Genomic DNA, 72,089 nt, shown 5'->3' with positions numbered 1-72,089 from the left:
TATGGCTGAGTAAAATAAAATACAATAAACACAATTTGCCTGAAAATAGATTACCCAGCTATGACCTTTTTCATGAAAAAAAATGAGTAGTGATATGGCTGACTGAGTAAAATAAAACAATCTACCTGAAAATAGATAGCTATAAGTGAAGAGCAATTTCCGCAATTACCATTTCCGCAAATTCCGCAATTTCCATTTCCTCAATTTCCATTTCCGCAATTTCCATTTCCACCACTTCCGCAATTTCCGCAATTTCCGCAATTTCCATTTCCACCATTTCCGCAATTTCCGCAATTACAATTTCCGCAATTTCCATTTCCGCAATTTCCGCAATTTCCATTTCCATTTCCAACTATTAATGGCAGCTGGGTTTCATCATTCAAATAAAATAGAATTCTGTCCGTTTAGCTATACAATTATGTCAGGGAATAGGGATACACAGTATTATTATTTTCGTTCGAGTAATAGTACAACTCTAATAGTATTACTTATAATAATGTAATTAAAGATAACTTCATTCAGATTTATTTATTTTTATTTCATTTTCCAGATTTTTTTTCTTCTTTTTTTTTTAGATTTTCATTGGTGGGCCAGTCATAATGGTCCCGCGGGCCTGATGTGGCCCGCGGGCCTGAGGTTGAGTATCACTGGTCTATGGTATAGGCTCGTCTGCCCCCCAGTGTTTTCGGAAAGGAAATATAAAACCATAGCGGTTTTTATCATATTAGCATTTTGAATAGATTAAGAACATGGATGTATCTGATTAGTTAAATTTGTTATTTTTATACACCTCTATGAACTGTTTACACACCATATAATATAATATTAATGCAATAAACTAAAGTTCATTCCAACTTGTGTTATTGTGTGGTGCAGTGCTGCTGTTGAATATTTGCTTTTAAAGGGACTAATTCACATTTAGAAGAAAGTGAAAATATAGGCTACATACATTTTACAAATACACTTTACCAATGACAATGTAGAACAATTTTAGCTCTGAAGAACACTTTAAGCCTGCATGGCAAATGCAAGGTCACAGCACCACTCTAAACTATTATTAAATAATAATGCTACAGATCTCTAATAAAATGCCAAAATACAATACATGATGGGTTCTTTTTCATAGCACTTGTAGCACTATGAATGCAAATATAATAAATATTGAATATGTATCAGACAACCAACAAATGTATTACAAACTATATATTTATATAACAAAATAATATTTAAAGTGTGAAACAAACAAATGAGAAACAAGAACTTTTCTTATTCCCCCCCGGAAACAAATATTATAGGTTAATTATATAACCTATTAACATGTTCTATAGCTAGAACATATTAAGTACTTCTCAGTACTTCATAGGGGCACACTAGTCCATTAGGTCAAATTATGTCTAAAAAGTTACAGCCAATACGGCTGTAATACTACAGCCAGGTACAGTGATTTTCCTCAAGTGTGACCTAATACATTCTTCCTTCGGTAGGAGAAACAACACTTTGCAAAAAAATACCATCAGTGCATTGTAAAATACTATTTGGTATTGCATACATTTGACCAAGTAGAGACAGAGATAGAGATATACTTTATTAGTCTTATTATTGTGGTTATCTTAGCACTTCATCATGGATTCCTTGGGTGAAATTCCCAGTTTTACACTTCACATGTGACATAGAGAAATTCTTCATTGATCGCCACCTTTTCTTAACTGCACTTTGTCCAAACAGAATAAATGTAATTTACACACTTAACCATAATTCGATTTTAAATGGAAAATTGATCATTTTCAGTGTGATGGAATAATTTAACCATTGATTTTAAACTGTAAAGATACGGCACTGCACAGAGCTCCACGACCACCAGTCAATCAATCAACCTCTGCCCAGGGATGGAGGCTTGAAGACGGGGTAGATGGAGAGACATAAGCCTAGCAGACAATGAATTTTGCCTACTTGTAGGTTATCAAACCATGTATTTATATCGGTAAATAATCATGTTGATGCTAAATCAACATTAACATTTCATGTAGCCTACAGCTGCTATTTAAAAAAAAGTTTTTTTAATTCGGACTCGGGAGTTCTACAGAAGCCTATGGTAAGTGAATGGGAAGTCCCTGGCAGTCAAAATGACACAAGCGATCTTTATAATCTTAATACTTGGTCACAAACCAACTATTTTACAAGAACAATATTGATGTAACTAGAGATTAGACAAATTATCTATATTTTATATACACAGAATAATAAGTAATGAGCAAAAATTTTGATGCGACATTTCCTGGTTTTAATGCGGTCGGTCCCTCAGCGCTCCGCTCTGGAGCACAGCTCAGAGAGCTGCCTGAAACTTGCTGGAGTGGGCGGAGCCTAGTGCGCGTTCATGTGTTTGAGGACCAGACCTTACCAAACTGCAATACCTTCTTCGGCCACTATGTCCATTGCGCCTCAGGATTTCCTCTGGGTGTCTTCTCTATTCTATATATACACTCTAAGCTTGCAATGCAAACTATAGGAAGCCACTGGGTTGCGAAATATGTGCAATCCATCATCCATGACATGTTATTCACACTACTAACCACTTGGCGGCAGCATACACGTTACAGCACAGTTTGACATAGGGTTTAACACACAGCCACAACAACATAGCTAGAAAAACGAGGGATGACACATGAATGGACTGGAGCCAGGTAAAGATAATAAATAATAGTTTAACTTTAATTCACTTGCATAATGGAGTAACAAGAAGAGGAAAAAGAGAACTCTGTGAAATCACTGCAGAAAACACCTTTTGAGAGAAGGACACTGCAAGAAAAATTAAGAATTAAAGAGCTGGGTCCAGACAAACCTGATGTAATCATCACACAGCAGACCAAGGACAGAGGAAGAGAGTACCCCAGGACGTTTTCTAAAAGCTGGTATGACAAGAAGGAATGGTTGACCGCATGCAGTCACTCCAAAGCATTATTTTGCTTTCCCTGTCTACTGTTTCAGACAGCAGGATCAGATCCAGCATGGATCAAGAATGGAGTGAATGACTTAAGGCACTTCCCAAATAAAGCTGAAAAACATGAGCAAACCTCAATGCACATGGAAAATTCTGTCAAATTAGCCATGTTTGGAAAAGTTAATATAGCTGCTCAGCTTAATGAAGGCTACAGGCTAGGGATCCATCAACACAATGAGGAGGTTGACAAAAACAGGCACATCTTATCTAAAATAATAGATTGTATCAAGTTCTGTGGTGCTTTTGAGTTAGCCCTACGTGGGCATGATGAAAGTGCAGACTCAGTAAAGCCTGGTGTTTTTAGAGGCTTGGTGAATTTTGTAGCATCACTAGATGCAGTTGTACATGAGCACCTGCAGTCTGCTACTGTGTTTAAGGGAACATCTAAGACAGTACAGAATGAACTCCTTGACTGTATGCTCCAAGTTTTGAGAGAAAGCCTCATAGAAGAAATCAAGATTGCAGACTTTGTCTCCATACAGGCTGATGAAACAACTGATGTTTCCACTCAAAATCAACTGGTGATTGTCTTCCGCTACATTGGGCAGCTGATTCAGGAGGTCATTAGTAGGTTATATCCTGTACAACGAGAGAAACAAGACGGCAGGAATCAATTTTACAATATGAGTATGACATATGCACCAGGGATTATGTGAACCTAAAGCCAGTGATATTTTCAAAAAAGAGTCATCATCATTATTATGTAACATTGTAAAAGCTTTACCTCAATGGGAAAGGAGCAGTTGTCCATGAAAAAAGGTTGCAAAGGCTTCACCACCATTTGGGCAGCTGATTCAGGAGGTCATTAGTAGGGTTGACCCTGCACAACGAGAGAAACAAGAAGGTATTTCTATAAATTGTTAAAGATTATCATTTGTTTTTCAATGGGGAAAGAGCATTTGGGCAGGTGATTCAGATGTTTATACTAGGGCACGTCTTGCACAGTGAGATTAACAAGAACGCAGGAATCAATCACACAATATGAGATTTGCGGCAAGGATTATGTGAAACTAAGTGTTAATTATCATTATCACAAGTTTTATAGATTATTGAGAAATGACATATGTAACTGCTTTACCTCAATGGGGAAGGTGCAGTTGTCCATGAAATAAGGTTGCAACGGCTTCAGGTATGCAGGAAACAGCAGTGGTGTTTATCCAAGGGAGAAGTGAAGGCGGAAGAGTACGCCTATGAACTGTTGAAGATTATCGTGTCCTGTGACACGTTTGTGTGATGAATGAATCCTGGATTTTGGTCTGTGGTGGACTTGTGTTTGGAGATGAGCATTTCATCCTGTGATATGATTGGAGGACAATACACAATATACAGGCTCATGATAGCTGTAGTAAGTACGTAGTACTCCAGACTGTAGACATTGCTGTGGCCTTGAGATGTATATGTGATCCAAAAGCGTGCCCTTGTCAGTGGTGGCCTCGTTGATCAGTTGAATGTATCCTTTTGACTCCAGGAGTGTCGCTATGGGCCCATCTGCACTAGTCAGTAGGTTTTCGTTGAAGTCTCCACAGACTATGATGGGATGGTGGTCCATCATTTCTAAGGAGTCCAGAAGTGCTTTCAGGTTGTCCAAGAAAGGGTGATTGTAACATGGTGGTCTGTATACAGCAGCGATCAGAAGCTTGACGGGGGATTCTATTTTGACAACTACAAACTCCAGGTTTGTCACATTGTGTAGGTGACGCTCTTCAGCAGCGTGGAAATGGTTCTTCACATACACTGCAACGCCACCACCATTTTGTTCTGCACGTTTGGGGATGCTTGTGTACGAGTCGCGTCTGTTGCGACTGAACATTGTGTAGCCATCTAATTGGAGGCTGTCAGCAACAAAGGAGCCGGTGAGATGAGTTTCTGTCAAGCACAGCACATCTGCAAGTGTAAGTTCGTGATGACGTTTGATGTCCTGAATGTGAGCTGGTAGATTTTGCGTGTTGTGATGGACAATGCTGACAGTTTGCGCTTGGCCTGTTGTTGTTTGATACTTCAACAGTGGCATTACATTTTCCAGTGAGATGGTCTTCATGGATTTCAGTGCAAGTGTGATATCTGGATCAGCATAGATTATCTTTTCATCAAAGTCAATGATGTGCAATCCTTGCAATGAAGTTGTCCTACTGAGGGCAACATAGGCCATGCCTGGTTGGAAAATACGTTTCAAGGAAACCACTGCAAATGCTGTAGTCATGCCTTGGACTTTGTGCACAGTGCAAGCATATGCCAACTTGATAGGAAATTGCTTGCGAACCACATTTTCGCCAGTCAGGGATTCCTTCATTTTCTCAATGTACACTTGTGTGGCACCAGGTGTTTTTCGGTATTTCTGTCCTGCTTCCGGCCTGTCTAATGTCAGCCAAAGCTTGGTTACTGTAGTTCCGTGCATTTCTACAGTATCGATCTTGCCAAATGTGCCGTTTACAAGACCATCCTCCACGTCTATGTTCCTGATGATCATCACAGGTGCACCTTCTGCAACTTTCAAGTTGTCAAGGAGATCCTTCTGCTGTCCTGTACAGGGTCTGGCAAGTGGGGTCATCTGGTGATTCCCTTTACCTGTCCTGAAGTCGTTTGCGGGTATGTCCACAATGTCAGAGTGGAGGTTATACAATGATTTTGTGTTATGTTCAGCCACCTCTTTGTTGGTTGCGAAAATGTGGACAATGTCCTTAGGACACCGATCACGCTCGGTCACTCTCTGAGTAAGGAGATCTTTGTCTGGGTCATTTAACGGATCGTTCTTTGCTTTGACCCTCAACCTATTCAGAAGTTGTGCGTAGGGCACATCATTCTGTCGCATGATGTCCGTCAACGTGATCATGTGAAAGTTTTAATTGAAAAGTTTTGGAGCGCCTTCCTCGTACACGCAGAGTGATTTCCCTTTTCCCACTGGAGGGATTTGTTCTGTATCTTTTCTGGCTTTTTCTGTTTTTCTTTTTCTGTTTTTCTGTTTTCTGTCTTTTTCTGATGCAATAGATTTCATCTTTGCTTCTTCAGAGCGCACTCTGAGGTGGACTTGACATAACTCATTGTACTTTCTTCTGATTTTGAATGCAGAACGGATGTCACGACGCATCTTGAATAATGGGTCCGTTTTGGATTTATAGGCCATGTACAGCTTCATGTGTTTCCTGACCTTTTTCCTGAACTGTACATTTTCCTTGAATCTCCTGTGTCCATGAGCCTTGGTATAAGCCTTTTTCTTCTTTCTGAAGTCCTCATCTTCATGGTACCTCCGACGTTGATAAGCCTTCCGTTTCTTTTTGAACTTGTCATCTTCATGGTACCTCCCACGTTCATAAGCCTTCTGCTTCTTTTTGAACTCGTCATCTTCATGGTACCTCCGATAATCATAAGCGTTCTGCTTCTTTTTGAACGCCTCATCTTCATGGTACCTCCCATGGATATATGTCTTCTGCTTCTTTTTGAAGACCACGTTTCTGCTGTATTTTGCTTTAACGTATGCACTCTTGTATTTCTTTTGCTGTAGGTTGAAATTTTCATTGGTTCTGCATCGCATGGCAATGTATTTCTGCATGTATTCCTGCCTCTTTGTCTTAGGTTTTTCCTTGGTTTCAGAATGTAGTTGATTTTGTATTTTTCTCATCATTTTGTGTTGTCGGTGTTTATTATATTTTTTTATAGTGTCTGACATCAATTGTGGTTTATGCACTTGTATGCTTGGCAGTTGTGGTGGGTGGGCATTTGTTTGTACAAATGTCACTGGCATGAAGTCAAACACTAATTTGTCAATCTTGTCTGGGGTATGCAAGAAGTCAATTAACTGGTCAATCTTAGCAAACATGTCATCCAACTGACTGAAAATCATCATTACAGCTTTTCCTCCATTACAATCAGACAGAGGTAGGCCATCAGCACTTCTGTTGTGGGAGTCAAAAAGTCCATATCTTCCAGACCCGTCTCTAAAAACAGCAATGGTGTGTGGTGATACTGTTAAGAGTGCATAATGAACATCTGTAGACAGACACTTGAGTCTTTCTTGAAGTTTCAGGAAACAAGTCTTTTGGCGATGCTGTCCCTCAACTCGCATATAGCCCATCTGCACTTTAGATTTGGTCACCGAGTACTTATTGTGTTCTGTTTCTACATTGAGAGGTGTTTCCTCCATTGTCAGGAAGTGGTTGTTAAATAGTTTCTTTCTTTTGAGTTGTGTTATTGTTGTTGTATACAGACTGTCTCCCTTGTCTAGTATCTTGTCCAGATGTTCCGTCTTCAAGTCAAGACCTTCATTTTGGTATGCCAGAAATGTCAGAGCCATGCAGGTACACTGCCGATCCCTTCACATGTTAGAAAATGAAGGATGACTCTGGCTTTTGGATGCCTGCACAAATGTAACAGAGGGTGGCACAATGCATGCTTGTTGTACAGGGTCATTTTTGGAAATGTCCATGGCCTCAATAATGTTGTGTTGTTCTTCAACATCAGATTGTGCATGTTGCTCAGCAGTTTGTACCAAAGGCTCCATGGTTGGAGTAATTGTCTCTTGTGTGCCTTTATTGTTGTCACGGTGTGTCAGGTGAGGACCCAGAAGCAGAACCAAGCAGGCAAACTGATGCAGTCCAATATATTTATTAACATAAACTCACAGTAAAGTGTAGCAGGACAAACACAGTAACAATGAATTATAATCTGACAAGGGAACACTGAACACAGGGAGGTTTATAAGGACTAGACACAGGTGCAACAGAACAACAATCAACACTGGGATTGGCTGGGAGACTAACAGGACACAGGTGGAGAAAACTAGTAATCACAGGGAGGTGAGACAAGACAGGCAGAACAGTAACTAGGGAAAACAGGAAACACTAGGACAAGACTACATAATAAAAGTATACAACAGACTGATAACGTGACAGTACCTCCCCCCAAGGAATGGATCCCAGACATTCCAAAAAATAAATCCCAGAATACTGAGTAGGGTGGGTGGAGGGGAGTCGGACGGAGGGAAACAGGGGCACAAAACTAACAAAAGACTGGCAGGACTGAAACATCACAAAAGACCAGATCTACAAGTTTTACAAAACACTGTAGCCTACGGCTAAGGGCAGGGTAGAACAAAAGTTACACAGAAAGGCAGGTGGGGAGACACGCAGACAAGCACACAGACAAACAGACAGGCACAAACTGAGACAAACCAAGAGACAAGCAAATAAACTGACAAACGGACAGACAGGCAGACAAACATGCAGTCAGACACAACAGGTGGGTAAACAGATTAGGGGGACTAAAACACTGGGGAGCAGACAAACGCACAAGCATACTGGCAGACAGACACGCAGACATACAAACCGGGACACAGGTAGACAGAACGACAGGTAGAGTGGCCAAAGGACTATCCGGCGGACCAAAAGAACCACTCACAGGATTACATTGTTCAGAGCGGGGTCGAGGGGGCTGGGGACCCAAAGTTGCTGAAGCCCCTGGCAGAAAGTTAACGGGGGGCAGCGGCAGAGCCTCAGTGGAGGCGGGCTGCAGCGGCGGAGCCTCAGTGGAGGCGGGCTGCAGCGGCGGAGCCTCAGTGGAGGCGGGCTGCAGCGGCGGAGCCTCAGTGGAGGCGGGCTGCAGCGGCGGAGCCTCAGTGGAGGCGGGCTGCAGCGGCGGGACGTCAGACGAGGCGAGCTGCAGCGGCGGGACCTCAGTGGAGGCGATCTGCAGCGGTGGAACCTCAGACGAGGCGAGCTGCAGCGGCGGGGCCTCAGACGAGGCGAGCTGCAGCAGCGGGGTCTCAGTGGCGCTGAGCTCTGGCAGTGTGTCGCTGTGTGCCAGCGATGGCCTCTGGGACGGCGGTGGCCACGACTCGGCGTCGCTGGGCGGCGGTGGCCGCGTCTCGGCGTCGCAGGGCGGCAGTGGCCGCGACTGGGCGTCGCTGGGCGGCGGTGGCCGCGTCTCGGCGTCGCTGGGCGGCGGTGGCCGCGTCTCGGCGTCGCTGGGCGGCGGTAGCCGCGTCTCGGCGACACTGGGCGGCGGTGGCCGCGTCTCGGCGACACTGGGCGGCGGTGGCCGCGTCTCTGCGTCGCTGGGCGGCGGTGGCCGCGTCTCGGCGACACTGGGCGGCGGTGGCCGCGTCTCGGCGACACTGGGCAGTGAGGAGTGTTGACGTCGTCGAGAGCCATGGCGACCACGCCCCCTCCCCCGGTTCCCCCTGAAGATGGCCAAGCGAGTCCCAATGAAAGGATCCAAAGCTGAAGCCGTCTCAGCATCGGCTGGCTCAGGGAACACAGAGTCAACAGGGGCAGGTTCAGGACAGACGGGCTGGAGGCCTACAGACCCCAGCCTGATTGACTGGATTGCAGGCTGGTGAGCAGGTAGGGAAGCAGACTGAGGAGCAGGTTGGGAAGCAGGTTGGTGAGCAGGTCTGGATGCAGGGCAAGCTGGAGTGACAGGCTTGTTGGATAGCAAAGATGCCAATAAAGTTCTTAATTGCCTGGCTGTTCCATCCACCAGATGAGCCAATTGTGGAAACCTTTTCATAAAACAAAAAGTCTCTTTCAAGGCCAACCTGAGAGCCATCCTTTGCTGCTGAACACAAGTCGTCTCTTTAACCGCATTGACATAGCTGTCGATAACTTGCAAGTCCTCATCGATCTGCTGAAGTTCTGCTGGGTCCATGTTGGTCAGATTATACTTTCACGGTGTGTCAGGTGAGGACCCAGAAGCAGAACCAAGCAGGCAAACTGATGCAGTCCAATATATTTATTAACATAAACTCACAGTAAAGTGTAGCAGGACAAACACAGTAACAATGAATTATAATCTGACAAGGGAACACTGAACACAGGGAGGTTTATAAGGACTAGACACAGGTGCAACAGAACAACAATCAACACTGGGATTGGCTGGGAGACTAACAGGACACAGGTGGAGAAAACTAGTAATCACAGGGAGGTGAGACAAGACAGGCAGAACAGTAACTAGGGAAAACAGGAAACACTAGGACAAGACTGAAGAATAAAAGTATACAACAGACTGATAACGTGACAATTGTCATCTATGCAACTTTTTTGGGATGAATGCCTTTTTTAGCAGCCACTGATTTCCTCCCAGGACGAGGCATGATGCCACAAAGTTGTAGATTCTGAAATGTAATAAAAATTACAGTCTTTACCAATGGGTTGTTGGCAAAATAGTAGGCATGTAACGATACACTCAACTCACAATATGTTAGAGGGTTTTTTTTAATAAATATGGGTATAATATTGATATATTGATATACGATGTATATCATTACATGCCTACAAAATAGTGTTCAAAATCATATGCTAACATTAGATAGTTATATCCATAACATGCATTGTGTTGTGCACATATCAAAACAAGTCACTGAAATATAATTGACCAATGCAGCAAAATATTGTATTTTAGGCAAAAATGTATTAGTTTAAATGTATTTTCCCTTTGAGGTCATAGTTGTAGCTCATCTACAAGCTTACAATGTGTAGTTTCATGAGTTATGGCATTGTAGATGAATTGTTTAGCAGTAAATGGTTAATTTGCATGACTGAATAACTTCTCCAACACACATACCTGTTATGGTCAATTCAGTTATTCTGTCTGTCAACAGCTGTGTCCACCAATGGAATCTCCAGCTGAAAATAATGTAGGAAATATAGTAAATATATTTGAGTCCTGGTGAAAGGTTTCTCAGTCACATTTTGACAATTACAATGTGTGACCAGATTTGACTGAGAACGTGCAATTGTGCAAATTCCAGCTTTTCACCAGAGGAGAAAAACAATGAGTTTGAACTTTGAACATTACAAACAAACTTTGCAAATAACGTGTCGGGGTCCAAGCAATTCCTTCTGAATCTGTGCTATCATGCGTTGCTCTGTCTTTTTTTCTGTCTGCCGCTGCTGACAGCAAGCAGTGACAGGGGAAAGGGCAGCGAGCCAGCGACACAGGGAGGGGCGGAGCGGTTGGAGCAAAGGGGACAGATCTTCAAATGAACGTCGCATTGAGCCTCCACATGTTGTTAGCTTGAAGATCTGCTCTTTTTTGCGATGGACACCGCCGTACTACAGAATATAAATGTAGGTATAGAACTGCGAACTATAGAACTATAGAATGTGCATTTGTTGTATCAGAGGCTTGTCTTGATCACGATTGAACTTGTCAAATTCTGTAGTCGCAGTGGTGCATCAAATTGAAATTTACAACTCGCACGGTGCATGCGAATACCTAGTTACACTGTCGAGCTCTAGTCTAAAAAATACAGTAATTGCAACCCCCCCCCCCCCACACACACACACACACACACACACACTAAGGGATTAAATTACAAAAAGTGAAAATAGTAGAACTACAAGCTCACTTTTTTTCTGTAGTGTGGCATTGGTCCAACCTCCCGTTAGTCCGACCATTACCAACACCATCCCAAACTCTATAACTAAGCCTAACCTCACAGGAATCCACAGGTTATTTACCTGCAGCACAGGTGAATTCTAACCTGCAACACACAGTCAGACTAATGGGAGGTCTGACATAAGGGCAGTTCCCAATTTTCTTAATGGATAAGTAGATTACAAGTAGACTATTTGAAAATAATCAAAGTGAACAAGTTGGTTCATTGCATCTCTTTCTGTCACTTAATTTCGTGGGGTCTATGCCAAACATTCTCCTCCTCAAGTCTCGTTCTGTGTTTCACTCTCTCCATCTCAACCCCTCCCCTCTTCACCTCTCACTCTCTCGATCTCAACCCTCTCCCCTCCTCAACTCTTTCTCTCTCTCTCTAAAAAGATGTTGTCAAAATATATAATATTGTCATAATATATGTATAATATATATATATATATATATATATATATATAGAGCCTAATCACAGACTGCTGGACATTCACTGGAGAGCACTCCAGGCATAAGGTTGAGCAACCCTTTTTTGGTCCCACCTGGTTTCTTAGGAGGCACTATCAATAAAGTCTCTTCAATAGTTTGTTCCACAGTAATTCAACAATCTGGATGGATAATAAATAGGTTGTTTGGTCATAGTAGTAACTTAGTAAGGACTAAGGAGTAGTAACATAGCCTACACTTGCTGCAGTAGGTGTAAAAGATATGCAGTCACCTTCACTCTGCGCTCCAGCAATATCACTACCATGTGAGGTATGACAGCAGTTGAGCCAAATAAGTCCATACTAATTATCCATAATGTATAAGAGTTCAGGACAGACAGGCCTTTTCGGGGAGGTTAGATGGTTAACTTAGATGTTTAACTGCTCTTCTGGGGTCATGTCAAAATTGGTTTCTACGTCCTCCTAAACTCAGTAGGCCTATGGGGACCAGGACAATTCCGGCTGTCTGTTGGTGTATTATGTTGGTCATGTCCATCTATGGTACATGGTGGTACAGTATATTATAAAAAAAAATCTTTTCAATAATTGTTACCTAAAACCCGGCTATAACCCACTAACCCTACGACACTGTGGTATTGTGGTTTTGCATATTCAGACTATTACCCCAAAACAGTATGTATACTCACTCTGCTTCTCTTCTGAAACTGGCAACTGCTATCACATTTGATCACTCCTGGATGTCAGACTATAACACTTGTATAAACCAATGAATAGTGTGACAGTGCTTTAATCTGTGGGCACAATTATGGAAACTGTGTATACAATACATATTTTGTGATTCAAAGTAACGTCTAAATGGTTTCTACATCTTCATAAACACTTACTACACCGTTACACTACACTATACTATTACACTTATCATAGTACATGGTATCATATTACACATGTCATAGCAGCATCCACCCACCTGGGAGGTACCAACATGGACTTCCAGAGCAGTACATGGACCTGGGAGAAGTGGCAATTCAATAAAACAAGCAGAAAGCCTGCAACACTCCATGTGTTTGGAAACAACAATAGAGCCACAACATAGTGAAAACCCTTTATCCTTTTCTTTATTGCTTAAAGAATACAACTTTGTAATCAAATGAATGTGTATCAATTACAACCACGTTATCTATGTTTATATTAAGGGTTTACCACACAGTCGCATTGCAAATGTTTGATAATACACCAGAGGTGGGCAAAAGAACAAATTCAGCCCAGATAACAAAGCATTTTACAAAGTAAACATCCTTAACATTGTGTACATTTGCTTGGATGCACTCTGCAGCCAAGCATCACATAGCTCCTACACCTCAGAAAATCACTACCTCAGGGTGTTATGCCTCATTCATACTTTACTACTACAATAGCGAACCTACAAGCTCACAACACCTCCATTTGATATGCATTGTGAGTTTGAAGGTCTGTTATTTTTGCGTGCGACGGAGCATACATTAGGCACTAGTCTGTCCTATGTCTTTGGTTCTATAAGTCAAAAATAGTCAGATTCTGTAAGGTGTAGCTAGCTAGTTAACAATACTGTGGTGGAAAGTAGGAAAAGAAAATGCATCAACATAGTGTGCAACTCAACTAAAACAAAATGTCCTTTTTTTAACAGAAATTGAAATACATATTCACAACCGCTCCAAAGAATTGACAAGCAACCATTTTGTCCAGGATTGACATGTCCAGAGGTTCCTCAGTAACTATGCGATCACAGTAATCTAGTGACCGGATGTGTTCACACTGATCATAAGGAAGACCACTCCGTTGTGCCAACTGCAGGTAGCTCAGGCATTCATCCAATTCACACCGTGTTCTCTGTTTTTCTCCCCAGCATTTCCGTTGGACATGTATCGGTGTAGAAAAGCCATGGCCAGTTATGGTCATTTATGTAATATGGTCCCAGCAAACCAGGCACAAATCTGCTCTTTTATTTGCATACGCATCAAATGGCTGGTTGGCTGGCACGGTTTTTGGCGCAAAGTAACCACAGTATGCCGCTAATCAACTTACAACTACATACTCTATATAGTATATGTATACGTATGTCTTACGTCATCATTTAGAGCTAGTCATACGTATACTATATACATAATCAGTAAAATAAAATAGCAAATTGTGCCTGAGCTGCATTTCATGTCATGAAAGGTGCTATACAAATAAAGTTTTATTATTATTATTATGATCTGCTGGGACCAGAGTACGTGGTGTGTATATGTATGACTAGCTCTCAATGATGACATAAGAAATATGGTCATTTATGTAATCTGGTCCCAGCAAACCAGGCACAAATCTGCTGTTTCCACTTGTAGTGGCCCAATGTAGTTCCGCCTGTGTGTACGGACACACACACACACACACACACACACACATTTGAATTATTTTATTTGGATCTGCACAAGAGGCGTAGACCCAAACACTGATCAGAATTAGGTTATACATTATATGGTTCAACCTAGTCTCTCAAGACAGACTGTTGCCTTGCGTCAACTAGTCTGTCGGCAAGCAGTAGAAAGAAACGTATCACTGGCCTACAAGTATGGACGCTGTAGTTCAGGAAGTCAGCCGCGCAATCACCCAATCACATTTAGTGGGCGGGATTTACATGTGTGTGCAGCGAGGAAATTTCGTCCCACTAGAAGCAAACCTACACGCTTCCATTATTATTGAACATGGCTTCCTCTGGTCAACAAACAACACCAAAGAAACCTATTACGAATGTATGTAGAGTTTGTGGAGATTATTTAAAGTATGGAGTAAAAGGACAAGTATTTAATTTATTCACAAATCAGGGATTGGAGACTAGTTTGGAAGCTATAACCGAAGAACCTGTTGTTGCAGACGATCCACTGAAATCGATTTGCTTAAGCTGCAAACAATTGTTGATGAAATATTCGCGCACCAAAGAAATTTTGGAAAAGGTTGGCGATTCGGTCAAAGAACTGTGCTATCTAATGTTGTCCTATGTTGAACAAATAAGTGTAAACTCCGTCAAACTAAATGTAATGTAAACTGTGTACAGTACAAAGTATGAATAAAAGCGTTGGTTATGATTAAGTGTAACTTCAATCAAACGCGTTAATTGTGTTGTGTGCTAATATTTACGTTTCCCAACAAATGACCCCTTTATTTAAGCAACTTCAGAACAGTCTGTTACGTACAAATATAACGGACGTAAAACAAATGTATTTTGCAGTACAAATTAAAGTTATAAAAGCTTTGGTTTAGTGTTCAATCTGAAAGTGAATTGATTTGGAAACCGCGGGGCTCCTTTTCACACTGTTTCACAAATCACATTAGGATACAAAGCCTTTCAGACGTGGTATTATCTATATTTTTGCTTTAAACTTTGAGAAGGGGTCCATTACGTTTTACAGGTCAACAAGGACCCATTATCTAGTGTAATCAATGAATATAAATCCTCTTACATTAGCTACATTTATTGTCTAAATTTCAAATTGTGTTGCATATTTATAATAAACTTGATTTAATGGATGGTTGGGTCCATATGATCGTTTGACAGTACTAAAAGTACATTCAGTGTATTTTATTTTAGACACTAATCCCTTAAATACTCAGCACTTGATCAAAATGGGTGATCTATAAGGTCACAATACTAGCACTGAGATGCATTGTGACTCGATCGTGAGTTTAAAGCTGGCTGTTTTTCTGCATGCCATGATGCAACATGCATAAGTAGTAGTACACATGGTTAAATTGTATTTTCTAGCATTATTATGATTAAATGTTAATAAACGGCATGTTTTCAGAGTCTGTAGATGCATTCTGCCCAGCATATGCTGCAGAAATGCCTCGCTCCGTCAACATTTTCACTTGCTCTTCCATTATAGAAATGAGTGGGTATATATATACGAGGCTTTTTCCAAAACCAGTAGGTAAACATAATAAAACATCTCGTCGATCGATTCAATATTTCAAACAAATGTGCTGAAGCGGTTTGATATGTTCAACATTGTGTAGAACAGCAACTCTCCTTAGCACACTAGCAAAAATTTCCTCCTCCGTTACATCCATGTTTTGTTCCGCAAAGGAATGGTTGAAAGTAGGAATGAAAACAGTGCGGCACAGCGGTAGTAGTGGAACTCGGCGGAAAAGCAAGGGCCTTTTCCGGTTGATAGAAATTCTAAACAGACCTTGCCCCCAGAGTCTAATTTCGAGGAACAACAGCGGAGGCGCTGTTTTCCCGAATATTTGACGATGGGATTCTCAGATTGGGTTCAACCAGATATAGCTGCTGCACATGCTTAACACACACACACACACACGGGCTGAGAGAGACAGCGAGCGGTCTCTCCCTCTCTCTCTCCAAGAGAATTAAGGTATAGAAGCCAGCGAGCGATACAGAGAGAGACAGACGACCATATTTATTTCAATTCAACATATACGCACGGCCTCTTTGAAGACCCCCCCCCCCCCCCCACAGGGAGAGACCGATCGACTTTCTTTAATTCCTGGGGTTGAAGCCGTATCGAAAAGTCTTAGTGAGCGAGCAGGCGGAGCGAGAGAGAGAGGGAGTGAGAGAGGGAGATAATTATCATCATTATTATTGTATTATATATATTACATTATATTGTGATATATAATATAATATATATAATATATGTGACAGATAGGCATATAGATCTTTATCTAATTAATTAATTAATTAATAATATGGCACCCACTGTAACAACAATGCACCCAAAACGTGCTCTTCCCCCTTCTCTCTCTCTCTCTCCCCTCTCTCGCACGCACGTTGCGCGCTAGTTCTCCCGTGTCGGACTATTGTCCTGTCTAAACTACGATTTGTCTGAGTATTGGTTGAACTTCTGTCTGTCTGTATGTCTAACTGACGGTAGACGGTATTTCGGTCAAGGACCATTGTCCCGTCGGGCGTCGGCTATTTGGGCGTCGGAAAAAAGACCGCCTCCCCTTTTAAAGACTTACCATTTTACCATTTGTGAGGAGAAAAACTTTTGTTTTGTTTTTTTTAATCCAAAATGAGTTAATATCACAGGCAGACTCTTCACATGCTAGAGCATGTCTGAAATAAATGTCATGTAAATATGAAATAAATGCTTAAAACATGTAGCTAGGTGTAATGTTACTTAGAGACCACAGAAGTGAACCTTTCAATCCCGTTTTCTCAACTTGCTGTTTTCTGCAAGACATTACTCTATAAGCCATATATCCAAAACTGGTGGGTCAAACTGAAAAACTAATATGTCAATTTGAAGCTATGATTCCCTGCTTTCATACGACATGAAAAAACGAAAATTAACCCTCAGACCCTCAGTCAAATTTAGTCACATTTTTATGCGGATGATATCCAACTGTATTATTAAGTGCCCTGCTGATTTAAATTTTAATATTTTACATAAATGTACAGTATATTAGCCATTAAGGCATGGATTTCAGACAATTTCCTCTAGCTAAATTAGGCCTAAACTGACACTCTTATTGTTGCCCCCAAAAGCATTATTGCTCCTTTGGACCACCACCATCTAATTCAAAATGCTGCTGCCAGATTGTTAATCAGGCCCAGCAGACATCACTCCAGTCCCCACCCCAGGAATACTTGACTGACCTGGTCCAATGCTATGTGGACGCTAAGTCCCTAAGATCTGCTAAACAGGGTGGGTCTTATATCTGTAGCCCCTATAGACTTTGGAATACTCTTCCACAAGTCTGTGGACATTTGTAAGACTTTAAACTTACTATTTGAACAGGCAATTTATTAATTGTTCTGGAATTTATTTTCCAAATTTCCATGCTGTCTTGTTGTGCTGCTTGAGATTATTGTACAGCCTTTTTTGTCTGCTTTAGGGTATTGAAGCAGATAAGGTTCATGAAATAATTATTAACTAATGCTTAACTAATACATTAGTTAAGCATTATTTCATCACAATTCATCATTAATTCATGATGAGTTCATCATGAATTAACTGTAGTTAATCATGATTCATGGCATTAATGATTTAATTTATAGATCAGATTTCTTCGGCCAAATCTATGCCCACGATGAGTGCTCAAAGGCGGGTAGGTTTAGTCAGCAGACTCGGTCTCTCTGGAGGTCATTTTTCTCAATTCTATGCCCACGATGAGTGCTCAAAGGTGGGTAGGGGTCTGTCCGAAGCTCATCCTGGGTATAGATTTGGGCAAAATGGGGGAGTCCAAAAATGATCCATAAAGCACCAGGGAGAGCTCCGGACTCATGCCCACTCATCGTGGGCATATAATTGAGAATAATTACCTCCAGAGAGACCGAGTCTGCTCACTAACCCTACCCGTCTATGAGCACTCATCCTGGGCATAGATTTGGGCGGAACTTTTTTGATCTATAAATCATCTACAAATCATGGTTAACTAATGACGATTCATGATGAATCATCATCATCATGAATTCATGATGAATTGTGATGAAATAATGATTAACTAATGTATTAGTTAAGCATTAGTTAATCATTTTTCATGAACCTTATCTGCAAGTGTTACCTTGTTTTGTTTTGTATTGGCTTTCACTGTATGTAAAGCACTTTGCGAGATCTCTCTGTGAGAGGTGCTATATAAATAATATGTACTTAATTACTTATCAGCGCAACATAGGACTAGGTTTTTAAGGCCACTGAGAATCTAAATTGACCAAACTTACTGAACTTAGCCTTTAAAGCAGGGTAATTAACTTTTGACCAACTTTGATTCATGATAGATGATACGTGTCCGCATTATGACTGATTACTACTTTAATCTGGTAGCAAACATAATCTTCTGCCAAAAAGGTTATCAGCTAATTAATATAATCATATATACATTTGTTTTAAAATACAGACAGAGAACATATATTGTCGTTGTTTCTACATATTCGTGGCACCTCTGCCCATGATGGATTTCTTAGTGTTTTTCTCAGGTTTCATAAGGATTATGTAACACTTTGGTCCAAACAGTGCCACCAAAAGGCCAAAACTAGATGCTAAAATAGCAAATACCTCCACTACATCTGCATATTTGCCTGGAGAGCTGATATATGCTGGTATGAAGGCTATCCACACGGCACAGAAGATTAACATGCTGAAAGTGATTAACTTGGCTTCATTGAAGTTGTCTGGAAGATTCCTTGCCATGAATGCTAGTAGGAAGCTTATTAGTGCCAGTAAACCAATATAACCTAACAACACCGCAAAACCAACTGTTGATCCCACAGCACACTCATAGACTATCTTATCAATGTGATATTGTGTGTTTTTATGAGGAGTTGGTGAGGCAGACACAAGCCAGGTTATGCAGATTGCTGCCTGGACACAAGTAAGAACCAGAACTGTTCCTCTCTGCTGCATGGCACCAAAATATTTCATAATGTCTGCACCCCCAGGCTTGGAGGCCTTGAAAACAGCCAACACCACCATAGTTTTTACCAGGATACATGAGACACACAGCACAAAGCTGATTCCAAATGCTGCATGCCTCAGCTGACAAGTCCAGAGTCTCGGACGACCAATGAACAGAAGTGCACACAAGAAACATAGTTTAAGTGACAATAAGAGAAGGAAGCTGAGTTCTGAGTTGTTGGCGCGTACCATGGGTGTGCTTCGATGATAGATAAATATTCCCAGGACAATGGCACAGATAACTGTGCCTAGCAATGAGATGATTGTCAAGGAGATACCCAGGCCCTCATGGTAAGAGAGGAACTCCATGCTCTTAGGGACACAGTGGTCACGCTGGGGACTGGACCAAAAGTCCTCTGGACAACTGGTGCACTCTGTAGAGTCTAACACAAAGGAGAAGATTAAAGGTACATACAAGTAGAGTGTAATCAGCCTAAAGATAACAGTGTAAGACAATCACGAACATACATAATATAAACCTACCAGTCTCATTGCTGATCTCACCCTCAGAACAAGCAATGCAGTCAAAGCAGCAGACAGGTTGTCCTTTCCTTCTGGCCACACGTGTTCCAGGGGAACAGCTCTCACTGCACACTGACTGAGGTGGCTATACAGGAAATTAATTAAACTCAGTCCAAACTAAATTACATTCATACAGTTATTTTTAGAATACCAAAGTTACCTTTGCAGATTCAAAGCTCCAGAAGATTCTGTCTTCATCAAGGATGAGTTCTTCCCCTCCAGCTGATTTCTTGACCACACCTACATTGTGAACATTTGTGCTTCCATCAGGGAGCCACATCCAATTCAAGACATCACAGATTGGTATGGCATTACCATTCTCATCAAATGATACTTGATCTCCAAATGATGTCGTGAAGTTGACCTTTTCCAGGTAATACACAAGCTAAAAATGTTGATGATCAAATGTATTAAAAGCAAAAACATACTGTATACAAGATACACAATAGTGACAATGGCAGGGACTGTTGCTGTATTTACTCCAGTACCTGGCCTGTAGACCCGTTCGCAATTTGGTGTTAAGGGAAATTACTCACTTGAACTGAATCAATTTGTCCCTATATGAAAAATCACCAATACAGTAAACAATGGTCGCCATTGGTTATGATGAAATTCCTACTTTCTTTTGTTTTTGAGTGTATATACATGTAATACCACCATTTCAACTAACTGTGGTGTGTGGAATTAATTTCTGATATTGCAATGACCATTTTGGATGATTTTGAACTTGAAAGGTCATTGTAGTGAAGATTGCACTTGTATTGCATAGGGTACCAGGATGTTATACACAGGTGGGTCATATGTGATTAAGTGGTGGTGATTACATGCAATGTGACTGTGAGTTGATTCAGTATACCGAATGAGTAAAGTCTACAAGGCAGCCCTGTGTCCGGTTTGTTTCAATACTTATATGTGAATCTACAACACTACAGTCATGATCAAGGTAATTTTGCTATTCGGAAGACACTGACCATAACCTGGCCATTCTCAGAATTCTGACATTTACAATGAATTTGAACAGCTTCGTAGCTGGAGTCTTGGACCTGTGCAGCAGGGAGACCACAAAAGAGTAAGCCTTTTAGAGTAAATATGGACATCTTCCATCGATCCTAATTCCTAATAGGGCATAGCAGTGCTGTTATCTCTCTTTTTTTGGCAACACAGAGATTTCAGGCCATTCAGGCTCCTTGTGAATCATGATTTTGTGTCCAAAGATATTTGAAAACTAAGGAAATGTCACTAAGGAAATGAAAGTTCATATAATGGCCTGTTGTGGCGCTATCCTTGGGCTCAAAAAAACCCATGGCCCCATAGAAGTACATGTATTTGGGCCCAACTTCAACTAGACTGTATTACCTTAATAAACATGGTCATGAATACTTTTTGCTTCCATTCACTAGTTTAAAGTCTCATTTCTAATGTCATAATATTCTTTTTGGAAAATTATGGCCCCATTTATAAAAAAAAAGACCATAAAGTCGTGCATGTTCTGAGGGGCGTGGCTACCGTTACAGTCTATGAACGGGATCCCCCACCTACTCGAGTCAAAATAAAAACCAACAAAGAAGAAGGGGGGAAGTCGCGCCTCGTTGTCTGGGCCAGCCAATGGGCCAGCTGGGCCCAAACGGATCTAGAAAGATGGCGACTTCCATTGCAAGGACTGACAGGCTTCATTTTACGTTCATGTTAGACCCGGGGAACGCTTTGTCCATATTTTTTACAGTCTATGGTTCCAAGCCTAAACCAACTGGTGACCAATTGAATATTTCGTGGAAATGTCTATGGGAAAAAAAATGTGTGGCACCGCAAAATGGTCACCACTGCTATGCCCTATAGCCTTGCTGAACAAGCAAGTGTTAGCCACTTTAATGAGTGAGTGGTGTCTCTACAGTGGCTTCCAGAGTGTTTTCATGGCATGTCTCCGGTTTATTTCTGTTATGTTGCCGTTGTTTGTGATGATGGATCCAAGGTAGGTGAAGGAAGTCACAAACTCAACTCAATGGTTTAGCGGCATTATTCCTAAGGCGCATTATTCCTGAGACACGTTGGTCCGACTTGCTCCATTACCACACAAAAAGCCACGTTGTCGGACTAATGTGTGTCGGAATTACGAGCAGATCCCGATTTTAATTGTGCAGAGACCTCCTGTCTGAAAAGACATACGCAGGCACAGCTTGCCCTGACCAATAGGGCGGCCAATGTAGTATCTACATTATCTATTTATCAATGCATATTGTCGCCTTCTTAAAATTATTGGGCCTAAGTCAGTTTAAAGGCTTTCAGGAAAAAATAAATAAATGATCCACAACAAAACTAATATATGAAATGTCTTAAAGGACCACTTCACCACTTTTCAACCTATCTTCATATAATAGGTCCTCACTAATAATCATGAAAAAATGGCACGATTTATTTCTACTCAGTCTGTGTCTTATAGGACGGCTGTGGGTTAGGGTTAGGGTTATGAGGCAGATATTTTTTTAAACAAGATTTCTTTACAAAAATATTTAGATTTTCAATATCGTGAGAACGATGGCTTCCATTTTCGCATTGCAACTTTTCAGGACTAGAAAGCCTGCAGTTTCTATTAGCTTGTATTCCCCATCGATGATGTCACTGGAAGACGGTTTCTGAACTGCCCACAGACCGAGTAGAAGAAAATTGCGCCATTTTTTCATGATTATTAGTGAGGACCTATTATATGAAGATAGGTTGAAAAGTGGTCCTTTAATAATTTCACCAACAACGTCTATAAATAGTATAGTCTATTTCACTTTCACTGACTGTTAACATAAAGAGGATTACATAGAATTAAATAGGATTAAACCTTAGACTTTAGACTTTAGACAATTGCTTGGCCTATCTCAAGTGTGATAAGACATTTTACTGAAAAGGGGCAGGGTCTGCATGACCCTTTTCAATTAGGATTTTGGTAATTTTACCAGAAATGGCCAGGAGCTGACTTAGACAAAACAAAAAAAAGAGACTGCCATTAGTTTAAGGCCATTATTATTCTCAGTCAAAATCCAACTATAAATGTGTATTAATATCACACCTGCCATGGCTGTATTGTCTGCAAACTGGCACAGCTGTGCCCAGCAAAAGGCCCTGTTCCTGGCACACACTGCAACATGTCATGGAGGGCATGGGCCAGAGCATACACAGCCTTGTACACGTTATACTCTAGTCTGAGATCAGACACATCCAAAAGGGTACTTTCTGCTGTTCCTAGGTCCTCTTGTCCAGTACACACCCTTCCACCAGCGTCCACCCACTCTGACGGAAGGGGTGCAAATTTACACTGAAATGTGTTCTCCCAAAAATGCCTCACCTGAAGAAACACAAGTGAAAGAAGGGGGGAAAGTGAGAGAAATGTAATACAAGGGGTCCGCGACCCCAAGGGGGTCCTCGGGGTTACTATTGGGGGGCCGCCAATGTTTTCCTTTTCTTTATTTCACTACATATGTAGTGAGAGTCCCTGCTTAATCTCTCTCAGAGAAGACCCCTGGTAAAACTATTGCCCTATTATCACAGTTACTATGCTGCTACAATGTCAAAGGAGCCTAACCAGTAAGACGCCTGAGGGCGAGAAGACGTCACATGCACGCAAGAAGCCGTGTGCATGCATCCGCCTGGGTGACAGCAGACTGCTGAGTGAGCGCTGGCGCTTTGGCATGGGGGGTCAGATCAACATATGGAATGAATTCTATACTGGCCATATATGGAGCATGTCTTGAGTGTAGGGTTCGATGAGGTCAGATCAACATATGGTCCATATATGGAGATTTAAGGGTGGCAGCGGGGGCAGTGTCTGTACATGGTTTGATGAGGGCCCATGCAGGTAGGGCCGGGCCTTAATTTCCGGGCCCCGAGCGCGGCTGCATTAATAACTAAATAATAAATAAGGTATCAGAGACATCGAAGAGGAATGATGGATGGGGAAGGATCAACATGGAATGTCAGAACATATCTGACATATGGAGATCTAAGGTTTTGAGGTTTGAGGTCAGATGTAGAGTTGCTGGCCAATAGTGATGACATCAGGGATCTTCATATATGGGCTTAATTGCAACAGCAGGTCATATTAACTATGACATCGACCTGGGCACCATATATGGGGGCCTTCCCATGTATGGGGATTTTGACCTGTGGTCGCAACAAAAATAAATTTGTACAAAAGAAGTTGAAAAAGGAAAACAACCTGCACACTGTCTTCAAATGCAGTGACCAACTTTTATTTCAGGGAAACAGCAACGTTTCGGCCTATGCACAAGAAGTTACAATAAAGACCTATATATATATATATATATATATATCAACTTGTGACAAATTAATTAATTCAAGCAACCATAAAACAACAGTAACAACTAACAACACTACCAGAAAGGCTGGCATAACTTTTTCTGCACCATATACGAATATACAGTACTCGTACCCCCCAGCTATGGGACGTTATCAGCCAACTACGTGCATGTTCGTACCCCCTTGGTATACTCTGTGTATGTAATGGTTGAGCCCCACGGCAGGTTTTGGCATACGGTTGCCAGTGTTGTACCCGAACGCGTTCAAAGAACAATCGTTCACGAACTTGTTCATATTTAGGGTGAACGTGAAGTCGTGAACTGAATGTACTGTATTTCTGTTTGATGAACGTCATTGTGAACGCGTTCTTTTCTGGCGTGTGTGAACGTCACTTTTTCACGTTCAACTTCGTTCAAGAGTGAGTGTTTCAATAGAGCCTTCCAGGCGAAATCCCCGGCACTAAAACACACCCTAAACATGCCTTAATATCTAGTGGAAAAGTCCCTATCCGACACAAATTAACTAATCTTTCTCAGCCGTCACTGGAGCGTGCATCTAGCTACTGCATGATGATCATGCACGCTGACAGACAGACACTGTCCCAACTCCTAGCACAAACACTGAGGAAACTTGTATTTTTAACAAGAAGGCTTTGAGGCCGGGTATCTCTCCACGACGGACGGGCAACGGGCCGGCCCGCGCATCACTACTAGCTTGGCATACAAATGCTGTGGTACTGAGAGAAAAAATCACCATTATACCACTGTAGCCTACAAATCCCAAATGACAGATGCTTCCCCAGATTGATTGTGATACTACTACTACTACTACTACTACTACTACTACTACTAATAATACTAATAGCAATAATAATAACAATAATAATAACAATAGGCCTAATTGATGAGACAATTGGCTGAATATGGTGAGCTTTGAAAGCCTCTTTGCATGCAAGGCTTAAACAAATGGTTGAATATGCAACACAATTTCAAAAATTCAACTATTTGCCACCCTGCCATTAACTTAAATGAACTACAACATGCATGTTTATGTCCCTCAAACATATGTCTAATGGTTTGATCTTTAATCACCACTCTGATATAACCAGTCCTTGTCATTTATTTCTGGCTCCTGAAGCACTTTTAGCAGCAGTACCACAATGTCATTAAAATACTGATGCTAGATAAACCCAAGCTAATTTCTATTCCATGCCAGCTTGGAAAATCAACATTCAACATGGTAAACAAAGTGCAAAACCAAATGTGGAATTGAACACTGGAGGTGTATCGTTATCACTATGCTGCTAACAGTGTCAGAGGAGCTGAACAAAAGAAAGTTTGATTCGTATGTACCCATACACAATAAAGAATGCCTCAAACCTCAAAATGAGACAAAAGACTCACTATAATATTTTCATGGCTGCCGTCAGGATCATTTTCAGGATGTATTTTTAACAAGAAGGCCTTGAGGCCGGGTATCTCTCCACGACGGACGGCAACGCCCACCGTACCTCTAAGAAACGGCATGAAGTGAGGAGTCTGGAGGTTAGGATCTGTTACCCAGGCCACGTCAGCGATCCACTGAAGACCTGTCGCATTCTGCCTCACCACCTGTTTGTTGAATGTGTTGAACAACAATAGACCATAATTATTCATAAAATGCCAACCCGTTGCCAGCCGGCTTTTTCCAATACAAAATGCCAACATGGCCGACGTGGTGTGACTGTTAGCCCATTTAGACCTGAGGCCGATTCTGCGAATGTCTTCTAAACACTTTTCTGAACTAGAAATGCACTCTTATCGAGCTGCCAACTTGCGCTTCGCACACAAGTTGTCCATGAATGGCCTACTTAAATCTGTTACGTCATCCACATATGTCAGTTTTTAGATGAACATACATAGTTACATCAGCACCCAATCCCTGATTGCCCGAGCGATGCCACCAACACACAGCCCCAATCCGATTGGTCGAGGAGCCACCGACATACGCAGCAAGCTGCCAACTTACGCTCTGATTGACCGAGCGACGCCAAAAACTCGCAATCCCTGATTGGATTGGCCGAGCGACGCCACCAAAGACAATACACAATCCCTGACTGGCCGAAGGTGTCACGGACATACGCAGCCGAATACAGTACTTGCGCCGCTCTGCTTGTGAATGTAATAATAAAAAAATGCCACAGATGCTTTCTCGGATTGTATGGGATACTACGAATACGAAGAAAAATACAACTATACCTATACAATTTTATTATAAGTTTATTATTATTATTATTATTATTATTAAAGATATGTTAATAGTCATTATAGTTTTTTGAGGGGCGCTAGCCCCTCCTATGCCCAGCTTTGTGGGTCTGTGTCGTACCCCATAGCGAGGATTTGATTGGCTGAGCACGGGATGTGATGTATGATGATGTATGGTGATAAGAGCGCCCCTCACTTCACACAAGTGTGATTTGTATATAAAATTATATCTTCACTTCAACGTAACTCTTTTCAGATTATTTTTAACCCATACTTTAGCTACTGAACAATCTTACAAGCTCATAGCACGTGCCACGCTATGAGCTTGTAGATCTGTAGAATTTTGTGACATTGCTTTTTTAGTGGGCCTCCGCCTTCCGGTCTAAATGCATTAAAGCTGCTATAAGCAATAATGTATTTTAATGACCTTTTCTTTTTCTTTTTTTTTGGTATTCAGACAGACAGCAATTGGTAGAACGCTCCCCAAAAAATAGCCTCTGTGACACATCGGCATTAAAAGATTCTCCTAGAAGCTTTGTCATTGGTCGATTTGCCTGTCTGCTTCCTGAATATAATACTAAATTATTTTTGGGAGCGTTCTACCCATTGCTGCCTGTCTGAATACCAAAAAAATAAGCTTTAAATGAACATGGATCACAATACCAACCTCCTCCATGAGTTTAACAATATGGTTCCCATAGAGATACACAATGACCACACGAGCCGTGGAGCTCCTCATCACGGTGACAATCCTCTGCAGTTCAGCTGGGTCGTCGCCCCAGGGAAAAACCTCCAAATAAGCCAGGCAACCCCAACCAGACTGGGCCAGCTCGGACTGGAAGAGTCGGGCGGCGTTGTGGCCATAGGCGTCGTCACTGATCAACAATCCTGCCCAGGTCCACTCAAACCGTCTCATAATCTGTAGCATAGCTTCCACCTGATTGGATGGAGAACGTAGGGATGTGTGTTTAGGCTAGATTATTCACATAGTTGTAAATCAGTGACTCTCACGGATTTCACAATGAAAAGGTTTTAATCGTTCTCTGTTGATGTCAACAGATTTCACAATGAAAAGGTGTAATCGTTCTCTGTTGATGTCAACAGAGACCTTCAGCTCCAGCAATAATGCAATTTACAATTTAAGCATTTAGAAGATGCTCTTAATCCAGAGCGACCAGAGCGAAGAACAAAAACATGGTATACATCAAATACATAAAAATTGTCATCATGACTCGTACGTAAGCTAAGAACCTAACAGTGGAATATCTATATAATGAAAATATGCGTATACACTATACTATAGTGTCATGTCTAAGTCTAAATTACATAAATTGAGCCTGTACATATACACCTGTAAGGTCGGCGAGGCTGGGGCAATTGATACGGGCTAAAATGGAGTGCACACAAACAAATGAGAGGTGACACACAGTATCAATTGCACTCACTAGAGGAATGTTTTTGTGGAACATGAACTACTTGATACCAACTCATCTATTGTCTGTAGAAGTTCACCTGGAAGGCATTGTTTGGGATTGTTCTAAAGAAGGAAGGGAACTGACTGCGGTCACTCAGACAGGTGCACAATGCGTAGTAGCTTACCTGTACAAGGAGGAAAGAAAAGTCATTATACAACTTTGCTGTTTAGTTGCTGTCAGGCAGAAACCTTGCATCTCCAAGGGTTAGGGTTATGTCTTTTTGTAAATGTGCAAATAGTCAATCCACAAACACATCGCAAGTTTCGCAACACACTGGAACTTGTAGATCGGCTATTTTCAATATTATAATTTATTTGTAACATATGACATATAACATATAACCCGACAGCGACAGATTATATACTACATTTAGTTTTGACAAATTTCATTCGTACGAAGTCATTCGTACAGCATATTATATTGGCAAAACAAAATAAATAATTAAGCATACATCAGATCAGCGAGAAACTTACCAGGGGCACTCTGTACAAACCTAAGATACTAGAGATGGCAATAGAATGTGACGAGTGATCGCCCACAAATCCGAGCGCTGGAGGAGAGCCGACGCAGCTCTCATCCAGTTGAAACTGCTCCTCTCTGCCACTGACCAATGACAACGGTGCACGGAAGGCAACTCCGAGAGTGAAACAGTTACTGTAGAGACTGTATCCCAGAGTCACGTTGGGTAGCAGGCTGGGGTTCCTGTTGATCTCAGTAATTGCAAAAGCCATGGTCTGGGCCCATCTGAACCCTTCAATGTGAAAACTAACACAACATGCCACTGTTTGTATTTTGATTGCATATTTGTTGAGAATTTACAACATAAAGCACTATGTTAGTGTTAGTGTACCACACAACATTGACTCGCTATTTCCATTGAGGAGGTTTAATAGGATCACCGTAGATGTACTCAGCCAACACTTCTTTTTTGATATTATAGGTCATTGCTGTGTATTGTTGCCTGTTTTGTAGTGTATGTTTAGCAAAGACATGTGTAGTTTTGAAAAAGAGACTGTGTCTTAATGAGTTTTTTACTGGTTAAATAAAGGTTAAATAATACATATAAAATTACATCAAAACAAGGTTCATTAATGATGTCTTGCTATTTTATTTTGTGAGACTCACCCATAGCAAGTGGGGTCCTGTGGCTCGGAGGTGAAAGACAGCTCAGGGAACACAGAGGAGAGGTAAATATCAAACAAGCCACCCAGAATGAAGTCCCCGTCCTTGTAAATTCTGTTGAGATTGAACTGTGCCTGTAACTCACAAGAAGAGGAAGGTGAGGCGGACAGAGGAGAGAATGAAGCAAAGAATATCAAGGTCAAGTACAGGTACGAAAGCAGGCGTGTGTCTAGAAAAGCCCCCATGACTGTCCACCTCTGTCTAACCCCCTCTCTAATTCTTTGTCTAGTTGTGTATACTTATATAGTGCTGTGCCGTCCTCTGTGGCAACGTATCGCATTACGTAATCTTTCACAGCACCCATCTGGGCAGAGGCAGAATAGTAAGAGTCGGAACAATGGGGTTATGCACCACCTGGAAATATATTTCTTATGCTAAATGTATGAATGTACATCTTCCCCAGAAACACAAAGAAACGTACTGTTAGGCTTGAGAAATAACAACAAAGATAGTTATTTTCCAGCACTTTATAGGGAATATGCCTCACTTGATTTTAGAAAACTGTGTGAAAACTTAATGTCCCTAAGCTTCCATTTGAGCCCAACATGACCATTCTATCTTGAAAAAGGCTCTTTCTGTAGTCATAATAGCTTTCCAGAAGCCTAGAATCTAGCAATAGGTTAAAATGTACTGCTAATGCTGTCATCTTTAAGTTTGAAATATGTGAATACGCGCAGGAAGACAAATGCTTTTAAATGGTGTTTATTATATTTATTACATGGCTTGGTTGAATGCTTGATTGTGATTGGTCAATCACTGAATTCAGAGGTCTGTTATTTCTTGATAATGACCGCTCCGCTCTATAACAGACCGATGGCTAATCAACGCCAGCTTTGATCAAAGCCTGCCTCAGACCACCCGACTCGTATCAATCCGCACTTCCACACTAAGAGGTTCCGGCCGCTACAACTTTCAAACGTTGTTGTTGTTTACTATCGCTTGCACGTTGATTCGCCACAGAACACAAAATGGACGATTCATTGAAGGTTAATTTTAACAAATTTGGAGAAGATGAAACATTAGATTCCTGGTTAATGGCTGACCTGTCACCTGTAAAGAAAAAAAGAGGAGAAGAAAACAGCGCGGACAAAGCCAGGCGACACCAGAGACATTAAAAGACACAGAGAGCTCAACGACAATGAAATCGATAACATTGAAGAAGACAGACATGAAATAAACACAAAGCGAACCACTGAATGCGCTATGAAGGTTTTAAGAGACTGGTTAGTTGAAAAGAAGATGTCAACAGACTGACACATACAGAGCTGAAACCCTGAATCAGCTGCGTCCGTTGCGTTCGTTTTATCTGTATGAAATACCAATGGAAATTCCTACTCAATTGCCAGTTACATTGCCACTTAGGGCTGGGATATGTCGCCACTACTCAAAGCTTGACATAATGAATTGTGTTGCCTTCAAATCCAGCAACTGGGTGTTCTGTCATATGTCATTAAAACAATTCACAAAACGGGTCAAGACGTCAGCCAACACCACCCCTCTATCTCAGACCACATATTTGCAGCTTATCAGGCACTCAGAGTTGCTGTCTCCCAACACAGCAAGCGGACTGATCCATAAAGTATGGTTTGATGTCCAACTGGCAAGGCGAGGACGAGAGGGAAATAGTCACTTAATTTGACAAGAGCAGCAGATTCGTCCATTATCACTGTATTAAATATATGAAATCAACCGTTATCAGGACATTGTAATATGGCTAATATGGCCATACTGGCATACTAGACATTGTGTTGTTTGGCAGTGTTCACCCGGACTGCATGCATGCAGCAGGGTGGTGCAGACATAGCCTGGTCAAGTAACTCCCCCTGCTGAACGTGTCATTTCCAACTCTATTGTCGGGGCATGGAAACTAGGGGCTACTAATATTTACTATTCTCTACCTATCGGGACGTAACTCGGACGGCACGAGTCTGGTCTGGTGGCCGTTGCAATGCTCAGCACGGCGACTCGCACGATGGTGCCTATTGGTTGTTCAGTTTGACCCACCAGTTTTGGAGATGTCTTGTAGACAACAGCGAGTTGAGAAAACAGGCTTGAAAGGTTCACTTCTGTGGTCTCTAACATTACACCTAGCTATGTATACTTTAGTTTTTTTCAACCAAGGTTCATGTTTTAGGTTGTTATTAGAGGAAGTAAAAGTTCAGTCAGACAACTCAAGGAGGATGTAATATATATATTTATTGAATATAAGATAATCAATGCAATATATTTATTATGGTTTGGCGATGTATTGGATCTGCTTTTTAGGTACGGGTCAAGCGCATCAGTCCCGACCATAGGGACTCCGAATCCCCCGTACCTAAAACAGTAGTTCAGTCAGACAACTCAAGGAGGATGTAATATATATATTTATTGAATATAAGAAATCAATGCAATATATTTATTATGGTTTGGCGATGTATTGGATCTGCTTTTTAGGTACTCAGGATCAAGCGCATCAGTCCCGACCATAGGGACTCTGAATCCCCCCCGTACCTAAAACAGTAGATCCAAAATGACAGGTGGTAGCTGGGGTGGAGGTGGGTGCGCACTTGTATACCGCAGCGTAGAGTATACAATAGAAAGCAGCAAGCAGAATTGAGCGCAGCCAGCAAGACGGCAAAGGATGTATGACAGCAGCACGCTGATACACCAGCAGTGGGCAAGCAAGAAGGCAGAGGAATGCAAACCTCTGGTTCAAGTAGCCGGTATGAGAGATGGGGTGAGCTGTGATTGGCTAAGTGCATCATGCGGATGATGCTGCGGTGGCCCAATTAACGGCCGGCGCGCTGACTGAGTTTCCCTGACTGAACTTGCTCTGCGCATGTCTACGACAGGCACAAATGCTCATATCCAAAACGACAGGTGGTAGCTGGGGTGGAGGTGGGTGAGCACGCACTTGTATACAGCAGCGCACAGTATACAATAAAGCATTAGCAAGTAAGCAAGCAGAATGAGCGCAAGTTGTATGACAGCAGCACGCTGATACAGCAGCAGTGGGCAAACAAGAAGGCAGAGGAATGCAAACCTCTGGTTCAAGTAGCCGGTATGAGAGATGGGGTGAGCTGTGATTGGCTGAGTGAATCATTGACAGGGGGGCGGGGGCATTCGAGCATGGGGCTAAATATGTATTTCTTTACAAAATATTATGGCGATTTTTTTATTTACTATAGTCCTATTATACCCCAGGAAATTACATCTGGCCACACTGCGGAGAGACGTGGGCGACTGAATGAAGCCAAACAGCTTCTATTCAGAACCTACGATAACATCAAAGGGGAGGAACTCATGGAGAGGGTGCATAGAGTCCAGGAAGCGCAAGGTGAGAGGCAGTACGGTGAGGCCTGGAAGGTCATTAACGAAATGACTGGACGGAAGAGGACCAAGGAGGGACAGGTGGAGGGGCTCAGCCCTGAGGAAAGGGTGAACACCTGGTTCAACCATTTCCAAAGGTTGCTGGGAACAACAGTTGAGGGAGAGGAGGAAGACATACCACTATTACTCCAGAACCTCGACATCAATGATGGCCCCTTCACGGTCAGTGAGTTAGCCAGGGCGAAAGCCACACTGAGAGTGGGCAAAAGTGCTGGGCCGGACGGCATACCTCCAGAAGTGGTAAAGAACTGCGGGTTTGACAACGTCATCCTACAGTTTTGTAACCTCGCCTTGCTAAACGGCAAGCAGCCTGACATTTGGTCTCTGTCCAACATCATCCCTGTGCCTAAGGCCGGGGACCTCTCGAAGCCAGACAACTACCGAGGCATCAGCCTGACATGCATCACCGCAAAGGTCTACAACCGTATGATCCTGAACCGGATAAGGCATGCCATCGACCCTCATCTGAGGGAGAACCAAAACGGTTTTCGAGAAGGGAGAACTACCGTGGCCCAGATCTTGGCCCTAAGGAGAATCATTGAGGAGGTCAAAAGGAACAACCTGACTGCCGTGTTGTGTTTTATCGACTTCAAAAAAGCATTTGACTCAATACACAGAGGAACGATGATGAAGATCCTTAAGGCCTACGGTGTCCCTCCCAACTTACTCCGGGCAATAGAAACCATGTACGCAGGAACAAGGGCCAAGGTGTTGACTCCAGATGGCAACAGTGAGGAGTTTAACATCGTGGCTGGAGTACTGCAAGGAGACACCCTAGCCCCCTTCCTCTTCGTCATTGTCCTGGACTACGCGTTGAGGAAGGCCATCAATGGACGAGAGCAGGACCTTGGCCTCACCATAACACCAAGGAGGTCGAGGCGACACCCAACAGTAGTCCTGACAGACTTGGACTACGCGGACGACATCAGCCTGCTCTCTGACCACGTGGAACAAGCGCAGGAGCTCCTGACCAGAGTGGAGTCAGAATGTGCCAAGGTTGGCCTCCGGCTGAATGCCAAGAAAACTCAAGTTATCACTTATAACATCCCATCAGAGCATCCACCTCTAACAACAACAGAAGGCACTGCTTTGAAGGAAGTCAATGACTTCAAGTACCTGGGCTCATGGGTCAACTCCACCGAACAAGACCTGAAAGTGAGGAAGGCCCTTGCATGGAGGGCCCTAAACGGCATGGCCAGTGTATGGAACTCCAACCTCCCCCGTCAAACCAAACTAAGCTTCTTCTACGCAACGGTAGAGTCCGTTCTCCTATATGGCAGTGAATGCTGGACCTTGAAGCCAACCCTGCAGAAGTCTCTCGATGGGTGCTACACCAGAATGTTGCGGGCAGTACTCAACATCAATAAGAGCACACATGTTACAAACACAACTCTGTATGATGGAATGCCAAGGGTGACCCAGAAAATAGCAGCCAGGAGAATGAGACTAGCAGGACACTGCCAAAGACACCAAGAGCTGCCAGCCAGTAAACTAGTGCTGTGGGAACCAACGCACGGGCACCGGTCACGAGGACGTCCAACGCTAACATACGTGGATGTACTCAAGAACGACGCAGGAGCGCAAAGTACCAACGAACTGGTCAGATGTATGGAGAACCGGGATGACTGGAAACGACGATGGAGGGCTCGTCTGAGGACGACCTAGAGAGACAGAAGATCACATGATCTACTGAATGTGAAGGTAGCCTACTGGGGGGAAGCAACACTGTGAAGTTTGACACATTCAGTAGATCTCGTGATCTTTTGTGGCCAGATGTAATTTCTTGGGGTCTAATAGGACTAGAGTAAATAATAAAAAAATAAATCGCTATGACATTTTGTAAACAAAATACATATTTAGCCCCATGCTCGAATGCCCCCGCCCTGTCAAAAACTGCCAAAATCCCTAAAACGAAAGAAAAATTGACACTCAAATTTAAATGTGTTGCCCAGGTCAAATAATGTCACATTTTAACCCTGTCTTACACCTATCCCCAAAATTAACCATAAGATGGAGATAATATAAATACCATAACTCTTGAAGTAAACAACATGCAAGGTTCAAGGTTGTCTTTATTATTTGTCTCCCTTGGGAGAAATTTGTCTTGGAGACAGAGTCACAGCTGCATACGAATAACAGACACGTTCACATACGAAAAGGAAAAACACCATGAAACACCGGGAAGCACCCTATGATCCGACGGACCATTGCTCCGAAGGAGCATTAATCCGAGGTGCGCTGGGGGTCGGGAGAGGGTGGGTGGTTAGGTTTAGGTCTCTGCCCCGGGGGAGGTTAGGGTGAGGGTTTGAGGTAGGTTGTCGATCGGACCAATGGACCGTCGGCATATTGACGCGGACCCGAAACACCCACATACACAAAACAGAGATATTGCACACATTCCCTAGATAAAGTGCAACTAGTCAAAAAAGTGCTTTTGGCAATCTCTGAGTCAGTAAAGTGCATTCGGCAATCTCTGATCGAGCATTTTGATTGACAGGGGAACAAAAGAGTGTTTAAATCTATTATACACACACCGTGGAGTTATATACCTCCTACCGGATGGCATTAGCTCGTATTCTCGGTATAATACATGCAAGGGGTCAGATACACTCAGGGGGGGGGGGGGTGGACATGCCCATGATCTTCCCAGACATGTTTGCTAGCCTACTTATTTGAGATTTGTATTTCACAGTTAGATTGCCAAACCAGCTGGACATGCCGTATCTTAGGATTGACTCTATACTAGCTCTGTAAAAGGTCAACATGATATTTACACTGACTCCAAAAAGCTTAAGTCTTCTGAGAAAGTGTAGACAGTGGTGTATCTTAGAACACATTGTTGTTACATGCGTTTGCCAGCTCAGGTCCTCGTCGATCTGTACTCCCAGATACTTATACGAGGGGACCTGTTTGATGTTATGGTCATGGACACGAATCATATTGTGGTCTCCTATGGACCTGGGGTCCACTATGACCTCCTCTGTTTTGTTTACATTTATTTTCAGATGGTGTAGATCACGCCACTCTATAAACTTGTCTACTCCCTCTGTATGGCTGAGGATGTTATTATCACTCTTGAGCAGACTAAGTATCACGGTGTCATCGGAAAACTTGATAACAAACTGATTTGGATGTGAGCTGACACAGTCGTCCGTGTACAAGGTAAACAGAAAAGAAGAACTGACTGTTCCTTGGGGCACCCCTGTACTACACAGTGTCTCCTCTGAGAACACCAAGTTAAATCTCACCCTCTGTGGTCTACTAGAGAGAAAAGAAAAATACAATTTTATAATAAAGGGGTTCACATTTAACTGAGCTAATTTACGTAACAGAATGTCTGGATGACACAATCAATGACAAATGGCAATTTTTTTCTATATAATTTTAACCCAAGGATAAAGTGGTTATTATTAAGATTCAAGCGCATCTTGACTCTATTTCAGGACAGAAACAGCTAAAAATAACCAGAAAACATTTAGTAGAGGGGTCTCTATTTATTACATGCGCAAGCAGAGTGCGGAAGTAGGCTACTATAATCGGTTGCATATGTCGGTGGTGTCGCTCGGCCAATCAGGACCAAGTATGTATGTATGTCGGTGGTGTCACTCGGCCAATCAGGGACCAAGTATGCATGTATGTATGTCGGTGTTCTCGATGACATAACTAAAGTACGTTTCAAAATTGGTATAAGGTCAATAGGGGGTATGTAGTCGTACCAGCAGTGGTGAGCGCACCTCATGGCACGTTCTGTTTGCGCACTACTTACTTGTGTGCCATGCGCAACTTGGCAGCTCGACAGAGTGCATTTCTAGTTTGTTTCTGGTTTGGAATTTTGTCATCCAAAATTCCATAGGACCTCTAATAGAGCAGTTGAGACGAATAACTTAAGTCGATAATTTATTCTGACCCCTCCCCGAAAAGGCCAAGCTGTCCTGACCCCTTATCCATAATTTATACATTATGGATAATAAGTATGGAATTAGACTGTTATTCGTCTCAAAGTCCAAAGTGCTGGCTGGAACATCAGTTAGAGTGAGCATGCCACAGTCTCCGAAAGACAGTCTAACAGTTAGACTGTCTTTCGGAGACTGTGGCATGCTCACATTTAGAGATATAATTTGACTCTAGACAGCCTCAGGTTTCTCTAGTGCATCTGTAGACAACTGTTGTGATCTGTAGACCACTGTAGTGCATCCATAGACCACTCTATGTAGACCACTGTACTATAACTGCATCTGTCATCATTTGCTCTGATGACAATAGTGCTAATTGATCTTATTGTGAAGGAAGGAAATCTTTTGCACCACTCAGTTCACACGGGTGTGATTTTTCAAACTGTAATGAGCAATTACTTCTTGTAATTATGCACATTGAACACCATAACTTCTCTGTGGGCACTGAACAGCAGCTGATTCTGCACTTATCTCTAATGTCACAACAAGGGGAATCATGTTAAGGGACAGTTCACCCTCAAATCCAAATCACAAACTCACATGTAGTGCGTTGGCGGCGGTGGTGCTGCGCGCTGATCGAACCAGCGGCGATTCAACATGATGGCGACGGCCTGCCTAGCGCGGTGGGGAGGAGCGGCGATGGATGGCGGCGGCTCTCAGCGATCGTGACCGGAGGCGATGCACAGCGGCTTGGCGGCGGGGTGAGGATGCGCAGCGTAGCATACCCCATTAATTTGCATTGGCCTCAATTTCCCAGAAGCCCTAGCAGCCCACAGCATGTGACGATTTCCGGTTTCGTCATCAAAACGAAACCATCTAGTCTCTATCTCCGCGGCAAAGACAGAGTTTATTTTTATTTATTACAATACGGCGGATTAAACACATAAAACAAAAGGCGGGTATGTCGTATATAGCAACGACAGTAACCTGGAGTAAACCATTCCCGGCAGTTAAACTTTATTAGGTAGAATAAATTGGTATACTGCACATTTATTGGTGACCGATACATTGACCGAGGAGACAGAAAGACGAAAATGGATATTTCATTCTTCGTTCAAAGTGCTGTAACAGTATAACCGACCGGGAGAAGGGGGTGGTGACTGAACGAAGTGCTGCAAACTAACTGTGAAGTGTGTACGAATTACCGACTTGGGTCTGACAGTCGGAATGGAAACCCCATACGTTTTTATTTCGAGGAAGGAAAGACTGATTGACTGCCTGTAATCTGTATCCCTCTGGTTGCAAATGCTACTTGCAACAGGGCGGGTCTGTCTGTCTGTCTTGCCTGTGTGTGTGTGTGTGTGTGTGTGAGAGTGTGTGTGTGTGTGTGTGTGCGTGTGTGTGCGCGTGTGTGTGTGCGTGTGTGTGTGTGCGTGTGTGTGTGCGTGTGTGTGTGTGTGTGTGCGTCTGTGTGTGCATCTGTCTGTCTGGCGTGCATGCCTGCGTGAGTGTGTGCGTGTAACCTGCACTGTTTTCTGCACCCTCATTGGCATGACTCTCCTTCCAATGGCTCCGTTGTGGACCATCCCTGTCTGAAATGTGATGATCACATGTTGTTAATTAATTTGAGCATGCTCTCATGACTCATTTCCCCCATGATTCGAAACTGAAAATTAATGATCTTCCAAACGTTGCACCCGTTGAGCCACTATTGCATCACCCCTGGCCCGGATGACATCACTGACACACACACATACACACACACACACACACACACACACACACACACAAACCTGCCTGTGTTTACACAGGTCACGTTTCAGTAGTGACACACATGGGTAATGTCTGTCGTTGCCAGATCAAGGACTGCCCTAAATACTGTGATGTTTTTTTCCCCCTAATTGTGTCTACCCAGTATTAGCAGTGAAAGCTGTGATATTGCATCAGTCTCTAGCTGAGCAAAAGCCCTTAGAGACCTGAATTGTGAGTCCAATCGTAGCAAAGCGTAATTGGCACATCAGGGATGGCAATTACTCTCTGGAGTCAGTTGCACATCAACAAATTAAACAGCAAGTCAGTTTCACTTGCACCAGCTGCTGATTAAATCAACCCTTCAGGCTAGTCCGGGAAACTGCTTACCCGGGTGCCGTCTACATTCTGGCTGCCAACCATCTCTCGGGTGGTCGGGTGGTCACCAGACTATTCTAAACAATCAAACAAAACAATGACGGGAATTCCACTATTCTATAGTTAACTGCGACCTTCGTTCGCAACAATGCAGTTGAATATAGCTTGTTTTCACCAGATTTTTTAAATTTATAAATCCTATAACAATAGACAAAACTAGAACTGCACTCTGTCGAGTGCATACTTGCTTGTTGCACACTAGTAGGCCATAAATGGCCAACTAGTGCGCAAGCAGAGCGCGCAAGTACTTTCGACCGCTGTAAACTGTCAAATCTCAGTATCTCTGTGAAGGAACGTTTGAAATGTATAATTATTAGGTGTAACTATTTGCTACCTACCTACTTTATGCATATAAACACCTAGTATTATTAAGTATGGTTCAAGTTTCTATCTATATAGTCATACGTATACTATATACATAATCAGTAAATAAAATAGCAAATTGTGCCTGATCTGCTGGGACCAGAGTATGTGGTGTGTATATGTATGACTAGCTCTCAATGATGATGTAAGACATACGTATACATATACTATATAGAGTATGTAGTTGTAAGTTGATTAGCGGCATACTGTGGTTACTTTGCGCCAAAAACCGTGACAGCCAACCCGCCATTTGATGCGTATGCAAATAAAACAGCAGATTTGTGCCTGGTTTGCTGGGACCAGATTACATAAATGACCATATTTATTACGTCATCATGAGAGCTAGTCATACTATACACACCACGTACTCTGGTCCCAGCAGATCAGGCACAATTTTCTATTTTATTTTACTGATTATGTATGTATATAGTATACGTATGACTAGCTCTAAATTATGACGTAAGACATATGGTCATTTATGTAATCTGGTCCCAGCAAACCAGGCACAGATTTGCTGTTTTTTCTTTTGCATACACATCAAATGGCGGGTTGGCTGTCACGGTGAACGAAGACCGGGCGAAATTATTACTTGCGCGCTCTGCTTGCGCAAGTAATCATCTGGATTATTATATATTTTTTTCCCTACAGGCATAATGTTTGTTTTTAGTTTAATGTTTGTTTTTAAAACGCAATTGGCAATGAAGGGAAAAATTACGTCATCTTGTCCCTAAACATTAAATGCCATTAACTTGTTTTGTCACTTGTTTTACATCACCATTACATCACCTAATCAACATGAGTTAGACTTTCACACGGGTGTGATTTTTATTTTTTCAGATCACGTTAATTCAGAGTGTACTATTCTTCGTTCAGAAGATTGGTTCACAGGTTCAGAAGATTGACCTCTATCGTAAACACTGAAAACACCATTGTTGTATGTCATCAGGTCAATGGCCTTGGATCGAAATGCCAGCCAATGAGTTAAAGTTTATTAGTAATAGTTTCCCCATTGCTGGCTCCATTCCATGGACTGGCGACCTTTCTTAGGTCAGAACTAGGCAGCCATGGGTCCGTCTCGAGTGCCGCGATTTTTTTTCCACCGCCAAATTTTTATTTTATTTTTATTTTATTTATTTTTGGACTGGAACGGTGCCCGTAGGCGTAGGGCCTCTACAGCGGTGCCCGTTGGGCACTGGCCTACTTGGAACGATGCAAGTTGGAAATGCATATCCTACCCACATATTATGTCTTTCTCCCTTTTATGCCCATATATGGAGTTATTTGTAAGGCATGCCCAAATATGGAGTATATATGCAGCCAGTTTATATGGAGTGTTGTGAGGTCAGAACAGGCCAGCTCCATATATGGCCGCTGGGCATGGGCCTGGTCCAGATCCCGGGCAGAGGCCTTTTTGGGGCCGTTCTGGACAACCGCGGGTCCGACCGACTCGAAACCGGGCACTGCACCCCCTGCCATGGTGTGGAACGCGTGTGTCGAATTTGAAGTCGGTGGGTCTAACGGTTTTCTAGTTATGTGTATTACACACACACACACACACACACACACACACACACACACACACACACACACACATGAATATAGACTGAGAATGTATAGATACATGTAGATTAATATTAAAATTATTATTATTTTCTAATACATAATACATTCATACATGAACTTCAGCTTTGACAATGTAGCCCTGTTAAATAAATTAAAATATACTAGTATGACATGAAAGCAGTGACGTGAAACCAGATGGGTGCTGTGCAAGATGACATAATGGCATGAGTTGGCACAGGGGAGATGGCACAGCACTGTGCATAAAACGTAGCAACTGGACAAACAACTTGGGAGAGGGCGATATACAGAGGACAGTCATGGGGGCTTCTCTAGACACACACCTGCTTCCATGCCTGTATTTAACCTTGATTTTGTTCTCTTCGTTCTCTACTTTGTCGTCCTTAAATTCCTCTTCTTGCCAGTTACAGGCACAGTTTAATCTCAACCGAATTGTCAAGGACGGGGACTTTATTCTGGGCGGCTTATTTCATATCCACCTCTACTCTGCGTTCCCCGAGCTGTCTTTCATCTCCAAGCGACAAGACCCCACTTGTTACGGGTGAGTAGCTCAAATACAATAGCAAGCAAGACAAAAGGGAACCTGGATTAGTTGATGTATATTTCCACACCGATAAATATGCAAGGTTACAGTGTGCATGTTGTGTGTTAGTTTTGACACGCAAAGGTTCAGATGGACCCAGATCATGGCTTTTGCAATTACTGAGATCAACAGAGATGCCGGCCTACTGCCCAATGTGACTTTGGGCTATAGTATCTATGATACATGTCACTCAGTTGGAGTTGCATTCCGTTCAACACTGTCGTTGGTCAGTGGCAGAGAGGAGCGGGTTCAACTGGATGAGAGCTGTGTTGGGTCTCCTACATTGCTGGGAGTTGTGGGTGCCGATTCCTCAGCTAATTCCATTGCCATCTCCAGTATATTAGGTTTGTACAGAGTGCCAATGGTAAGTTTCTTACACTTGAACCCACATTTACCATCAACCAATTAATATTGAATATATATTTATTTAGAATTATTATATGTGCAATGCCTATAGATCTTTTTAAGCTTGAAAATGTTCTTTCAAGTGTTAGAGGTTTGATTCACCTGGACCTTAGAGTAGGATGGGATCCCTATGTATACTGTATGTGTGTGTGTTGTGTGTGTGAGCGAAATGGGGTCAGGGAGTAAACTATTTATTTTGATTTATACACTGTGATTCATACATAATGAGGTTACAAGGACATTTTGGCTTTTAGCTGCCCATGCATCCAGGTGCTTTAGGGAGAGAATGAAAAGCGAGACGACTACCCCAAAGGAATATTGTCCGTCTCTTAGTAAAAAGTATAGCCTTGTTAGGCTAAGGTTAACACTAAGACAATGATGATGCTTATTATTATTATTATTATTATTATATTTTTGTACAGATCCACAAGCTCACAGTTTGGTGACAGAGTGGCATTCCGACAGTGACACATCGCCATTCCAAGTGTTAGGGTTAGGCCTGGGATAGTGTTAGGGATAGGGTTAGGGTTAGTAATGAGCGCGACAGAATGGCAGTGCATCGGAATAGCAGGCTTAGGAATGCCGGTGTGTAACCGTCACAAAGTGAGTTTATAGTTTGCAAATGTTTTTGAAAACCCAAAGTTTATTGTACTTTTATATTATCAAAGTGTATTTTTGATCTGGGAGGCACAGAATCTGTTGCAGGGGTTGAGTGTGTGAGGACGGCCTTGTGAATGAGGAGAGGGGTTTCTCCCCACTCTGCTCTGTGCTCCGGCTTGCAGGAGACATTCAAATGCAATGTAACTGAACAGCTTCATTGTGTGTCTTTCAGGTCAGTTACTATGCCACCTGCTCCTGTCTGAGTGACTGGAATCAGTTCCCTTCCTTCTTTAGAACAGTCCCAAGCGATGCCTACCAGGTGAACAATAGATGTGTTGGTATCAAGTAGCACATGTTCCACAAACTTGACAAAAACATTTCTCTAGTGCACACAAGGGGTCCGGGACCCCTAGAGGGTCCTCAGTGTTACTGCAGGGGCCCCGCCAAATATTGTGTCATAGGAACTTTTTTTACATTAACCATCTAGGTAACCATCTATTAACCCTAAGATCCCTATTCTCAGGATAACCTTAGTCAAAAATAGCACATCTACAAGCTTGAGCTTGGCTATAGATCGGCTATTTTCGGCAAAGAGATTTGTACAGCGTGAAAGCAACGGGCAAGTAAACTAAGTATTGACAATGTAAGTGGTTAAGTGAATGTAAATCCACATTAACAACATGAATCCAACATGACAGTGCTGTCTTTCAAATCTATGACCACCAAAAAAAATTAAATGGTCCAAACTGATTTATTATTATTATTATAAATGCGGGATTGCTGTCAGGAATCCCGGCAAGACTGTCTTTCAGAGACAGTGAGGTGAGGTGGCCCAAAAGTAAAGATTCCATTGTATTCTAGACAACCCCGGTTTCTCATGAGACCAACCTTGTCATGCTCCTGTATCGGGAAGGGGGCTATCATATAATGATTTAAAATTAGACAAACATTTGGAGGGGGAAAAGGCTGTCAACCATTTATCAAATGGTCCCCGTCACCTCAATATATGCAAATGGTTAATGGGTTACATGTGTAAAATTTGTGCCAGTCCCATGCCGTTTTAGGAAAGAACAAGATGTATCCCATTTCTCGTCCTATACTTGTTGATCGTTGAATTCAACTTGGTCCCAGCAAGAATAGAGAGATATACAAATTTGGTATGTAATAGATTTTCTCAGACCCATATGAAAAATGTTGTGATATAGCTACATATAGATAGGCCTACTTATATCACATTATAGAACAGAATATCTTGCTTTGATTATGAAAATAAATTCTAGAGCTATAGTGGCACTGCATACCTCAAACAATAGAATATAATCTCTACTGTCTAATCCCAAATAAATTAGTTTTTCCCCATCTTCCGTTCTGTATTCATCGATAGTTCAATACAGCTTTGTTTGTTATCAAACAGCCGAGCAATAAACAGACTCATGCAGGTAATGTCAACCTTTTCTTTGTGTTCTTCGTGAGCAAGCTCACAACGCATCACACTGTGACATGTTATGTGAGCAAGTGTAGAATCAGCCATTACGACACCATCAACGCCCACCAAAATACATTTCAGTCGACTAAATAAACTAGATTTAATCTACTAAAATCGTATGATATTTAGTTGACTAAAACTAGACCAACACTGAAACATTCCAGGTGACTAAAATGTGACTAAAAATAAATGAACATGTTGTGGCGACTGGTACACACACCCAGGAGACAGAAAGACGTTTGCCTTTTCCAAGGCGTTTAATCACATGCAGAGTTCAATTCGACAAAACAGCAGTTTATCAATCACTTTTATGTAATGTCAATGCAGAGCTGGTTAAAGACAGGTAAATGTTCAGTTCCTCCTTCTCCCACACGATGGTGCTCTCGGGTCGTCGTCACGGGACCAAGTGTCTGGACTTCAACTTTATAGCATTTAATATCTCAGAAAGGAATGTCCGTGGTGAGTACAACTCAGGCCAGGCACGTTCTCCGCAGAGCTGCCGATTGGATACTGGAAACGTGATTAAACACTGTTTGTCTTCCGCCCTCTGGCATTCTATATAAACACTGGAAATATCGTTACTCAGCTTGGGGACGAGTGCTCTCGCTCCGGTTCCTCCGCCGTGTACTGGGGTCGTAATATTACTCCTTTTCCATCCCGTGTATGCTTGATTATATGGTTCTGGGTCTCCTCTTCACCAGTCTGTCATTTGACAGTCAGTCAGATACGCAATTAGCGCGTCCGTCGTAGAAGCCTAGTAGGACAGAGGATAAGAGACAATAAACATGGCTGTTCATGTTAATCCCATAGAATGTGATAATGAACCGTGGTTCTCGACTCACCCCCCAACTCGCCCGACAGCGTGCTGCTTCACCCCTGGAGCCTGGATCTGTACTGAGGCAGAGAGAGCTGCCTTTTGAATTATAGCGCTCCTCTGACAGAAGGCAGGTGACGCGCATTCCAGCTGATCGAGTATGTGACGTGGGACATACCTCCCCTCTAGTACCCGCCCTAGAGGTTGGTGTGCTCCTCTTCTCTCTCTCTGCCTCTGCTGGCCTCCAGGGGTGTGGTTACCTGTTGGGCAGTGTTCTGCCATCGAGACGCCACAATGCATTCAAAAGACTGACTAAATCTACGATCACAACATGTAAACACACAGAATGCAGTGTCTAGTAAGTGTAAACAGTCACATCATCATCATCACCACCACAGCACATGCATATAGTAAAGGGAGAGGATATTATCACCTCCCTTCCATTTTCCAGTGTTTTTCTTGTGATGATATAGATTTATTTTTTTAACCTCTGATTATATTGAATTGTGTTATTGTTCATGTCGTGTCTATGAATTGATTGCATGGGGTCTAAATGGAAACATGACCGCAAGGACAGTACAGTACAGTATTGTGTATTTTGTATGGTAGGACATACAGTGGCCAACTTTTGTAGAATAGAATCAGAAACCTTGCCATGCCGGGCTGCAATCGAGGTGCTTCTTGACGTTGTCCCCTTTCCTCCTCCTCCATGAAACAACAGCATGCCATGAAGCAGCTAGCCTCTGCCTTGCATAGTCACCAATGAATAGGCATGTTGCCTTTCACTAGTAACCTTACTTTGGATTTTTGATATATCACTCATTCTTGAGATGAGGGACAAAAGTGGAAAAAACATGTCCCACACATAAGAGCCTTATTTATGTTAAAAAATAAATTAATTCATAAAAATAAAAGCACTTGCAAAGTTATATGTACCGTAAATCCTCCAATAAACTCCTCCTTTCTATTAATTACCGGGCCCCTATTAATCCCCGGGTATGGCGTTGAATTAAGTAAATAAATTCCGGTCTTCTTTTATGAGCCGGGGTTTTTTGTGTGTTTTTTTTTGTGCCGTATCTGTTACTTTCGCTACTCTGGCTGGCTGTGCCTGTCTAGTCTGTCACGTCAGCGTCCACTGTCCAGATGCCGTGGCCGCGGTGCTCAGCTCGCACACAATACAACAACAAAGTTAATAACTTCGGGAGAGAGCCCCCACAGATCTGCCCTTCATGCAACGAACGTTGGATCTCTCATTTTATGGAACGAACGTAGTACCACCGGTATGCTGTTTGCTTGTTGCTAACGGGACCCCGTTAGCAACAAGCTAACAGCATACCGGTGCTACTACGTTGCTAACGGGACCCCGTTAGCAACAAGTCTCTCTCTCTCAGACGTTCTCTACGTCTCTCTCTCTCTTGCGCGCGCGCGCGCGTTAGAGAGAGACGCTCTCTCTAACACGTCTTTCTTTCTCTCTCTCCCTCTCTCTCTCAGACGTTCTCTCTAACACGTCTCTCTCACTCTCGCGCGTGCATTAGAGAGATACGCTCTCTCTAACACGTCTGACGTCTCTCTCTCTCTCTCTCTCTCTCTCTCTCTCTCTCCCGTTGAATGAAGCACTGCAGTGTTGCACTGTTCTGATATCATATTACCGGTATATGAAATAGCCTATCATACATTTTATTTTTATGTTATTATTTGCATCTGAACTTGTCAGTAGCCTAACTGTAGGCCTTTACCACAGTAGCCTACTGTGGTAGTCTATCTCAGTTGAAGTTATATACCATTGGTTATTCATTGGTTATTCAAGTTAAATTGATGTGTTGATGTTATTATGGTATTTACCATAGGCAATATGCCAATAATGGAAAAACAGTTAAAATGACCATTGAGCACCTGCAACTGCACTGTTCAATATTTCACGAGGACTTGGTTTCAATAGGCTATGAGCCCAATACATTTTACTGTGTTCTAACTGACCCAAAATGTGATTTGTTAATTATGATCAGTTTGAAAATAAATAGAAGTAGAAATAAAAGGCCTCCTTCTTATAGCTGCCTCCTTCCAATAAAATCCCGGTATCGGGATCGGTTGAGACAAATAATAGCCCGGGTTCCTAAAAGAGGATTTACGGTAATACAGTTGTGTATTCTTATGACATTAATTTCATTATAATAATTTTCCCAAAAAATGTTTAGTATTTTAGTTTAGGGTTAGGTTTAGCTAACAACTGAAGAAAAAACTAAATGGCTACATTGTACTACAGAGGGTTAAGATGAAAACAAATGCAATTTTGTCAACTCCGTCAAATGTCAACTCCGTCAGCTTTTGTGTCTGACGGAGTTGACATGTATCTGACGGAGTTGACAAAAGTGTACCTAAAAAAGTGTACCATTTTACAAAATGGCCACCACCTGATGTTATTTTACAATAACTCAAGTTCTACACCACCTAGGATCTTGATTCTGGTGACTAAGACTAAATTTCCAAGGATGAGGGATACAGTGGTACAATTTAGATTTTCCCTGTGACCATGGCAGCCATTTTTCAAAATGGCCGCCACCTGCTGTTATTTTACAATAACTCAAGTTCTACACCACGTAGGATCTTGATTCTGGTGACTAATCATACATTTTCAAGGATGTGGGCTACATTGGTACTATTTAGATTTGTGCTGTGACCATGGCAGCCATTGTTAATGAAAATGCCCGCCACCTGCTGTTATTTTACAATAACTCAAGTTTTAGACCACCTAGGATCTTGATTTTGGTGACTAATCATACATTTTAAAAGATGAGGAATACAGTGGTACTATTTACATTTGTACTGTGACCATGGCAGCCATTGTTTTTCAAAATGACCACCAACCTGCTGTTATTTTACCAATAACTCAAGTTTTAGACCACCAAGGATCTTGATTCTGGCGACTAATCATTACAATTTCAAGGATAAACTTTCTCTGGGAGGGGTCAGGGCTTATTTCAGATGCAGGTTGAGTTGCTACTGACAGGACATTAAAAGGAGGTGGGCTTTCTGGCCTTTGACTTGTCCCTTTCAGGTACAGATGCACAGTTTGACTTCACTGGCCACTGCAGGGAACTGTGGGGGAGAAACTTTGGTCTCTTGACACCCCGATTAGGTTCAGGGTTTTTTTGGTGAAGACTTGCCTTTCATGACATCATTGCTGCTTACTGCCAGCGGTGGCACACTCTAGGTCTCTGCGGCGTTGTATCTTGGTTTCTCCATCCTTCTCATGAGCTCTGTGTTCTGGGGCTCTGTTATAGTCAACTTACATTCTCTTGGCTGGAGATTGCTTTCCTGCAGGGTCCAGCCCAGTCTTGTGCAGATGGCTGCTGGCCCACCTGGAGGCCCCAACCTCACTTGCTCTGTTGGTGTGATTAGGTGGGGTGGTCTTCCCAAATCAGGATGAGTGGTTTGACCCTTTCAAACGGCAGTCTGGCCAAGTGTCTGTATTTAGTTGTGAGGCTAGATACAGGATACGATTGCTCACCCAGCCCCAGGTGACTTGAGGTGAAGGCTCCTTTGATTTGGTAACATTGCTTTGGTTGACATGCTGGGGACACAGAGAAAGACACTGATGCCTTCAGTGTCTGCACATCCTGCCTGATAGTCCTGAAGCCAGATCTTCTGTCTTCAGTCTTTCGCTCACTGTTCACTGCTTACTGTTCACCTCACCGAATTTAGCCCAAGGAGTTTGACCCCTAGTTTGGCCATAGACCCCCTAGTTTGGCCATAGACACTTGCCCAAATGTGCTGAACTCATCACATCTGTGATGATGGCTATGGCCGTTTTTAGCCAACGTAGTGTTTTTTTGTGCAAAACTAATGCTTGGAATGGATTCAGAATCATGAAAAGCCCCTAGTTTGACATGCCACATGCTACTTAAAGCATAATGAAATTTAGAACATTTAGCCTTATATTGGTTGTTAATGGTACCCAACTTTCAGCAGCTGTCAAAAATGCCCCTAGGGTGGTTCAATAGAAACCAATGTGGGATATGTTAGTAGACACCTTTACAAACACATTGGTGAAGTAAATTCTTGGTAAGAAATGTATTCACAGATTTGACATTATTCTGATAATATTCCCTGACTAAATTGGTAAAATATGGTCACAGGATACATCTAAATAGTACAACTGTATTCCTCATCCTTGAAAATGTATGATTAGTCACCAGAATCAAGATCCTAGGTGGTGTAGAACTTGAGTTATTGGGAAATAACAGAAAGTTGGTGGCCATTTTGAAAAATTTCTACCATGGTCACAGGACAAATCTAAATAGTACCAATGTATCCCACATCCTTGAAAATGTGGGATTAGTCACCAGAATCAAGATCCTAGGTGGTCTAGAACCTAAATCAGTTCAACTTGTCAACTCCGTCAGATGTTCGTCAACTCCGTCAGACGTTGGTCCCGTGATGTTTTTGTTCATTTCCAAAGAAATAGACGATTCAATGTCAAATCGTTTGTGCTTATGTATTGAAACACCAACTGAAATGATACGTAATGATGATTATTATAATTTTTTACATGGTTTTCATGTTATAATATTGAAAATAAAGGTTGAAATGACGGATTTGAGAAATTGGATATTTCATAATAGTGTGATATTGGAACAAAACAATATTAAAAGAATTGTATTACTTAACTTGATTACTGAAAGCCATTATAAGATAACTGAGGACTTTATGTTATTGTTGAAATTATCAAATTAAAATAAAAGGAATTTAAGTGTGTCTGACGGAGTTGACATGAATCAGTTATGAAGTGCATAAATGTCCCATTTTAGAAAGAAATGTGAAAAACCTGTTCCTTCTCAAGATTGGTAGTTGAGACCTGTGTCTACAAATACATCCATTTGATTTGAATGTATCTTTAAAAAAAAAAAATCTGATTTGAAAAAAGTTTTGTCCCTTAATTATCTCAAGAATGGGATTTTACAGAAAAAGCCCCCCTTTTAAAATACATACATACATACTAGGCATGCCGCGGTTTACCGAATTTCGGTAATACCGCGACAGGAACAGCCACAGTGTTGATACCGTGAGATTTCCGAGCATACGGTATTTTAATACAGCGTCGGTGGGCGGCGCGCCGGCGCATGCTGCGCATATGCAAAGCAACTCCACTCGCACACTAAGACAAAAAACATTTATTTTCACCACACAGCTGCAGTAGATTGAAAAGTTGCTTCCTACCTTTGAGTTAGTGTTGCTGAAAGACACCCAGATCCAATTGTATATTCCATATTTCCATATGTACTATAAGAGTGAACTAGTGTCAACACGGAGGCACACAGTGACAGTTGTGAGCATGCGCAGATTGCACTACCTCTTCTACAGCGTACATGGTACGCCATTAAAACGGCCATTAGAGGAAGCCATAGTACAGTGAAATACAGTGGGGAATATCTATTGATTCATTGATTGAATACTTTATTGGCAGAAATGTAATCAGTATAGGGTACAGTCAAACACATTACAAAGGGATCACTGAAAAAAGTCCTTGCTGTCTTGTTCCATTCAGCCCTGGCCCAGGACCGAATGGAAACAAGACAGCAAGGACTTTCAATCAATTCATAATCATGACAAATATTAAAATTCAAATGATAATAAAAGGTAAAAATAAAAAAATAAGATTTTACATAGATGGGGGGGGGGGGCCGAGGTATAGATTATCAATACCGGCACCGTACCGTACTGTAAAATCTCATACGGTGGCATGCCTAATACATACATACATACTGTGGAATGTCTGCGACCAAGGACCAGGCGGGACAGGGAATTGCAGCAGTTTCAACTGCTTTTTATTTCATCAATAGGAAATTATATTACAGGCAGAAGGAGAAACCCCACATAGGTTTCTGGGCAAATTATATTCCACACAAATGTCTGTTCCACAGGCGTTTTCCTCAGCCTGGAGGAGGATGAGAACAGAGCATTCGATTTCAATTCAGTTCATACAGTCTTTGATAGCACGCTCCTCACTGGAGGGCTCTGTTTAACAAGACGGGACGGGGTTCCCTTGATTCGGGTGACGTCATCGGTCTTTATCTTTAACTGTAGCGGGTCTTCTCTCCCGATAGCGGGGGTTCAGCTCCGATAGAGCATAAGTCTTCAGGCCATTCTCGGCAAATCAAATGAGCGACTGTATGCCAGACAGTGCTCAATATAATATCAATAGTATCATGTTTCTTTCCGACCTTATTATTGAAGTTTCCTCGTCACCGTCGATGTGGCGGGGCTGCCTTCCTCCCGCAGCGAGATGCGTGGAAATGGAACTCCTGTTCCTTTATTGTTTTAATCGTACAGTCCGATATTCTCCGTCGCTCTGGCGTTTCCTGGACCGTTCCTAAGAGCCTGTGGTGAGAGGAGAGTGACAGTCAACACATGTAGGAATATACACATACATGAATGGGTGTTGGTGGAAGTGTGTGTGTCTTCTTACCCCCCGACGGTATGTGCTGTGCGTGCCTCCGTGAGCGTGTGAACCAGCCGCTGTCAGACTCAGAACTGAATCTTCCTTTTATTTATTTTTTATATTTTTTATCCCACGATTTTGTAACCCATTTTTCACCCCTGTGTCAATCATCTAATGTGATCCTGGGCTCTACACACCCTCCACCAACCTAGTCCCCATATATGGGGGACAAGGGGAGAGCAACGGACTTGAACTCATGCTTCCTTCATGCCTGAGTGTCCAAGTACACCTGACGGGGGAGTTTACCTGGTTGGACGTAGCGCGTGGAAGGAACACGTTATTCTAACCAGTTCCTTTCCCCTCCATCAGGCGCCCCGGCTGGCCAGGGGGAGGCAGTTTTGAATCTTCCTTTTATACTGTGGGTGTGGCCGATTGCTGATTTGGGTGTGGTCATTCCATCATCTCAATCTGGCGGAGGAGGAGGTTTGGCACGTAGACATTCCCTACTACGAGGCCGAGGGCGGGCCTAGCTGCCCGAGGCGTCTTCTGTCTGACAGCGTGTCTGGTTGCCCTGGCAACGCACTTAACAGCGCGGGGTGTCGCTAGCGAGACCCCACAAGACCCCACAATACATACATACATACATACATACATATTCTTTGGCCACCTCAAAAATGTTGCGTGCCACAGTCTCTGACTGAAAGACCGTCTCATCAAAATCCTTATTTTAAAGGTCCTAAAAATGCCAAAAAATCACACTTAGAAAAGCATAAAATAAGTGCATGTGGACCCCTCTACTAAACCTACTGTGAACCCTACCCTACCACACTGCTTCAAGGTACCTCAAGGTACCAAAAATTAACTCTGAACTTGGTAGCCCTAATACATGGAATGACCTGCAAACTACATTAAAATTGACCACATTGGTACCCCTGAGTCGTTTTAAAACCTTGGTGAGCATACAGACCCCCACAATATGTAACTGTTTTTAGATTGTTTTGACATTTGTCTTAGCTTATATTTGTAACCTGTCATTCATAATCATATTATGTATACCTTTTGTTTTCCTTTTCCTGATGTATTTTGATGTTTTTTATATGATATTGTATTACTCGACGACACTGAAAATTTGTAGAATGAATAAAACTTGAATGACATTCTCTATTCAATCAGGTGGAATCTATGCTCCAGATTATGAGACGGTTTTGGTGGACCTGGGTAGGACTGCTGTTTACCGATGATGCCTATGGCCGCAATAATGCCAGATCCTTCCAGTCTGCACTGACCCAGTCTGGCTCGGGGTGTTTGGCGTACATCAAGGCTCTGCCCTGGGACCACGACCCGGAGGAACTTCAGAGGATTGTCGCTGTGATGAAGGACTCCACGGCCCGTGTGGTCATTTCATTTGTATATGGGAGCTATATGGTTGATCTCATTGAGGAGGTTGGGTTATGATCCATGTTCATTTAGGGATGCATAAGTAAGCGATATTACACTTGAGGGTGATACCTTTCGGAGTTCCTACGGCACCTCAGTCGTGCATTACAGTTTAAGGGCCCATGACGTAGATGTCCGTCATGGTACTTAGTACGGTCATGTGCCCGAGACGGACATTGATTCATCGCCGTCAAATTAGTGATATCAAAACCGGTCGCATCGCTCTACAGCCTAGGAGCGTTTGTTGCACAATCCTCAATGTTGCAAAACAGTGAGACGTCATCAAAAATGTTCCCCCCCTGTTTAGCCGAACGAAAATCTTAAAACGTTAATAACTCGAGATCTAAATCATCCTGCCTAATTATAAAAAAGGTTATGTGTCCAGCTGTCAAGTCGCTAGTCGCGTTAGATTTAACTTACCTCCCGTTGTCTCTAGAGTGTTTTGGCTACACTTAGCTGCTACAGCCACATCCGGAACAACATCCGGTCGGTCGGTAAAAGTGCTCCGTGTTTATATATATCGCTGGGCACATTTTATTAACACCAAAAGGGGTTCCCGTCCAGAATGGATTAAGGAACGGCTAGAAGCTGTTTCAACCAATCAATCAGATTGCTTCCTCAAAACGACCTGTATAAGTAGAAGTCATTTGAAATAAGTTTCAATGAAGTGAATACATCGTTTCATATGGGGTGCATATGTCTGTATGACCGACAACACCATCGCTCCCGACATACGTTGCTGGTTACAAATCACCCGTGGCTTCCGCATGCATATAGGGTTTTGGGTAGGGTGTCGGACTGTGACTGTAGGACTGTTTGTGTGTCTAACACATTTCATATATCTCTACTGTCGGGCAGAAACCAGCTATATCCAAAATAATAACTATCCAATTGCCTCTATCAAACGCAGATAGCAAGACGTGCAATGTGCGTTGCGTTGCCTATCCAGAAGAACTGACATACAAGTTTTCGTGCCATTTAGGGTAGGGGTTCGACCAGAAATTGTTAGTACCGGTACTCTAGTAAAGGGTGCTCAATAGCACTGATTTATTTAAATATATAAAAAAGTTGAACAATAGAGCGGCTGCAATTAGGGTTAACTAGTGCGATGCAATGTAATCACTTTCCTAGGGTCATCAATTTAAACGACCAACAATTGTGTATGTGCTACACGTATGAGACCTTTTCTTCAGTTTGCTTTTGGCCTCAGTACTAACTACGCACAATAAGATAAACTGACAAACTGACATCTAACTAACATGACTAACTGTTGTTTAGCTGACTAATCTTCATAGTTGTTAGAACAATGTTTTAGCCGTGCTCATTTGCCTTTAAATGTACAATAGATACATATAATTTTTTACAATCAACAGGTGGTAAGGCAGAATGTGATAGGTCTGCAATGGATAACAAGTGAGGCATGGACAACAGATCCTATATTCCAGACTCCTCACTACATGCCATACCTGAGAGGCACCCTGGGTATTGCCTTCCGTCATGGAGATATGCCAGGACTCAAGGATTTCTTGTTAAAAATACATCCCAATGATCCCGGCAACAACCATGGAAAGACCATAGTGCGTCTTTGGCTTAGATTAGTATTCAAGTTGCATTTTCAAACTGATGTCTGCTGTCATTCACAAGTGTATTTATGCTTAAGTCTTCATTTTGTTTCTTCAGGTGAAACAGTTTTGGGAGGACACATTTCAGTGTAAGTTTGCACCCCTTCCATCAGAGTGGGTGGATGCTGGTGGAAGTGTGTGTACTGGACAAGAGGACTTGGAAACAGCAGAAAGTACCATTTTGGATATGTCTAACCTCAGGGAAGAGTATTGTGTGTACAAGGCTGTGTATGCTCTGGCCCATGCCCTCCATGACATGTTGCAGTGTGTGCCAGGAACAGGGCCTTTCAATGGGCACAGCTGTGCCAATTTGCAGACAATACAACCATGGCAGGTGTGTTAGCCTATATAAATTGAATTTACAGATTACATGCTTCAATTTGGAGTTCAGAATTCAATTAATGTCATTTGCATTGGAAAAGCATGAAAAAACTATGTTTTAGGGGTAATGAGTTACACATGTAACTAGTTAGTGGTAACGAGTATAACGAATACAACACCTGTCGTGTAAAATACTGAATTGAATTATTATGCTAGTAATTGCCAATTAAATAGGCTAATGCATGGTGGTCTGTCAGATCACATAACGTAAGAATATTTCACTCAATAGGAACGGCTCCTGTCGCAAGTTGATGATGTAATATGTCCATACGCGGTTCCACCCCTATGGAATATATGGAATGCACTTGCCAATAAAAAGTATTTAAGATATTGCTTTGATGCTCATATTATCCTGGAAGCATAAAGTTGGTTTTTATTAGCATTTGCACTCCATACATTCCATAGGGCTATAGACCACATGGACAAATTACATCATCAACTTGCAACAGCAGCAGCACCTATTGAGTGAAAGATTCTCTATTTATGAAAAAAAAGACAATATTTAAGGTATTTTTACCTTAGGGCAAGTATAATGTTTTAAGGCATATTTGTCTTATTAGCCAGGGATCTTTTTAAGGACTTCTCCTTAACGCTATGGTACGTTCAACAAACAAGTCGACTGCTGCAAAAATAAAAACAACACTTTCACTACTGACCAATAGGCCTACAAGACGGCATTGTGGAGTACAAAGCTTACTTTCCCTCTGAGCCCCCCACCATACATACAGAAGATCATACCTGTGTGAAGGGGCGCTAATATATGAAAGTCTAACTCATGTTGATTAGGTGATGTAATGGTGATGTAAAAACAAACGGTGTCAACACAAACATTAAACGTCATTAACAATAAAGAGACAATATGACGTAATGAGGTAGGCCTACATTATGAAGAAAAAATTCCCTTCATTGTCAACGGCGTTTAAAAAACAAACATTGAACTAAAGACAAACATTAACCTGTGTATAGGAGGGTCTGCTGCCCCTCAAAAATCTGTAGAAATGTTTTTCTGGGGCTCAGAGTGCGTCCACTAGAATAGGGAAAGTATGCTTCAGACACCACAAAACCGTCTTTGAATCGGTGAGTTGCAAAATTAGAGCCGAATAAAAGTCGGTTTGGCTCTGTAGAGCCTACAATGTGACGTCATTTGAGGTTTGGTGGAGCGGGTACCGTCCTAAAGTCGACTCTTCGGTGCTACTGCAATTTTCTGACGAGCTGAAATAATTTCGGCACTACAGCGGTAAAATAGGAGTATGAATCGGACCTTAGACTTTTAGTTTTTTAAGATATATGGATTTGTTCAAAGGACAGACCTTCCATTGACTCCCATATAAGCTGTTTAACATTGTCAGCTCATTGGCATGGCACACACAGCTATAATCATCCTGTGCAGTGCATACAGTTGGGTGATAGACGATATATTCTTTATTAGTCTTTTAAGTTATTAGTCCTCTAAATCTATATTTAGGGCCCCCAGAAATAGGGGTGGGACGATTCACTTGCCTCCTGATTCACCTACCTAAAACAATCTTTTACAACTACACATCCACCTAAAACAGTATTTTACATACAAATACAAGTACATCTAATACATCTAATCTAAGTACAAAGCAATAACAGTTTTAAAATGTGCCTAACATCACCAGAGTTTAACTTCATCATTAAACATTTTGAGATGCTGAAGGCTCTTTGCGTTGAGGGGCTGTCCTGGTTGATACGTCTTTTCAACATTGCGTGGAAGTCTGGGACAGTGCCATGGGAGTGGCAGACCGGGGTGGTGGTCCCACTTGTCAAAAAGGGGGATCAGAGGGTATTACAGAAGTATCACATCAATCAGCCTCCCTGGGAACGTTTTCGCCAAGGTACTGGAAAGTAGGGTCTGTCCGAACCTCAGATTCAAGAGGAGCAATGTGGATTCCATCCTGGTCGTGGAACAGCTCTTCACTATTGCAGGGATCCTGGAGACGGCCTGGGAGTATGCATATTCGATCTGCATGTGTTTTGTGGATGTGGAGAAGTCATATGAACTGGTCCCTCGGGAGGTTCTGTGGGAGGTGCTACAAGACTATGGGGGGGTGAAGGGACCGTGTTGAGGGCCATCTGATCTCTGTACACACAAAGCAAGAGCTGTGTCCGTGTAATGGGCACAATGGGTAGGATTTGATTCCGGTGGGGATTAGCCTCTGCCAGTGCTGTGCATTGTCACCTATCCTGTTTGTGATTTTCATGGACAGGATCTCGAGGCAAAGTCATGGTGGAGAGGGTATACGGTTTCACTGCTTTTTGCAGATGATGTGGTCCTGACAAATTCAAAGAAACAAACAGCAGAGGGCCTCTTTTTCTTCATTTTTTCCCTGATGGGTTCCCAGATTGGGTAGGGAATGACACTTTTCCCCAGATTAAGGAGTTTAAGTTTCCCGTCGTCTTGAAGGGAGGGATGGAGCAGGAGATCAGCCAGATAATCGGAGCAGCAGGGGTGGTATGTTGCAGTCACTGTACCTGTCATAGTATGCAGAAAGTTGAACCCCAAAGCAGAGCCAAACACAGGAACCAAGATAAGGTATTTATTCACAATAAGTGAATGGGAAGGTAGCATTCACAAAACATGAATGCTGAGAAGAGCAGGCAGGGCAGGTGGCAGGCAGACAACAAGCAGGCGGATGACCAGGAGAGCTGGTTTCTGGAGGAGAGGAGAAGAGCTTGAGTTGCAGGAAACACAGAGGAGCAAAACACTAGGAATACTATGAACTAAGACTTGGACTACTACTAAACTATAACTTCACTAACTAGGACGTAAACACTGGTTTAGAGACAAGCTACTACCATGAAAGATTGTACAATGATCTGGCGATGAGTGGAGTGAAGACCAGGGTTTAAATACTGTCAGGGCTGAAGAGTTGATGGCCGGCAGGTGTGTCAATTGAGTGCGATGAGGTGACCACACACAGGTGTGCCCAGGCTGGAAGCTGGGAGGAAAGCAAACGCCCACACACAGCCACAGTATGGCAACACAGAGCCACATACTGTACCACACTGTTGTGATGAAAAGAGAGTAAGCCAGAAGGCAGAGCTCTGTCTACTGAGCAATATTTCTCAGACGGTAGGCTTGCATCTCCCTTAAAGATAGGGTGAGAATTTCAGTCACACCAGAGAGACTCGGAGTAAACCCAGAGCCAATTTAGGTGGTTCGGGCATCTAGTAAGGATGCGTCCCGAGCATCATCCCTAGGGAAGTCCTCGTTGCATGTCCCAGTGGGACGAGACCCCCGGGCAGACCAAGGGCCAGATGGGGGATTAACTGTCCACACTGGCCTGGGAACGCCTCGGGATCCCCCTGGAGTAAGTTGGTAATGTTTCTCTGGAGAGGGAAGTTGGCCCCTGCGACCCGATGCTATACTAATAATAATAGTAATAGTCCATTCATAGACTTGGAACAATTAGTAAACACAGAAGGCTAAATACATTAATGTTTATATTGTGTTGTAAATTGTCTTAAGTGTGTATATAACAAAACTATTTCTGTCAGAGATACTGTTCTTTAAATTCTATGCTATCTTGTTGTCAAATATGTTGCTCATCACTATTTCTAGCTCGTGTATTACCTGGAAAAGATCAACTTTACAACAGCATTTGGTGATCAAGTATCTTTTGATGCGAATGGTGATGCTTTACCAATCTATGATGTCATGAACTGGGTGTGGCTCCCTGATGGAAGCACAAAGGTTCACAATGTAGGCATGTTTAAGAAGTCAGACTCCGCAGGTGAAGAACTCATCCTTGATGAAGACATAATCTTCTGGAGCTTTGAATCCACACAGGTCACTACTCACTACTCATGATGTGATTGTAATTTAGTTTGGACTGAGATTAATTAATTTCCTGTATAGCCACCTCTGTCTGTGTGCAGTGAGAGCTGTTCCCCTGGAACCCGTCTGGCCAGAAGGAAAGGACAACCTGTCTGCTGCTTTGACTGCATTGCTTGTTCTGAGGGTGAGATCAGCAATGAGACTGGTAGGTTTACATTATACATGTATATCACTCATTCTTGAGATGAGGACAAAAGTGGAAAAAACATGTCCCACACATAAGAGCCTTATTTATGTCAATTACCGTTTAACATAGCAAACAATATACACAGTTAATTTAATTTAATTAAATTTATATTTTCCAATAAATATCTCATATCAAATGTGTGTCCCACGTCTCCGTCAACTCCGTCAGGTTTTTTAAAAGTCTTAAATTAATCAGAAAATATTGTCGACAGATTTAGCCTGAAGACTCCTTTTCCAAGTCCTGTTTATATTTGTTGCAACAGTGGAGCACCTGGTCTGACAAGCATTCAATTGTTTGATATTTTAAACAAACAATGTTGATATCAATGTGGTCACAGCTTTTACATGTCAACTCCGTCAGGACATTATTATGATTTTTGTTAAGAATTCAAAAATAATGTTTAGTATTTTAGTTTAGGGTTAGGTTTAGCTAACAACTGAAGAAAAAACTAAATGGTTACATTGTACTACAGAGGGTTAAGATGAAAACAAATGCCATTTTGTCAACTCCGTCAGACGTCAACTCCGTCAGATTCTGTGTCTGACGGAGTTGACATGTATCTGACGGAGTTGACAAAAGTGTTCCTAAAACAATAAAATTATAGTTTTTGAATAATGGGAAGTATTCTAATTCGGCACACAGTTAAAGCATGTCTTAAGGAAAATTTTTGGCTATAGGGCCATCACATATTTGTCTCGTGGTGACCATGGCAGCCATTCTCCAAAATGGCTGACACCTGATTTTATTTTACCAATAACTCAAGTTTTAGACCACCAAGGATCTTGATTCTGGCGACTAATCATTACATTTTCAAGGATGAACTTTCCCTGGGAGGGGTCAGGGCTTATTTCAGGTGCAGGTTGAGTTGCTACTGACAGGAAATTAAAAGGAGGTGGGCTTTCTGGCCTTTGACTTGTCCCTTTCAGGTACAGATGCACAGTTTGACTTCACTGGCCACTGCAGGGAACTGTGGGGAGAAATGTTGGTCTCTTGACAACCCGATTAGGTTCAGGGTTTTTTTGGTGGAGACTTGCCTTTCATGACATCGTTGCTGCAGCAGTTGATCTCATTACTGCCAGCGGTGGCACACTCTGGGTCTCTGGGGCGTTGTATCTTGGTGGCCTCCTACCAGTGTTTCTCCATCCTTCTCATGAGCTCTGTGTTCTGGGGCTCTGTTATATTCAACTTACATTGTCTTGGCTGGAGATTGCTTTCCTGCAGGGTCCAGCCCAGTCTTGTGCAGATGGCTGCTGGCCCACCTGGAGGCCCCAACCTCACTTGTTCGGTTGGTGTGATTAGGTGGGGTGATCTTCCCCAATCAGGATGAGGGGTTTGACCCTTTCAAACGGAAGTCTGGCCAAGAGTCTGTATTTAGTTGTGAGGCTAGATACAGGATACGATTGCTCACCCAGCCCCAAGTGACTTGAGGTGAAGGCTCCTTTGATTTGGTAACATTGCTTTGGTTGACATGCTGGGGACACAGAGAACGACACTGATGCCTCCAGTGTCTGCACATCCTGCCTGATAGTCCTGAAGGCAGATCTTCTGTCTTCAGTATTCCGTTCACTGTCCACTGCTCACTGTTCAACTCAAGCAGGACTTCAAGGTGTTTGACTTTGCACAGGCTATATGGCTAGGACTTGTGCTTCAACCACTCAGAACTCCAACAGGGTGTTGGTTGCTCCTAGCTGGGCCGCAGAGCATTGTGCGGCGGAATTCAGCTCTCATCTCTGGTGGAAGCTTGTTGAGGAATCGTGCAACATGTGAGCCGCATCTAAGTTCTGTGTCTCCCTCTGGGCCTAGGGTACTAGACACTTGCTATTTTCCGTAACACTAATTGGTGGGGCTGTCCAAACTTGTTGTTTAGGTGTCACTCGGGTATCTGTTGGTGAAGTCGGGTCTAGGTGGTCTAGAACATGAGTTATTTAGTCAGGGGATATTAATAAAATCTGGTAATAAATTCCTTATCAAGAATTTTCTTCACCAATGTGTTTGGAAGGGTTTCTACTAACATATCCCACATTGCTTTATATTCAACCACCATAGGGGAACTTTTGACAGCTGCTGAAAGTTGGGGTACCATCAACAACCTATATAAGGCAAAATGTTCATTATGCTTTAAGTAGCATGTGACAAACTAGGGAGTTTTCATGATTCTGAATGCATTCCACGAAAAACACTCCTTGGGCTGAAAACGGCCAGAGCCGTCATTACAAAATGAGGTCAGCACATTTGGGCAAGTGGATATGGCCGAATTTAGCCCAAGGAGTTTGACCCCTAGTTTGGCCATAGACCCCCTAGTTTGGCCATAGCCACTTGCCCAAATGTGCCGACCTCATCACATCTGTGATGATGGCTATGGCCGTTTTTAGCCAACAGAGTGTTTTTCGTGCAAAACTAATGCTTGGAATGGATTCAGAATCATGAAAAGCCCCTAGTTTGACATGCCACATGCTACTTAAAGCATAATGAAATTTAGAACATTTAGCCTTATATTGGTTGTTGATGGTACCCAACTTTAAGCAGCTGTAAAAAATGCCACTAGGGTGGTTCAATAGAAACCAATGTGGGATATGTTAGTAGACACCTTTACAAACACATTGGTGAAGAAAGTTCTTGGTAAGAAATGTATTCACATATTTGACATTATTCTGATAATATTCCCTGACTAAATTGGTAAAATAATAGCAGGTGCACCATTTTTGAAAATGTCTACCATGGTCACAGGATAAATCTAAATAGTACAAATGTATTCCTCATCCTTGAAAATGCTGATTAGTCACCAGCATCAAGATCCTAGGTGGTGTAGAACTTGAGTTATTGGGAAATAACAGAAAGTTGGCGGCCATTTTGAAAAATGGTCACAGGGCAAATCTAAATAGTACCACTCTATTCCTCATCCTTGAACATGTGGGATTAGTCACCAGAATCAAGATCCTAGGTGGTCTAGAACCTAAATCAGTTCGACTTGTCAACTCCGTCAGATGTTCGTCAACTCCGTCAGACGTTGGTCCCGTGATGTATTGAAACACCAACTGAAATTATACGTAATTATGATTATTATTATTTTTTTACATGGTTTTCATGTTATAATATTGAAAATAAAGGTTGAAATGACGGATTTGAGAAATTGGATGTTTCATAATAGTGTGATATTGGAACAAAACAATATTAAAATAATTGTATTACTTAACTTGATTACTGAAAGCCATTATAAGATAACTGAGGACTTTATATTATTGTTGAAATTATCAAATTAAAATAAAAGGGATTTTAGTGTGTCTGACGGAGTTGACATGAATCAGTGCATAAATGTCCCATTTTAGAAAGAAATGTTATGCGGAAAAACCTGTTCCTTCTCAAGATTGGTAGTTGAGACCTGTGTCTACAAATACATCCATTTGATTTGAATGTATCTTAAAAAGAAAATCTGATTAGAAACATATTTTGTTCCTTATCTCAAGAATGGGTGATGTGATTATCTTTAGATACGATCCTTGTCTGTCCCTTTAATCTTCTCCTGTTTGTTAGACTCCACAGAGTGCATCAGTTGTCCAGAGGACTTCTGGTCCAGTCCCCAACGTGACCACTGTGTCCCTAAAAGGATAGAGTTCCTCTCCTACCATGAGGCCCTGGGAATCTCCTTGACAATCATCTCATTGCTTGGCACAGTTATCTGTGCCATTGTCCTGGGAATCTTTATCTATCATCGAAGCACACCCATGGTACGCGCCAACAACTCAGAACTCAGCTTCCTTCTCTTGTTGTCACTTAAACTGTGTTTCTTGTGCTCACTTCTGTTCATTGGACGTCCAAGACTCTGGACTTGTCAACTGAGGCATGCTGTATTTGGGATTAGTTTTGTGCTGTCTGTTTCCTGTATCCTGGTAAAGACTGTGGTGGTCTTGGCCGTGTTCAAGGCCTCCAAGCCTGGGGGTGCCGACATCATGAAGTATTTTGGTGCTATGCAGCAGAGGGGAACTGTTCTGTTTCTTACTTGTATCCAGGTGACAATCTGCACAGCCTGGCTTGTGTCTGCCTCTCCAACTCCTCATAAAAATACACAATACCACAGTGATACGATAGTCTATGAGTGTGCTGTGGGGTCAACAGTTGGTTTTGCGGTGTTGTTAGGTTATATTGGTTTACTGGCACTAATAAGCTTCCTACTAGCATTCATGGCAAGGAATCTTCCAGACAACTTCAATGAAGCCAAGTTAATCACTTTCAGCATGTTGATCTTCTGTGCCGTGTGGATAGCCTTCATACCAGCATATATCAGCTCTCCAGGCAAATATGCAGATGTAGTCGAGGTATTTGCTATTTTAGCATCTAGTTTTGGCCTTTTGGTGGCACTGTTTGGACCAAAGTGTTATATAATCCTTTTGAAACCTGAGAAAAACACTAAGAAGTCAATCATGGGCCGAGTCACCAAGATGTAGACAATGACAATATTTGTGCTGTCTGTATTTTAAAATAATAAACATATACCGGTATGAATATTGCTCTAGATGTCTATGTTAGAGGACATATAAAGTTCTTACAAATAGAATGAGCAGACAGTGAGTTATCTTTGCTGTGTATGTTTTATCAAACAGTAGTATATATTAGGAAAAGAGGAACTAACCAGGTGCTCAATGGAGATGTCAAAAAGTAATGATGATAAAAGGTGCTCACACAGATCAAAACGGGATCAAGGCATAGATAAAAAAAGAGCCGATCCGGTCACTCAAAGTAAAACATAGGAGGAAAGCCTTTATCAAATTAAAAAGGCGGCTGCCAACATGTTTTGACCATCCCCCGTCTTCATCAGGACAAGAATGAAGCACATCACCAAACAAACTCATTATATAGCAACAAGAAACACAGCTTTGCAGTGAGATAATTAGTAAGTCAGAGCATGTGAGTGCCAATCAGTTAATACATCAGTAATTACATAGAAATGCCATTATCACTCAATCAACCCAACACCACACATGTGTATGGCAGCCAGAGGAATGAAATAGAAAAAGCTAAGCATCAAATAGATAAAGGACACTTGTATTACAAATAATGAAACATTATAATAATCAATAGAAAGTATTGAGTAGTATGTTGTAGTAAAGTAGTATATTATTTGTTGCCACCGGCACCAACACCAGTATCCACATAACATTGTACTTGCTTACGCAACTACGTCACCCAAGACATGCACACTCTGTTTAGCACTTAAAGTGACAAGACTTAGTAACTTACAAATATATTTGATTGCTGATAACCTTGTTGGCAGAAGATTAAGTTTGCTACCAGAGTAAGTTTAAAGTAGTGATGCAGTCTTAGATGCCCCCTGACATACAATTATGGTATGAAAAACTCATGTCGATACTGCCAATGGAGAGGTTATCATATATGTATTAAGAGGCAATCTTACTGACTTTGTTAGACCTATTGCAAGATTTTTAAAAGAGGAATGGAAAAGAGTAATATGCATGGGTACAACATTATGAGAATAAGTTGAAATATATGAGTTCAACTGTATGATGCAGTATATATATATAGGGTGTGGGTTTAAATGTATGGAGTATGAGTCCAACTTTATGATGGGAGTATGTGTATGTATATGAGTATGTGTATGTGTATATATATATATATATATATATATATATATATATATATATATATATATATATATATGAAGTATGACTTCAACTGATGAAGTATACCTGACTGCTACTTTTTTCTGTATGATTTGCTGGTTGATTCTGTCTTGTTGTTACGGTTCGCTCTCCATCACCTCTACATCCATGTGCTGTGGGTGTTCTGGGCACTTCAGCGCCACCAGAGGACTCCAGAGCACTCCACAGCACCTCTCTCCCTGTTACAACCTCCTCACCTGGATGTCGTCTGCAATTACCTGATGAGCCTACAAGAACCAGGCCTGTCTGCAGCTCGGCGCCAGTTCTTCACCAGTCTACGGTTGGTAATGTTAGACAGCTAGATTTAGGCTCAGTGTTTTAGTGTTAGACAGTTAAAACGTCACGCCGTTACTGTGCTTTCCCTTTACTCTGTGAACCTGCCATTGACTCGACCTTCTCTTCTCCCCTCCAGTGTTTCCGGGACCCGAGCTCTGTGGAGCAACCTACGGACCCTGCACCTCCTTTCACCCCCCCGTGTTTGTGAATAAAAACCCGCCCGGGTGGGCTTTACTCATGCTTTGCCTCTCCTTGCTGTGCTTTTGGGTCACACCACACTCGAGTCATAACAGTAAGAACTGGCCAATTTGACCCAGCCAGCATGGAAGGAGAGCAGCCAGCTCTCCAGGCTCAGGGACAGGTTTTGGAGCACCACTCCCGCCTGCTGTCGGAGGCATCCGCCGCCGTTTTAAGTTTACAGCAGGAGCTCCGGGATGTTTCGGATCTTCAGCAGTCCCAAGCCGCTCAACAACACACTCAGGTTAAACAACTCACATCGCTGGTCAAGGATCTAGCTGACCAGGTCGCCACGCTCAACGCGCATCTCACCGCCGCTCCTAACCAGACGGCACAAGCGCCTGACACGGCCCCTGCACTGGCAGCGCACGCTCCTTTTCCCAGCCGGGAGCCCTACCTCACTGCCCCGGCCACCTTTGACGGTACTTTCTCCCTCTGCAGGGAGTTCCTCATGCAATGTGAGTACGTGTTTGATCTGCAGCCCAGCATGTATTCCACTGACCCCGCCCGCATAGCTTACATTACTAACTTAACCACCGGAAGGGCGCGCCGATGGATTTATGCAAGCCTTGAGGGTTCAGCCACGTACATGCAGATCTACAGAGACTTTGTGTTAGAGTTTAAGGCTGTGTTTGACCATGACGTCCCAGGGCATGACGCCGACACAGCTCTCTCTGCCCTCCACCAGGGCTATAGCTCAGTAGCAGATTATGCCACTGAGTTTCGCATCCTCGCCGCACGCTGTGACTGGAACGAGCCTGCACTCCGCAGCGCGTTCATCCGGGGTTTGAGTGAGGCTACGAGGGATGCCCTGGCCGAGAGAGAGAGACCCCCCACTCTGACCGAACTCATCTCTCTGTCCATTTCCATTGACGAACGACGCCGTGCACGTAAGCGTGAGAGGGCTTACCAGTATCACGCTGCTGTCAAGCCGTCTACCCCCGCCCACACCAGTCTCACTCGGCCCGAGCAAGTGCCATCTGCCCCCTCCAATCTCACTTGCGAGGACGACGCCATGCAGCTGGGCCGAATCCACGTGACTTCCAGGGGTCGCTTATCTCCAGCTGAGCGTGAGCACCGCCGAGGACATAGACTCTGTATGTATTGTGCCAGCTCAGCGCACGGTGTTCGCTCCTGTCCTATTCTGCTCTCCAAGGTGTCCACTTCCCGGCCACCAGGGGGCGTAGTTTCGCCTACTCAGGGTTTTCGGGTAAGCTGTCTCACTACAACTTCCCAGCCCAGCACCAGTGTTGCCAAATTCCCTGTCACTCTCGCCTGGCAGGGACAGACACTCACCATTCCTGCTCTCATCGACTCCGGGGCCGATGAGAGCTTTATTGACCTCCAGTATGCTCGGAGGGTGGGCCTCCCCGTGTCTCCTCTCAAGAGGTCCCTGCCTGCCTCCGCTCTGAATGGTCATCCCATGGGCCCTATCACACACCGGGCTCATCCTATCACCCTCACTGTCTCTGGGAACCATGTGGAGAGCATCTGCCCCTACATTATTCACTCCCCGGGCACTCCACTCATCCTGGGCAGACCATGGCTGGAGCTTCACACCCCCCATGTCTGCTGGAGTTCTGGGCGTATTCTCAGCTGGAGCGCCGCCTGCCAGGTCTGTTGCCTTCAGTCCGCCCCGACCTCCACCCAGGCTGAATGTCCTCCTGCCCAGGTCCCTCCACGGCGTCGGGCTCACCCCGACGTTCTCTGCCAGTCGCCATGTGGCGACTCCTGGAGGGGGGGTCCTGTTACGGTTCGCTCTCCATCACCTCTACATCCATGTGCTGTGGGTGTTCTGGGCACTTCAGCGCCACCAGAGGACTCCAGAGCACTCCACAGCACCTCTCTCCCTGTTACAACCTCCTCACCTGGATGTCGTCTGCAATTACCTGATGAGCCTACAAGAACCAGGCCTGTCTGCAGCTCGGCGCCAGTTCTTCACCAGTCTACGGTTGGTAATGTTAGACAGCTAGATTTAGGCTCAGTGTTTTAGTGTTAGACAGTTAAAACGTCACGCCGTTACTGTGCTTTCCCTTTACTCTGTGAACCTGCCATTGACTCGACCTTCTCTTCTCCCCTCCAGTGTTTCCGGGACCCGAGCTCTGTGGAGCAACCTACGGACCCTGCACCTCCTTTCACCCCCCCGTGTTTGTGAATAAAAACCCGCCCGGGTGGGCTTTACTCATGCTTTGCCTCTCCTTGCTGTGCTTTTGGGTCACACCACACTCGAGTCATAACACTTGTTTTTGTTTTATGTACGTCAATGTGATCCATGTCAATAATTGAAAATCAAATAAAAACCATTGAAAGAGAGAGATACCCCCTTACAAGTAAAATCACTTTTGCCCTATAGCCTACCTATATATATATATATATATATATATATATATATATATATATATTTATTGATTGAATATGTAACGGCAAATGTTCTCCTTCCAGTTCCAATTTTCTCCTTTTGCTCGTCACTTTCACATGCAGGCATGGTGGGACTCCTGCGTAGGAGGACATGCAGAAACATAACATATGGATGTCCAGTCGTTTGAGCACATTTTATTGAATAGAGTTGAGCAGTTGAAATGAACATACCATGTAATTGTGTAGCAATTATCTCTTCTCCTGTATGTCTGTCTCTGTCTGCTGGTAAGAACGGTGTGCTCTCATTCCCCATGGTGTTCTGATCACTGTGACTGCACCTGTGTGACCATCTAAAATAAATGCACGCCCAGCACTGTCACAAGCCCGCTACCAAGTGTTCAAGAATAATATTGCTAACAGATATAACTAGTCCATACCGTTCGGGGAATAAATACATATACAGTATTTATATATATATATATATATATATATATATATATATATATATATATATATATACTATATATATATATATATATATAGTCAGACTCGAGTCGAGTCACTATGACTCGAGTCCAATTGTCTGCAAAAGACAAGTTACCACCACAGGCCATCAGCATTTTAATGACAATAGCCTATAATACAGAGATAAAACAGAGTATCTAAAACAGTATATTTTTGTAAAAATAACGTTTTTGTCATTGTCTGCAGTGCATTTCCATGTTTGACACACTGTATTATGTCAAACATAATGAAATGGGAAGTTAACACTAGTAACATCTTGAGTAAAGCCCACCAGAGGCTTCACTTCCTACGCCTCTTAAAGGTTTTATGACATCCATTTTCATTTATTTTTGTTTTTCTTTTTTCTTTTAGGTTTTATGACCTCAATTACACCCAAAATACCTGAACTTTGAACATTCAGTGGATTTTCTGTGGTCTGAAGTTTCCTTTGGGGTTTGGAAGCCTTTTGAGCTACAATGAAAACAGGCAAAACAGTGAAAACAGTGACATCTGCTGGCAAATCCCATTGACATAATGGGATTTGCAGGATCTTACATCACAAACTGCCGGCAAATCAGAGGCCTGTTTGAGCCAGAAAACCCCAGATCACAGAAAATCTACTGAATGTTAAAAGTTCATGTTTTTTGGGTGCAATTGAGATTAGAAAACCTAAAAAAAAATAAGAACAATTCCAAAACCTTTTTTTTAATGTCACAATCCCTTTAAAGAAGTTCGGTGTGACTGGGGAGGCGTTGGTTCACTTCTACAGAGCCACTGTGGAGAGTGTCCTCGTCTTCTCAGTCTCAGTGTAGTATGGAAACACCACCGACTTAGAGAGGAAACAGCTAGAAAGGGTGGTACACACAGAGTCAAAAATCATTGGCCTCGACCTCCCATCCGTCTCCTATATCTACACCACACGCACTAAGCGCAGGATGCAGAAGGTGATCGCTGACCCATCCCACCCTGCCTGCTCTCTTTTCGCACCCCTGCCCTCAGGTAAGAGACTCCGGTCTCTAAAGTGCAATTCCTCCCGCTTCAAGAACAGCAGGCTAATACAGGTATGTACCAACTGTACCATCTTGACCCCTCAGTCCAGACTGCCAGTTAAAAAACAAGAAATGACTCGCTTTATCAGCTTGCATTCCATTCTCTTCATATTGTACCTTAGTGGGGCTTTCTGTAGTCACGTTGGAAGTATCTAGTGATGGTGCTTTGGGGGTGAGGACAGCGGGCTTAGTATCCCATTCGCTGTGGGGCTTACAATTTACAATGTAGGCATTTAGCAGACGCTCTTAATCCAGAGCGATTTACATTAAGCAAGGCTTAAAGTGCCCCATTGGCCATATATGGCTATTCTTCCATTGGCTTAGAGGCCAGCCAATCATGAAAATCTCGCCACTACATCACTACTAGACCACGTGACCACTAGACCACGTGACTAGACTAGAAAGTCCGAAAGAAAGGTACTATGTTTACCCAGGGTAACTGGACTAAGCTCAAGAACTTGTTTACAGCCAGGCCCTGCTCATAGAACATTTCATGGTAGGGTTTCAATGCCTTGTTCAAGGGCACTTCAACGGTGGTCTTTTTAACGTGCCTGTCCGGGGATACGAACTAGCTACCTTCCGATATCAAGACCGCTCCGCAAACCGTTCAGCCACCGCTGCCCCTACTCAGCCGATCATTGATCAGCTCTGCAAGCTGAAAAAGAAAACCTTCTGGTAGGCTACGTTTTAATTAATAGCTTTTTGGCGCCAAGCCTTCCTCGGGCATGTTAAGAAAGTGGTCAGTGTTGTGTGTACCAGGATAGACGGACAGACATTACAAGGACTTCAGCTGCTGCTATAGGTCAAATGTAAGTATTACAAAAAAAATCCAGAGCACTTACAACTCAGCTATTTGTTGGACTGGTGATTAATATAGGGATCTTCTAAATGTCTGTATGTGGACCGAATCCATGCAAAAGCTTCTTGCATGTGTTGAAAGTGGAAACTTCAATACGAAAATAAAATAAAGACAAGCTGACATGTCACATGCCATGCATTTTATTTGAGGTTCACATATAGGCCTCAGTCAACCAAATGATGAAGAAACATTGTCTGTTTAATTAAAGACAATGAAGATTTTCTGGCTGTCCCTCCGACTCCAAGTCTTCCTGGTAAGTAAGGAAACACATTATTACGTAATTTACTCAAATTTGTGTCAATTATATTGTTATTATTCATACTGAAATATGTTTTGCCATCAGAAAGGATTATTTTAAATGATTATTTCCGTTATCAAAAATGTCACAGATCTATCTATACGGACTGTCTAAATAAAGCATCTAATGCCTTAGAGGTGATGATAAAAAAAAATGAAATGTAGAATAAATGCTCACTTATAATCAATAGGAGGATCACGAGCCATGATATAATGCCACATCACACCCGGCTGCAAGTACATGAATAAATACATTCAATAATAGACAATGACATCAACAACAACAACAACAATAGTAATACAACTGAGCTGAGGGGTTGCCACATCACGGGGGGGGGGTGGCTACTTGGCTGCCACATGACGTCATGTCAGGGGGCCTGGTTAAAGCTTACATTCGGGCGTAGACCCCTTTTGTTAACATAAAAACAGTTTAGGCCATTCTAGCTATCGTTTTTAACGGAATTCAACAGTATGGTAGAGGGCCATGAGGATCCCTCAGCAACTGAAACTCATTTGTCAAAAGACCTGCACTGGCATAACTCATGCCTCGTTTGGCCAAAAGCCATGGAACTTGTTTCCACATGTTCCTTGACTCATGGGGAACACATCTGTCACGTTGACCAGTAAGCTCCGCCCTCAGTTTTCCCGCCATTTTAATCAGTTTAAAAAAACACTTGAACCTATATTTCTGCTGGGATTTTTTGAGCAATTTGCGTGAAATGTTCTACACACAATCGATTATCACCATCAGTTTACATTGATTTTCTTTTTACAAAAATATAGCTGCAAGCAGCGATAGTCACTTTGAACAGGCATAACTCATGCCTCTTCTTTCTTTCTGTCTGTCTGTCTGTCTGTCTGTCTGTCTGTCTGTCTGTGTTTGGGGTACGAACATGCAATACCCCTGGATGACATAAAGTGGCACTGTTGAGCAGCCTTAAAGGGCTAATTGCTTGGTCCCGCCTTATCGCTGTTTGCAGCTAAAATAGTATATTTATTATTGTCTCCACCAGGGCGAAGGCATGGGGTGAGTATGTTTTGCACTCCGTCCGTCCGTCAGTGCGTCCCTCTGTCCGTCTGTGTTCAGCTAATCTCCGGCACTGTTAAGCCGATCAATGCCAAACTTTGCATGCTGGATGCAACAGGACCAACAGGTGGATTTTTTAAAAACACATTTCTGGAACAAAATGCCTCAAATCATCCAATAGCCATCAAAGGTGTAAGAACTTAATGGCACCCTTTTCACAATGGCCTATTGTAGTGTACGTTGCTCTGGTGGAGTGGCACTATTTCTAGTTATTATTGTTGTTGTTTACTTTAAGTCATATGGCAGGCATGTGATCCTGGCAGATGGCTTAATGTATGGTTGGAAATTACATCTTCTCTTGCCGTTGCACTTCCTGTGAACATAGAAACAATGGAATGAGAAGTGGCTATAACTGATGTGAACTTCAGAGTAGTCATAGATAGACCAGACAAAAATGTGTATGATGTTAAAGGTACACTATAGGTGATGTATTTAGCTCTGTATTCGCATAGTAAAGGTACCTGCACACAGAGCACGTTTTTCAGATTTTTAGCTCCGAAAAATGCGTCTAGTGTGCAACCACCTTAAACTCTTTAGTAAACAGAGAAATTACGTTCATGAACACTATAACATTAAAGCTGATACATGGGTACTGAAATTGGCAATCCGCCTAATAATGTATTTTCTGTTTACTAAAGAGCTGGAGAGAAGGGGAGACCCCTGTGTGACCTGGTGTCCAACTATTAAATGCATTCAATGCATTAAGTGTTTGTCATTGCAAAATAACTTACTTTGACCAGACATGCCATATCTTTCTAAAGTTAGCTGGCATGTGATTCACATGCCTCCACCCACGGTAGTTGGTTCGTGGGACCACATGAAGTCTCCATCCACTTTCTGTAGGAAATCATAAGACAGTCAGACAGACAGACAGACAGACCGACAGACCATTGAAGTTGTATGTCTGCCATTTTCATAAAAGGGACATGAATTGCATAGTAGAAATTGTACTTACTGCACTGATCCCATCCATTGTGTTTCCTAGCTGAAATTGAAAAGAGCGTCCATTTGCAGCATGAATAATGTCTCATTCACTCAAACACGTAAAGTATGCACGCACGCACACACACAAACTCTCTCTCTCTGTCTCTCTCTCTGTCTCTCTCTCTCTCTCTCTCTCTCTCTCTCTCTCTCTCATGCAAACACCCCATACTATGACGTGTGTGTGTGTGTGTGTGTGTGTGTGTGTGTGTGTGTGTGTGTGTGTGTGTGCATGCTTTTGCGTTTGCGTGCGTGCGTGTGCTTTGTGTGGACATACTCAAGTGTGTGCACTTGTAACTGAGTTTCACGCAGAAGTGACCCTTGGTACTACAACCGCCTTGTTTGACCACCCATCTGGAATTCAAATTACAGTTCTCGAACCAGTTACACCTGACAGGAAGGACAGAATGGACAAATAAGACATTGTGAGGGAAAATGTTTCTGGTCCTCAAAGGACAAAAAATTGTTGTTTCATGGCATTGGAACAATGTCTTCTAAATCATGTCAGCTTTCTGAAAACCCTATTTTTCTGTCAGTGGTTCTCAAAGTTCTTCATGTCAAGGACCCCAGAAAATGATCA

The 72,089-nt window shown here is 42.6% G+C and overlaps 2 protein-coding genes across 2 annotated transcripts; one reads left to right on the top strand and one right to left on the bottom strand.

Annotated features, from left to right (window-relative positions):
* Positions 1 to 18,719: 18,719 nt before the first annotated feature.
* Positions 18,720 to 28,523, bottom strand: LOC308312179 (extracellular calcium-sensing receptor-like; the record flags this gene model as incomplete). The annotated part of the gene is made up of 6 exons (XM_080794567.1): positions 18,720 to 19,633; positions 19,734 to 19,857; positions 19,933 to 20,157; positions 22,828 to 23,103; positions 26,985 to 27,254; positions 28,266 to 28,523. The coding sequence occupies 6 exons, from the start codon at positions 28,521 to 28,523 to the stop codon at positions 18,720 to 18,722; spliced, it is 2,067 nt and encodes a 688-aa protein (XP_080650693.1).
* Positions 28,524 to 32,334: 3,811 nt separating this feature from the next.
* On the top strand, positions 32,335 to 62,628 carry LOC308312178 (extracellular calcium-sensing receptor-like; the record flags this gene model as incomplete). Its single annotated transcript, XM_080794566.1, has 7 exons — positions 32,335 to 33,237; positions 40,775 to 40,911; positions 51,963 to 52,092; positions 53,815 to 54,090; positions 57,724 to 57,951; positions 58,021 to 58,144; positions 61,718 to 62,628. The coding sequence occupies 7 exons, from the start codon at positions 32,335 to 32,337 to the stop codon at positions 62,626 to 62,628; spliced, it is 2,709 nt and encodes a 902-aa protein (XP_080650692.1).
* Positions 62,629 to 72,089: the final 9,461 nt, after the last annotated feature.

Source organism: Protomyctophum bolini, assembly GCF_963924005.1.
Source record: "Protomyctophum bolini genome assembly, contig: SCAFFOLD_129, whole genome shotgun sequence".
Taxonomy (NCBI): domain Eukaryota; kingdom Metazoa; phylum Chordata; class Actinopteri; order Myctophiformes; family Myctophidae; genus Protomyctophum; species Protomyctophum bolini.
This window is presented reverse-complemented; position numbering and strand designations above follow the sequence as displayed.